Source organism: Canis lupus, chromosome 21 (genome assembly GCF_011100685.1).
Source record: "Canis lupus familiaris isolate Mischka breed German Shepherd chromosome 21, alternate assembly UU_Cfam_GSD_1.0, whole genome shotgun sequence".
In the NCBI taxonomy this organism is placed as follows: Eukaryota; Metazoa; Chordata; class Mammalia; order Carnivora; family Canidae; genus Canis; species Canis lupus.
Window position 1 is genome coordinate 27,647,974 of NC_049242.1, and position 72,089 is coordinate 27,720,062.

General features: G+C 36.5%; 5 protein-coding genes and 2 pseudogenes across 5 annotated transcripts; 4 read left to right on the forward strand and 3 right to left on the reverse strand.

Annotated features, from left to right (window-relative positions):
• The first annotated feature begins 2,337 nt into the window (after positions 1-2,337).
• OR51H5 (olfactory receptor family 51 subfamily H member 5) lies at positions 2,338-3,294 on the forward strand. The gene is given in 1 exon segment (NM_001388850.1): positions 2,338-3,294. A coding segment is annotated over 1 exon segment (957 nt).
• Positions 10,080-10,899, reverse strand: LOC480813 (ribosomal protein L7 pseudogene; annotated as a pseudogene).
• Positions 14,781-15,734, reverse strand: OR51H1 (olfactory receptor family 51 subfamily H member 1). The gene has a single exon (NM_001388849.1). It carries the CDS (start codon positions 15,732-15,734, stop codon positions 14,781-14,783), a length of 954 nt encoding a protein of 317 aa, NP_001375778.1.
• A 12,895-nt stretch (positions 15,735-28,629) lies between these two features.
• On the forward strand, positions 28,630-29,580 carry OR51H2 (olfactory receptor family 51 subfamily H member 2). Its single transcript, NM_001388848.1, is given in 1 exon segment — positions 28,630-29,580. A coding segment is annotated over 1 exon segment (951 nt).
• Positions 29,581-36,640: 7,060 nt separating this feature from the next.
• Positions 36,641-37,624, forward strand: OR51T1 (olfactory receptor family 51 subfamily T member 1). The gene is given in 1 exon segment (NM_001313854.1): positions 36,641-37,624. A coding segment is annotated over 1 exon segment (984 nt).
• Positions 37,625-42,468: 4,844 nt separating this feature from the next.
• On the reverse strand, positions 42,469-43,404 carry OR51A6 (olfactory receptor family 51 subfamily A member 6). The gene is given in 1 exon segment (NM_001389114.1): positions 42,469-43,404. A coding segment is annotated over 1 exon segment (936 nt).
• On the forward strand, positions 57,838-58,977 carry OR51A7P (olfactory receptor family 51 subfamily A member 7, pseudogene; annotated as a pseudogene).

Genomic DNA, 72,089 nt, shown 5'->3' on the forward strand with positions numbered 1-72,089 from the left:
AGTATGAACAGTAGAGGACTCAGGGCTAGATAAAACTTTCAAAGAAATTGAAAGACCTAAAAGCTTAATCTTCAGGAGATAAACTTGAACTCCTCCTATTTTCTAGATCATGGGCAATATAGATAAAAAATAAAATCTAAAAAAAATAAATAAATAAAATAAAATAAAATAAAATAAAATCTAAGGACCCATATTAGAGAGTAAGCATCTTGGCCAACAGATGCAATTTTGACTTGGTCTTCTCAAGTTGCACCCTCAAGCTCCCATTGCATTTAGTTGTAATATTCCTCAGCAAGGCTATGATTTCCCCCTCTCTTATCAGCTTTGCTACTAACCAAGTGTTTGCCTCAGGGCAAGTTAATTTTCATTATGTAAGCTTCAGTTTTTTATTAGTAAAATGTTAAATAAGTCAACTTTTACTTTTGCTAGTCTTTGGATCTCTGTTTTTATTATTTTTCTCTTCTCTCCTTCCCTCCCTCTACCTTATCTTCTTTTCCCCTCTATTTGTCTGTCTCTTAAATGTTTCTCTCATTTCCACTTTTTGTTACAATTATTTGAAAAACATAAACATTTTGTTTCACAAAAATCCCTAAAACAGACAGAAACCAAAACAATATTTTATTGGAAAGAAATATATGCTGGTAATCTAATAGGCCAGATATTTGAACCAACAGGTAGCTCTTTTTCATAAAAGCAATGGAAAGAAGTGGGTGTTTGATAGAAAGAGAGAAAATTTCCTGGCCAAGGCTTGGGAAATATGAATTGTAGATCTTTCAAAGAGGATCTTTTGGGAGATGTCAAAAACAGTTACAGTGTGGTTGTTGCTTCACCATGAACATGGGTCAGCCAGATATATACAGCCTGGAGGTGAAAATTCAAGAATTGAAGAGCATAGGGAAAATTATTAAAAAAAAAAATCAAAAGAGATCCAAAAGCAAATGTGATTCTTTGCTGATAGATGAGAACCCATCAGTTTTCACTTCTACTAACTGCAAAGAGCTCTAACCAAAAAATTGAAAACAGAACAAAAAATGAGAAAGAAACAAATTAAAATCTCAATGTCAACACAAAGAACATATGAAAAAAAGAACTTTTTATTCCAAGTAATCATAATAAAAAACACACATCTTGCTTTCTAAAGCCTCTACATTTTTACATTTTTAATCCTCACACTGCCGTTATGGGGTAGGTACAATGCATTACATATGAAGGAGCAGGGGAACTGGAATCTGAATCCAAGATGTGTGGATCTAAAGTCTGTGTCCCTGACACTATATTGCCTCAGAGTGAATTTAATTCCAACAAACTGATGGAGGCAACTGAGGAATGTCTTAAGGGTCAAAACCTCTCAAAGAGAGTATGCTCTACCTCTGACTAGCGTTCATGTCTAAAGTCAAATGATCCCATCAGGCTGCCCTGCAGCATTAATTTAATTCCTGATTCTGGCAACATAAGCATGTCTTCCAGGTCTCTAGTAAAGCCTCTGTAAAGACACTCTCAGTCAGAGTGCTACATGCGTTATGCATGATCACTGTGCCTTAGCAATTGGATGTTAACAGATGGTCCCAATCCTGAAAAAGGCTTCAAGCAAGCCCTGAAGGGTCTTACTTCCTTTTAGACAAAATGGATTATGCTAAAAAAAAGAGAAAAATAAATGCTGTTCTTTCTTTCCTAAGTATAATTTAGTATCCTTTCTTTTAAGATATTACCAGATTGGAGATAACAAATACATCTCAGTTAAGTGGCTGTGTGAGTTCCTGGGTTGATACTAATTCTAAGGCCATATCTAGGCTCAGGAGACATGAAGGAGGGCTGCACTCAAATAGAAGCATAGGCATGTACACTTGGCATTTCTATCCCTGCCTTAGATACAAGATCCATTGCCTTCATGAGAGATCTTGGCATAGGAAGTATGTTGGATAGGAATGGCATTTTATATTGATTCAGTCTTGGTTATTATGTCCTTAGCCTTGACTCAACTACTTGTAAGATATTGATTAGAAAGAGGGAGGGAGGAAAGGACAGGAGGGGGAGAACATTTTCTCCAATGCACACTGCATTACAGTGTGTGCTTCAAACTGAATATGACTTATCTGTAGTTGGGTTACTCTTTTTCTCCTGGCCCAGTAGAAGCTTCCTCACAAGATACACTATGGAGTAGTAATTTCAAGGATTCAGTCCTCTCTTACACCCTCCCCACCTATGTGAAAATAAAATTGTTTCACTCCCAGGGAAGTCAGATTCTAATAAATTGTTAATCCCTGTCATTGTATTTTTAGGAAGTCACCCATCAGGATCCCACCAGCTCCCTCCTCATGCCTGTGTCATATTCGCTTCATGGCAGATAATAATTATTCTCACTTCCAACATCCTTACTTTGTCTTAACTGGAATTCCAGGGCTTGAACAAAAGTATTATTGGATGGCATTCCCACTGGGTGCTATATATGTCATCGCCCTTTTTGGCAATGGTGTCATTATTTCTACCATCAAGTCTGAATCATCCCTGCATATCCCTATGTACTATTTTCTGTTCATGCTGGCATTGGCAGACATGGGGCTTGCCCTTTGTACTTTGCCCTCTATGCTAGGCATATTTTGGTTTAACTATAAGTCCATTGCTTTTGATGCCTGCCTTGTTCAGATGTACTTCATTCATACCTTCTCTGCCATTGAATCTGGCGTGCTGGTGGCCATGGCTTTTGATCGGGTTGTAGCCATCTGGGACCCCCTCAGGTATGGTACCATCTTAACCAATGGTGTGGTCGGCAGAACAGGGGCCATCATCCTGACAAGAGCAGTCTTTGTGGTCTTCCCTGTGCCTTTCCTCATCAAGCGTCTTCCCTTCTACCGCTCCAACATCCTCTCCCACTCCTTCTGCCTCCACCAAGACGTCATGCGACTTGCCTGTGCCAGCACTCGTGTCAACAGTCTCTATGGACTTATTGCTGTCATCTTCACCAAGGGTTCTGACTCCCTCTCCATCCTCTTCTCCTATGTGTTCATATTCCGAACAGTAATGGCCATTGCCTCAGGGAAGGGCCGGCTGAAGGCACTCAACACCTGTGTTTCACATATCTGTGCTGTACTTATCTTCTATGTTCCACTCATTGGGGTATCTGTCATTCACCGTTTTGGAAAGCATCTTTCACCACTGACTCATGCTCTCATGGCTAATGCCTACCTTCTTGTACCCCCTGTGCTTAACCCTATAGTCTATACTGTGAAGACCAAGGAGATACGAAAGAAAATCATCCAAATATTTGTTCAAACCAAGATTACCGCAGAAGGTTAGGATCTGCCAATTTGAGAGAAGAATCTATTCTGTAAAGGCTCAGGTATGACTATGAGAAATAAAGGTTTATGTTTTTCATGTTTTCTGTGTGATTTGATTTGGGCAAAGAGAGATTTCCCTGTTCTCAGAGCCTATTTTCCTTTTCCTATGCTGAATTGTTCTTTGCTAAGTATAGAAAAAGGGACATCTATGGGAACTGTTCATTGTACTGTCCTATAGCCCTGAATTTGTGAGTTGGCACATAATAGCTAAAGGCAGGGAATATTACAAATTCAATTTTTAAATGATTCTTTTTTTAAAAATTTTTTTAATAAATTAATTTTTTATTGGTGTTCAATTTACCAACATACAGAATAACACCCAGTGCTCATCTTTTGAAAACAAATAGGCCATGAATTTAATGCCTTTTAAATGAAAGCTTACCAAATTAATTTAACATTCTAGTTCAAGAATTAGGAATGTCCTCCATTTCCTTAAAAGGAGAGAAATGAATCATACCCATTTAATAATAAGAAAACACATGGGAATAATAGATTATTAAAACATGAATCAGAAAAATGATCAAATTTTAGGATTAAGAATATAAATGTATACAATTGAGCAGGAGCCGATTGTGTTGCATAACGTGGGATCAAAAGAATAAGAGTAAGGTTTAGTTTTTCCATGTGTGACACAGGTAATTTTCTTACCTTAGCATCCAGTTTGTTATGAAATTCAGTTTAATCATAGGACTACGATCATTTGTCAACTATAAGGTTTTGTGCAACTATAAGGAGTGTTCAAGCTGTCAAACATAAGAGAATAAGAGAAGTTGTATTTATAGACTGTCCACTGAGCAAAAGACACAGTTCTGGAGCCTTTTACATATTATTTTATTTGGTAATTACAGCATCCCTATGAGGTAAAGTGTTATGCACTATTACCTATATGTGATGAGACAAGTACAGAAAGGAAGAAAGTTTGAAAATTTTTGTACCAATTTGACTTTGCAGTGACACCAAAGCACACAATTTTGTATACAATAAAACAAAATTGTATAGGTGTAATTTTTTTTCCCGGTCTGAGTGAGTAAGGTGTGGAGTTTCCTAGGAAGGCAAACAGGGTGCCATTGGGAGCCCATAGGCTGTGATTGTGGCTTCTGGTGTGACAAAAGGATTAAGTGCAGGTCCAGATGGAGGGGCGGGGAGAGGATGGACTGGAATGAACTGAATTTTTTTGTAAAAAATCATATTTTTTTCATGTCTAATTGGAATACTTATGATAGATATTTTAAATTTAATTATGAAAATGTATGATAGTTCTAGTGGCGGAGATAGACAAGTAAAAATAGGAATGCTTTCTAGGTGTCGATAAGGTCACCTGGAAAGTAGGACATGCTATCCACTTTCTCAGGTAAGGATAGCCCAAAATCAGCATGCTTTTGATATTTTGTTGATATGTGAATTTAATCCTTTTAGTGTCATGACAAGATCCTATAATCAGAGTCTGGAGGCCACATTCATTAGACCATAATGTAATTCCAATTTCTTTCTGTATGCCCATCTCAAGAATCTAGATACACTGTGACTCTTACAATGTTCAGTAACCTGATTTTTGCTCTCTGCAATGTTGGAAAACATCAAGGAGTAGTTCCAACATTATCTGAAGTCTTTCGACCAAGCTTCTCCCCCAACTTCCTGATACACACATTTGTCTCTTAAAGTCAGGACTGCAGTATATAGAATCCCCAGTTTCCACGACCTAATCCTTAGAATTGTGAATATGTTATGTTACATGGCAAGGGAAAATTAAGACTACAGATGGGATTAAGGATGCTAATAAAATGACTTTGAGATAGTCATTACCTTGAATTACATTGGTGGGCTCAATTTAAAGGGCTCACAAGAGCCCTTTAAATGTGAAAGAGGGAGGCAGAGCATCAATATAAGAATGATGTGATGTGAGGTGACTTGACTTGCTGTTGTTGGCTTTGAAGTGGCCATAAATCAAGGAATGAGAGGAAATGAACTTTCCCTAGGACTTCCAGAAACACAACCCTGTTTACACCTTGATTTTAGCCTGGTGAGACTCATTTTAGAATTCTGGCTTCCAGAATGGTAGGATAATAAATTTGTATTGTTTTAAGCCATTAAGTTTGTGAGAATTTGCCACAGCAGCAATAGGAAACTAATATAGGGACCAACGTTGAAGATGGAGAAATAAAGATGGGACTTTGTGTAATGATAGGCACACTTCCAAGTTTATCTTCTGATTTTATTTGAATTCATTCTTAGACATTGTGGAGTCACACCTGGTGGCAACCACACTATACTGTACAAAAATTAATATCAACTGTCCTATTGAAAAGATGCATTACTTTAGAAAATAGCTCTTAAGTGATCGTTATTCAGAGGTAGAAAGAAATATAGGCAATCCATAATAGTAGATGGTTCTAAAGTGTATTGCAACAGGCTTTGGGACATGGTGTCACTGCACTTCTGTATCCATATTTTCATAGACAAGCACCGTATATCCATGGGCATTTGAAAAGTGCAACAGAGATAGGAACAAGAATGTGTATCTACTTTTATTCATGCAGGTATTTCCAAATAACCTTATACAAATAGATGTGTACCCACACAAAAATGCACACATTCACATTCACACCTCTATACAACAATGGAAATAGATTTACACATCTCTAAACACATGCACATATACTTTATCACTCAAATATTGGCACATTCATTTATACAACTGATATAAAACCAATATAATTTTAAACACTTGAAACCTCATAAAGGTAGGTATTCTTAGATCTACATAACTTCATCCACATTCTATATTCACGTAAGTACACACAGTATCATATAAGCACAGCTGTTCTTGGCTCACCAGGGCGGCTGCTGGGCTACGGAAAGGGGATGATCTTTTTTTTCTAAAACCTAGGTGAAAAATAAATAAATAAATAAATAAATAAATAAATAAATAAATAAATAAAATAAAACCTAGGTGAAGTTACACATCCTTGTACCTATTTTCATCAGTGTCAGAGTTATTTTTTTGTCCAGAATAAGAGTAACCTTGAGAAAGCATAAACTTTAACACTGAGTTTGGGGGTATATGCAGCAGTCTAATTAACTTTGAGAATAAGTAATTTAGAATAAAACCTAATTGTTTAAAATATGAAACTAGATATATAATCCTTATTATCTTTTCTTAACAATTGCAATTTTTGAAGTTGAGGGAAGACCTATATATGAAGATGACAATAAATTTGCATCATTTCTTTTTTAACAATAACAACAAAGATAACAACGTTATTAAATGACATAACACAAAATCCCCTTGTGATCTAAAACTAGTAAGTTTTGTTACCATGAGATGCATGGTGGCTCAATTCTAAGAGTGAGTACTCCTAGAGACAGAAGTTAGAAGCTTCCCGTTTCATAAGGTCAGAGTCTAGAAACTGGCATGATATCACTTCTGCACTTCTACCATCTTCTATGAGTCAAGCAGGTACAGATCTCAGATATAAGGGAAGCATACATGGACTCCACCTTTCAATGGATGGCATGTCTGAAAATTGAGGGGCTATGTTTTATGTTGGTATAGTTTTCTCTTTGGCCAAAAATGATATACGTTTTCCCACACGTGAAATACGTTCACCCCTCTGAAGACCACAAATGGTTTCATACAATTTCATCATCACTCAGTCTCCAGGCCAAGGAGCTCATCTAAATTAGGTGCAAGGGTGATGAATTTCCTCAGATGTGCCTCCATAGATATAATTTGTCAACTTTGATTCTTAATGTGAACACCTGTGTATTTCATAGGCACATTACTTGCCTCACATATGATCAATACAGTGCTGGGATCATACAACATTAGCTGTAGAGACTCTCATTTAAACAGGGCAAGGCAGGAGAAACACAGCAGCCATTAGTCCACAAAAATTCTGAAATATAGCAGGACACATGATACTACTTCCCTGAGACTAATTCTTCAGGTATTTGAGCTTTGTCCTCCAGGTTCTTGTTTTAACCCCATAAGTCAGCTTCCATTTTTGCAAAAAGTTGCCTGTGCCTCCTTCTTGTGCAGAGACATTTGATGTTTCAAAGGCCTCTGTTAAAATTTTTATCAGTCTTTGGTCCCTTCAGCCTAAGTTGAAAAAAATACCAAAATAACTTTGGGTTTGTTTTGAATAACTTTATAATCCTCTCAGTTAGTTAGAAGCCATAGTCACAATGCTTTTTGAGGTATGTCTTTCTCTGCCTTAAGCTCCTGAAATTGCTTTGGGACAATGTCCTTAAAATCCCTCTAGGTCCTATTATTTAACAGAGGACATTTGTAAGGCATAACCTTAAAATCCATAGAGGGTAATTTTATCAGTCTTAAGAAAATTCAATCAGGCACCCTTTTACTCTAATATTTAATTAAAAGTTCTTGTAGTTGCATCCCAGAGTTGATCTTTGCCCAGAAGCCATTTTTTAAAAAAATTTGAGCATCATTTACTAATTGGAGAGAGGGAACGAAATAGTTAGACTGTCAAATTTAATACATTTTGGTTCATTTATATTTCCTCTGAATTTTCTTAAAACTAAAAAAGTTTTTTTTTGGGGGGGTGGGCGGCTCCTCTCTTCCCTTATACATTTTACTGTAGTTTGCTAAAATAAGTCAGATAGTATCTTCAACACTGTTGGATATCTTCTTAGCCAATCACTGATTCCATCAGATTTATTTCCTATTTTCTACATTAGTGTAGGTGAGAGTGTTGCCAAATTTTCCATCATAACACAAGTCTCCTTTTCTCCAAATTTTATGAACATTTTCCTTTAAATTCCAGCTGCCAGCTTCCTTGAAGCCCTTTTAGACTTCTGTTAACACTGTCATAAAATCCCCCCAGTCTTTCACCAACACTCATCTATAAACCTTTAAGCCTTTTCTAATAATCTCATTGATGTCCTCCCATCTTACCTTTACTGCCTCCCCCAGAGCCAATGCCACCTGTTGTAATGTCTATTACAGTAGCACCCTACATCTGTTGCATTTATCCATTATTACATAGCAAACCATTCCAAAACTTGTAGCTTAAAATAAGAGCACTCATTTATTTTGCTTAGTGGTCTAAAATTTGGTAGAAATACCTCATGTCTTCTCCATGAGGCTTCAGGTGGGGAAGTTCAAAGGCTGACTGTGGCCTGACCTCTGAGGGCTGCAATCATTTGAAGACTTCCTCACGCACATATTTGTTCTGTGGAGGATGTTGAGTTCTGTGTTGGGTAGACTAAATCTGAGAATTGCATGAGAGATTCAATGAAAAGTTGAACTCGCTGACTTGAAGCTCAAGAGACGAGTATAGACTGGGAATTATGAATTGAGAGTCAATGGAATATTGATGGCCATTTAACCAGTATACAGAAGTAAAAGAACCCTAAATATATTGATGTTTATGAGATTAAAAATAGAAGAACTAGGTAGGAGGAATGAAGGTAAGAAGAGAACTGGGATTCGGGACATTTCAGTATCAAAAAGAAAAGAAAGCTTTAAGAGAGGGTTCTTAAGAGAAACCCCCAAAATAAAGCTCCCCCTCAAATATGTACATTCCCCAGATTGAAGTCTTTGGGTATATTAGAGCATGGTTAGTGTTCTGGGTAGTGGTGCTGGGGGTGTAAACCTGGTGCCAATTAATAAAAATCAAAAGCTAAGCAGTCAACAAATATATATTGACTATCAAACATGTTCAGTATTGTGAGTGCAGAGTGCCTGAGATGTGATAAAGTTCAGACTGAAAGTGGAGGTGCTAAAAGAAGCTTCATGATAAATGAGGCTTAGGGTAATGGATAAAAAGGAGTTGCTTATCTATTTCACTTTAAGATTGTTTTGGAATGCTAATATGTTTAAAATGAGAGGGGTGCCTGGATGGCTCACTTGGTTAAGCATCTGCCTTTGGCTCAAGTCATGATCTCAGGATCCTGGGATGGAGCCCTGCATGCCTGTGGTTTCAGACTCCCTCCTCAGCAGGGAGTCTGCTTCTCCTTCTCACTCTGCCTCTCTCCTCTTGCTTATGCACTGCCTCTCTCTCTCTCTCTCTCTCTCTCAAATAAATAAATAAAATCTTATTAATCAATTAATTAATTAATTAAAAAGAGAAAAGTAAATCTTGAAGAAAAAACAGGATTAGACATGGCTGTCTTCTCAGGGGGGTGCCTTCTGAGCCCATTATACCTGGAATATTTTACTAAACCCATCTGTTTCTATACTCATCATTCTCTCAGTCCATTAGTCTAGTTAGGACAGATACTTGAAAAATAGCTCCAAGTATTATGCTGAGTGAAATAAGTCAATCGGAGAAGGACAAATATTATATGGTCTCATTCATTTGGGGAATATAAAAAATAGTGAAAGGGAATAAAGGGGAAAGGAGAAAAAAGGAGTGGTAAATATCAGGGAGGGAGACAGAACATGAGAGACTCCTAACTCTGGGAAATGAACTGGGGGTAGTGGAAGGGGAGGTGGGTGGGGAGTGGGGGTGACTGGGTGACGTGCACTGGGGGGGGGGCACTTGATGGGATGAGCACTGGGTGTTATTCTATATGTTGGCAAATTGAACACAAATAAAAAATAAATTTATATTAAAAAAAAGTTTTGTTCCCACACTGAAAATTACAAATTGTGTTCAAGATATTTACATGCCAGAGAATGTTTGAATGCCAGAGAAACTTAAGTTTCTATGTTTCTGTCAACATGTCCATGTACAATGTTTGTTTTTTGTTTTTGTTTTTTTGTTTTGTTTTGTTTTTTTCCATTTGAAAGTAGTCATTTATTAACTGACCAGATCACAAAAATAATCATGGTAGATACCTTAGTTCATCCTTCTAATAAGCCTATTGATCTGGTCTTCCCTGTTGCCAGCATCTCCACCTTCTACAAAATGGGTGGTCATTTTCTTCATTCCGACACGTGGAGAAGATAATTTGAAGGGCCATAAAAAGTTGTTGGCTTCTTTGAAACGTTTTCCAACAGTATAGATCTCGTGAATCAGATCCTCCATGCAGATGATGCCATATTTACCAAGAGACCGAGCAATCAATGTGTTATCTGTCAGGGCAATTCGCTTCTTGTTGATCTTGCCATAACCACGCTTGTAGATCAATTCATTCACTGACTTCAGGTTTGGGTACCCCCATGCTGATGGTTCCACAGTCCTTAGCATGTTAACTGAAGCCTTGTTGAGCTTAACAAAGGTGCCATTGAAGATCTGGCGAAGGCGAAGAAGCTGCAACACCTTTCGAACCTTTGGGCTCACACCATTGATACCTCTGATCCTGATGACAAATGCCAACTTGGGTTCTGCAGGCACGTAGAAGTTGCCAGCTTTTCTCGCCATCCTCGCCATGCGAATCTCAGTTCTGTACATCTGCCTGTATTCCTTGTGGTAATGCTTAGCCTCTTCATAGATAAGCTTCCTCCTTGCCTTTCGAAGCATCTTTTGGGCAAACTTTTTTCTCAGACGCTTGATCTTCAACTCCGCGAAGTTCCTTCGCTTTTTCTTAAGGGTTTCCGGCACAGCAGGAATCTTCTTCTTCTCTTCTGCAGTCTCCATGGTTCCAGCAGGAAAAAGAGGACTGTTTGTTTGGTTTTGAGGATATGTTGTTTTGTTTGTATAGTCAGTAGTTACAGATAATTTGATTTTCAAATTTATAGCATGTTATTTTTGTTTAATGGTTCATGTCTGAAGGTAGATTTGAATTGTGCCCTTAATATTAACAGATGTTGACTGATGAGCATGTGGCAGTTTGTGGATACCACAAGCTGAAAGCTCTATGAAATAAACCAGGATATGAACCTAGCAGCCTAGGTTTTTATGCAAACATTCTCATAGCTAGGGTATATAAACCTGTTCTCCCCAAAATTGTTTTGAACAGACATACTCCATCCAGACCCTTTGTTAACAAGTAGTAAGCTTAGTCATATATTTAAATTAAAATTTTCTTAGCTTATTTTAAGATGTAGTTAAACATGTAGGAGACATATTGTCTCCTGTGCTGTTTTCTTCCTCCTTAGAAAGGTTCTCTCCTCATTCTACTCTCATAATTCTGACCAAAAAACTGTATCTTACTTACATTTGCAAGAGGACCAAACAAAACTGACTACTGTGGGCATGGATGACACAGGCAAATCAAAGAAAGAATCGAGGACTTAGTTTCTGAATATATGTCAGTATGTTTTTGAGCGTTGTATAAATGGAGCATATTTATACCTTTGAAGAGGGAAATAGAAAGTAATTACTGTGTGGAAGAGCAAGAGTTAAAAAATGTGTGGTAAAGGTGTAAAAAAAACTCCTCAGGGGTGAGGACACCTGAGTGGCTCACTCAGTTAAGGGTTCAACTCTTGATTTCAGCTCATGGCATGATCTCAGGGTCATGCAATCAAGCCCCACATCAGGCTCCACATTTGGGGGGGGTCTGCTTGAGATTCTCTTACTCCCTCTCCTTCTGCCCCTCACCCCACCATTCTCTCTCTCTCCCAAATAAATAAATATTTTCTTTGTAATACTACATACAGATTATGCAAGGGCAATTAAGAATGAAGAATTAGATCATGAGAGAGAGAAGAGGGATGGAAAGATCCATTGGGTTATATTTTAAAGCCATTACCATGAATGGCATCTTGACAGAAGAGACTTACTGAAGTAGCAGAGTGATGGAGGGGGAGGGAAACTTTGAAAAATACCCACATCCTGTGGGAGAGGAAAAGTGAAGGCAGATGAGGAAACAGGAGGTAGAAGTAGAAGATGTGGTGAGATGCCATGAAATCAGCAAAGAGATTAAAAAGCAGGAGACTAAATATTTGTAATTTACCCAAATAAATTAAATTGAGGGAGAATTGAGAGAAATATACTTGATTTGTTAGTTAGAAAGAGATAAGAGCTATGGAAAACATATCTTTCATATATTAATGGACACAAAAGCCAGACTTAGGAGCCAGAGGAGGGATTTCACAGTAAAGATGTAGAGTGTGTGTGTACATTGCTGGTAAATAATTTAGAATTTTGATCTTGCCACTTCATGGTCCCACCAGAGAATCAGAGAATACTGGTATTCAAAAGGTATTTTCAGCTAATTGTTTCTCTCATCACAGTATGTGAACATTATAAAGACCTCTTGTGGTTGTCTTTTATCCTTGGTCTAGAGTGGTAGTTTTCAAGTTTTTGGTTGTATATCTATAGAAGGAAACAAAGGACACTCCTTAATATTTTTATATTTTATATTTATTCAATAACTTTATATGGTAACACATTAAGACAAATAAACATTTTTGAAGATTGATATAAACTTAAATACAAATAAAAGTTATATATATATATTTTTTTTCTCCTTGTAGGCCAATTGATTATAAAGTGTCCTTTTTGGATTCATGTTTTCTATTTAGAGAGCATCAATATTGAGGCCTTGACTGATATTTGCATTCTGCACCAGCCAACCATTTCATGTAATTCCTGTTGTTTACTTTAATCTTGGCAAGTTGAACTTCTTCCTTAAGGTTTTGACAATATTGATTACTAGTTTATCTCTCTTGCATCTGTATCTTAGGATCATTGGTTCATTCCCTCCTCGTGGAATTTTCTTGCAAGCCTAGGAAACCTGAGACATGGATTAAGTCTCAATTTACAGGCTTTAGAATCAACAGATCTCAATTCGGGTCTAGTTCTGACACCTATAAACTGTTTAATTGAGCAAGTTACTTACCTGCTCTAAATCTTATTTCTCCATGTGTAAAATGTTACTAACTCTCAAAGACTGTTGCGAAGATATTAAGATATACAAACAGCCGCCCTACCTGGGTGACTCAGTCAATTGAGCATCCAATTCTTGATTTTGGCTCAAGTTATAATCTCAGGGTCATGAGATTGAGCCCTGCAAGGGGTTCCTCACTCAGTGTGGAGTTTGCTTGGGATTCTCTCTCTCCCTCTCCCTCTCCCTCTTCCCCCACCCTTATACAAACTCTCTCTCAATAAATAGAATCCTAAAAAAAGGTATATGAAGGCAGACAGCATTATTAATTAGTATTAATAAATGTGATATTGTAGTGTAATCCTACTTGACTTGTATACATATTTCTTTGCAGAGAAAGAAATATGCCAAGGATTAAGCAGTAAATTGGTGCATTTTTCTCTGTATTTCCATGGTCTAGCACCATGACTGGCATTTCAATGGGTTAAATGCACATTTATTGAATGGACACTGAAGTTTCTAGGAGGATTATTCATTGTGTAATGATTAATAAAATACTTAAAACAGATATTATTATCATTAGTACAAAGGCAGAGTGCATTTGACATACTCATCCTCACACATATATTCACTGCTTTCTTTTTAAAATTTTTATTTAAATTCAATTTAGTTAACATATATTGTATTACTAGTTTCAGGGGTAGAATTTAGTGATTGATCAGTTGCATGTAACACTCAGTGCTCATTACGTCAAAAGCCCTCCTTAATGCCCAAAACCCAATTGCCCCACCCTCTACCCACTTTTTCCTAGTGCTGAAAGTTTTCACTTGTTCTTAGAAAAAGCCGAGGAGTAATTTTAGTTGCTCACGTTTTGTTGGATCCTCTAGTACACAGTAAAATAGACCCCATTCATACTGGGTCAAAAGAATATAGGCAGAACACCTATTATTTTACTAAGCATGTGGCATAAAACTAGGACTATTATAAATCTGTAAAGAAATGATATCCCTTAAAAGAAAAGGTATAAATTAAGTAACCATGGATGTATCTGTTTTAATTTTATCATAGTACTCTTCACTCATTAAATACTGAAACACAAATGCTATTTGATTCTGTAACAGTTTTCTTTTGCTCTCTTTTATTTTTATTTTTTAAGGTTTTATTTATTCATGAGAGACAGACAGAGAGAGAGAGAGAGAGAGAGAGGCAGAAACACAGGCAGAGGGAAAAGCAGGCTCCCTGTAGGAAGCCCGATGTGGGATTCAGTCCCTGGACTCCAGGATCATGACCTGAGCCAAAGGCAGCTGGTCAACTACTGAGCCACCCAGACAACCCACTTTGCTCTCTTTTAAAGAAAAAAACAAAACAATATCTCAGAGACCCAACCCTTCAGTAGTGCTATTGGGCTTTTAGAATCCTTCTTTATGTAATTATTATTTAATTGATGATTAAAGAATGTTACTTCATGTTATATGAGTAAATACTCATAAGTGCTATCTAGATAAGCAGGTGATAATTTATATTATTACTAATGCTCATCTCTAGTTTCATAGAAGAAAAAATATGGTATTAATTAAGTTAGATTTTGTATGTGACACTAGATATCAAAATGTTCACATTTCAAAATGGACTAAATACAAAACAAGAATGACCCATGTTGTATTGATTGTCACTCACAAGCCTTGCCCACCCCACATTTTGCTAGATGTACATAATTATGCTGCATTGGAACTGCTAAAACTGTTGCACCTCACACATGACTCCCTTTCTCTAGGCTCTGTTTGTTCTCCTCTGGAACATGTGTATGATTCGCCTTCGTATCTGCTTGGTCTTCACACTGTAGACAATGGGATTGAGCACAGGGGGGAGTAACAGATAGATATTGGCCATGAGTGTGTGCACCACTGGTGATAAATGCTTTCCAAATCTGTGGATCATGGTGACTCCAATGAGAGGAATATAGAAGAGGAGCACAGCACAGATGTGAGAGAGGCAGGTGTTGAGAGCTTTGAGCCTTTCATCTCTGGAAGCAATGCCCAGCACAGTCTTCAGGATGAGCACATAAGAAAAGAGAATGATAATAGCATCCAGCCCCAATGTGAAGATGACTATGATGAGGCCGTAGAGACTGTTGATGCGGGTACTGGCACAGGCTAGCCTCATTGCATCTTGGTGGAGACAATAAGAATGAGACAAGACATTGGAATGGCAAAAAGGTAGCCGCTTTATAAGGAAGGGCACAGGGAACACCACACAGACTGCCCGGGTGAGGACAACTATTCCAATCTTTCCAATGATGCCATGGGTGAGGATGGAAGCATAGCGTAATGGATCTCGGATGGCCACAAATCTGTCGAAGGCCATGGACACTAATACTCCTGATTCTACCACTCCAAATCCATGGATGAAAAACATCTGTGTAATGCATGCATCAAAAGGAATCTCAGGGACATTAAACCAGAAGATGCTGAGCATGGAGGGCAAGGTGGACATGGAGAGACTAACATCAGTGAGAGCCAAGATGGAGAGGAAGTAGTACATAGGCTCATGGAGACTCTCATCTACCTTGATGACAGTTAAGATGGTACCATTTCCCAGGAGAGTTAGTGTGTAGAGAAATCCCAGGGGAAAGGCCATCCATGCATTTTTATCTGGCATCCCAGGGATACCCGTCAAAATGAAACTGTGGTGGTTCACATGTGATGCGTTTGAGTTCATTGTCATTTTAACACTGTTGGGGGAGGCTGGACTCTTCCACTTAGCTTGCAGTTCCTAAGTTGAAAATATATTTTCATAGAAGATGGTAAATAGATTTATGAATATAGAAGAGGAACAGCAGAGGGACCAGTTATGTTTAAAACAACGTCTAAGGTTTTTGTATTACTTTGTCTGTTTGCTTCCTAGACAATCACATGAGATGAAGCAGCAACACGCAAGGACTTAACAGTGTAGAGCATTTTGTTAAATAATTAAAAAAAATCTAAATTCACAATAGCACTACCACACAAATACCTACTCACAATTCCACTGCCATCACAAACCCATATTTATACAAATCTATGTGTATACACACACACACATACACACACACGTAGTCTCACATGCACATGTGTGTGTATCTTCTTCCATATACCTAGACATCTATGTCATGGTATTTGGAATGGCCTACATTTGTAGATAAACTCATTAGTGATAAAACTATTCAAATTAATATTTAATCTTGACTAATTTTAATAATTTATAGTTTTCCATAACCTCATTTTAAAAGCAACGAACAGGGAATACAGGTGGCCCAGAAACAACCACACATAAGATATAAAAGTATTCACTTATAGGATTTTTATTTTGAGAATCACCTAATGCACCAGAAACTTGGGGCCATTCTTAAAACCTCTTCCTTTGTTAAATCAATGTTTAACCAATTTCACACTTGCCTTCAAAACATACGAAATAAGTATCCCCTTTCTGTCTTTTGTACAGTTAATAAATAGTATAACCCATTCCTCCAGGCTCCCTAACTGACCATCCTCCATCTAGTAGTGCCTGTGTCAGTAATTCCTCATTCTGTAGTCTGAATAAACTTTTTAGATTTGGAATATGATTTATTCACCACCAGCAAAACCTCCTTTAAGGGTTTCTGTTGTCCTTAGAACAGAGTCTCAATTTTTTATCTTAGTCCTCAAGAGACAGCATGATTCAGCTCCTACTCCTATCTACTGCCCCTGCACCAACGCATATCATTTCTCTCCCCTTTGGTCTCTTCAGTCCAGCCAAATTTGCAGTGTTTAAGTTCCTGGATCCCACTCAGATACTTTCTAATAGAGGATTTCCACATTGTTCTTTCCGGATCCTTAGGCCTTTCTCTACCGCTCATAGAGTTACTCTTGCCTAATCAAAGCCTAGCTATCCTTCCCAAGTAAGCCTTTTCCAAATGCTCATTCTGGCTTAAGATTTCTTAAATCTTAAGTATATTGTTTTCATATTATGAGCTTTTCTTTCTCCAAAGTAAGAACAGTTATTTAAGTATTGCATGAGTATTTGTTCAATGTCCCTCTTGCCTGCTAGAAGTTAAACTCCCCAGAGGAAAGGAATATTTATTATGTTCATCACTTAATAGACCACATGATAAGAAAATATTAGTGTTCCATATACATTAAATGAAGGATTGAATAATAAATAAATTAATATGGATGATTGATTATCATTCTTTTTTCAGAAGTGTTACAAATCCTCAAACTCCTCCCTGATCGTTTGCATATGGTTGGGAATCATTAACCAAGAGAAAAATCTTTTTCTAAAATGGCACAGATTAAAAACAAACAAACAAAAAAACCCCAAAAACTTGAGGAGTCTGAAAGTTATCAGAACAAAGATGTTTTTGTTCTTTCCTAGGTCCCTGTTATGGGCAAGGAAAAAGAAAAATCTCAAGAACTTGCCAGGTGTACACAACCATGTAGGCTTCACTGCTCCTTCTGCCTCCTGTTCTGCTGTGCGTTGAAGAATTGCTGTTTGGGAGACAGCATTAGGAAGAAATTATTTTGCAGATTCTGATTTTTTTGGCATAGAGGAATCCTCAAGAGATAGTGTAGTCCACTTACAAAGGTTGTGTTATATGTTGCAAACAGAATCCAGGCCCCTCTCACAATAAGGTACAATGCTCAGATTTAAACAAAACACTTCATGGTGTCTGTCTAACCCTTTGGCTGCTCCTTGAGGAGGGAGCTTTTTAAATACTTCCCATGTTAAGTGAGAGTCCTTCACTTGTTTGGGTCTGCTGATCCCTCATCTCAAGCAATTCTGATGGCTTTCACTTGGGAAGAATCAGTTGGCTCACTGCTCCTGGATGTTTTTCTTGGAAAGACTTGAAAAAATTTGGTTCTTTGGTATTCTTGAAGTCCCCAGGGCCTGTGGAAGCACAGTTGTTTTATGGAAATGCTGATTCTTGTTTTCCCAGATTCTTGTTTCTAGTGCTTTTGATTGTTTTTCTTTATCCAAATGTGTTTTACCTCATCTTCTTTTTTCCTCATTCCTACCTCTGTTCTTCTTTCTCTTTTTCATTCTCTCTATATGTTCAGCACCCTCTTTTTCTAGCTCCTAATTCATGTATATCCATCCAATCATTCTTTCATTCTTTCCATGCACTAGTTCTCCCCTACAGTATATGTCTTCTTCTGTCCCTAATAACAACATGTACACTTATTTTTTTCCATTTTACCTAGACACTTGTTATCTGCTCTTATCATTTCCCTCACTAGAATTTCTATGATTATTTAATGAAATAATGTACATAAATAATTCCACACAGCACTTGCTAGGAAGAAGGCATGTGAAAGTACTTTAAGATTAATTTATTACCTGTATCAATTTCTATGCTCCAGGTCAGAATTAATTTGGCTTCTTCCTTTCCTGAAATTAGCAAAGAGAGCACTTATGAAGACTTCTCAAATGTCTGGTGACATCTGGAGTGATCACAACTCAATAACAATTTCTTAACTCCTCTGAAAACATCCCTGAGGGGTGCTGTTAGCCTCTGGGTTATTCCATCATGATGTCCCTAAGGAATCCAGACCCTTCCTTCATCGGTCAAACTATTTTTTCTTTTGCCAACAAATCTCAATTTTTTTTCTTCATTTTGTTTGCAATCTGTCAGCCAAGTTTGAAGAAAGATCTACTTCTCCCTTACGAAAGATCTACTTCTCCCTTACACGCACGTGCACACATATTATTTATGTATGTGTATTACTTGCATATATGTGATAAATACATATTAAATATATAAATAAATATAAGCATATATAAAAAAGATTTGTCTCATGTTGAACCGCTAAACAAATTCTAGAATTCCAGCTGGATATTGGTCCAGGTCTTCTGACTCCAAAACCAGTCTCAGGCTCAATGATGACATAGTGTTATGATTTACCCTGAAATAGGCCTGGGGTCTACTGTTGTTTTGAGATGAAGAGAAGGTTTGCCTGACTCTCTATCAGAAACATAGAGAACAAAGTTCTCTGAATCTGTTGCACTCTTTGATTTCCTAGCTTGTTATTTAAATCTATTAAATACAGTTTCTTTAATATGTTTTAATGAATTTTGCTGTAATTTCACTGGGGTAATTCTCAAAATTATAGAAATAGCTGGTTATTCCATCAGTGTGTGCCTTTATGTGGTAAGTCCTTAAATTATCCACAGATCCTATCCACCACCTCTTTTGGTCTCATTTATTTTCTTTCATAGACATATTTGCATCGTAATAGCAGAAAACAAAGCCAGATATAAATAATTCTTATGATGATGCTTTTTTTTCCAGGTACATTAGAGAATGTATTGTAGAAGTTTATGTATTTTTAATTTCTAAACACAGTTATTTCCCAATGCGTATTACAATTTATAGGAGACCACCTATTCAATGAACATTAAGAGCTAGTACTTTATAATAAGTGTTTCTATATATTTTTACATAAGAGTTTATGACTATGTTTAGAAATTTATGATTATCTGTTTGTTTATTTATTTATTTATTTATTTATTTATTATTTTTTATCTTTATATTTATAGCTTTACATGATCCTACATATGAGATGTGTATGAGTGTATAATTTCTATAGATGAGTTTTTATTCTTTTAAAATGATCTTTAAGCACCCCAAGCTATTAAGGGTAAAGAGTTAAAAGACAAAGTCTTTACCCTTAAGGATTTTCAAGTTTGTGAGAGTGCTAATGCTTCCCAACCTCTTTGAAGAATTGTTACAAACAGTAATATACACAAGTAAAGTGCTTGATGCAAACTTTCTGAATCTTTTAACTGGTGGCTTGGACTCCTCTGAGGACGTTATAATTTGCCTCATTCATATCTATAGAAATTGATGCTGCTTGTAGCCTAACCTCTCTTCCAGGAGGACTCCCAGATTATCCTAACAATCAGAATTTCCTATTATTTGGAGCTCTACTTTATCAAGGATCTGCCTTTCCAGATACTAAATGGCAAAGTTTAGCAGAAAGAGTAGAGTCTGGGAAGTCTGATATACCTTGCTTAAAACCATGTTTAATTTTAGCTATCATGAAACCTATTTATTCAACATTTCCTTGTCATCTATTAAAAATGACTTTTCCTGGTTAAGTCCAACTATTCCCTCACCTCCCCAACTGAATTTATATGGTCCAACGTACTAGAGGAAATCATACAACCATGTTCACTCATACCAAAGAGCTCACATAACTCCCTCTGTGCTTTCAATCATATTTAATGACTCTTCTCCCACTCCCTTATATCTTATACAAATCCTTATTCTTTGTTGTTGACCTCACTGCCTACTTCATATAGAAAATTGAAACAATCAGAAAACTGATTTAGTGCCCTAAATTACATTTACTCACCTAAGAGTCAAATATATGCTGATTTCTCGGCTACCTTATATAAATCAGATGACATATTCATGCTCTATTCTAAAGCCAATTCTTTCAGTTTTGCATTAAATTTTTCTTGTGTCTCCTCAGGAACATCACTTCAGCAATTTTTCCTTACCACTCTTCCTTACCATAAAGTTTTTACCCTCTACTTGATTATTTATATCAGCATCAAGCATGTCATGTTTTCCATCAGAAAAAAAAAAGGTATTTCTGCCAGTATTCTCTCACGTTGTAATTCCCTTTCATGTAAAACACTCTAAAGCAAAAAAAAAAAAAAAAAAAAAGTGTCAGGAGAAGAGGAATTTTTGCCTACTTCTTATGGTGTATTTTTCTAAGTAGTTTTATCAGGTTGAATGGCATATTAAAAGTTCTGGGGAAAAAAAGCAGTCAAACTTTAAAACAGTACAGTAAAAATCTTCAACATGAGAGAAGGCAATAAGTGAGAAAAGGAAGAACTAAAAAAGACTGAAACATATAAAAAGCAAATATCCACATGACAGATATAAATCTAACCAAATTAAGTTACATTAAACTTAGATGAAAAAAAAAATAAAATAAACTTAGATGAACTAGGGCAGCCCCGGTGGCTCAGCGGTTTAGCCCCACCTTGGGCCTAGGGTGTGATCCTAGAGACCCTGGATCGAGTCCCACATCAGGCTCCCTGCATGGAGCGTGCTTCTCCCTCTGCCTATGTTTCTGCCTCTCTCTCTCTCTCTCTCTCTCTCTCTCTCTCTCTCTCTCTCTCTCTCTGTCTCTCTGTGTGTGTGTGTGTCTCATGAATAAATAAATAAAATCTTTAAAAAATAATAATTTTAAAAAACTTAGATGAACTATAAACTCCAATAAAAAAGCAGAGATTGTCAGGTGGATAAAAAAGAAAAATCCAAGTATGTGCTACTTACAAGAAGCATAACTTAGAGTCAAAGATACAAATAAGTTGGAAGTAAAGGATGGGAAAAGTTTCACTGTGAAAACCGTATTTCTAAGAGAGCTGGAATGTCTATGCTGTCAGACAAAATAGATCTTAGTGCAAGAAACCTTAGTAGAGGCAAAGAGAGACATTTAAAAGTATCAATACATGAAGAACTTAAAATGATTATAAATGTCTGTGCACTTAAAAACCTAGCCACAGGGGATCCCTGGGTGGCGAAGCGGTTTGGCGCCTGCCTTTGGCCCAGGGCGCGATCCTGGAGACCCGGGATCGAATCCCACGTCGGACTCCCGGTGCATGGAGCCTGCTTCTCCCTCTGCCTGTGTCTCTGCCTCTCTCTCTCTCTCTCTCTCTCTGTGACTATCATAAATAAATACAAATTAAAAAAAAAACTAGCCACAAATATATATGAATTTAAAAAATGAGAGAATTGAAAATAAAAATAGACTATTCAATAATTGTAGTTGGAGATTTTAATAATTCTATCTCAGGAATGGATAGAACAACTAAATAAAATCAATAAGGCTATAAAAGACTTAAAAGGCACTCTCAACCAACTTGCCATATACATATATCAGTTATGGCAAGTTGGTTGAGAGATATATATATATGTATATATATGTATATATATGATATATAAGGTATATATGAGAAATATATATATATAGATTTTTTATATATGTAGATTTTAAAAATATCTGAATAGACTTGTATCAAGTAAAAGAATTAGTTATTGAAATTTTTCTCATAAGGAAAAATCTAGGTCTACGTAAGTTTACTGTGAATTCTATCATACATTTAAGGAAAAAGTAATGCCATTGTGGCATAGACTCTTTTAGAAAATAGATGAGGGAAAACTTCCTAACTCCTTTTGTGAAACTAGTATTACTTGATACAAAATCTAGATGTGTATCATCAGAAAACTACGAGAAAACCTTTTATGAATAGGGATGCAAAATTTTAAGCAAAATATTAGTAAACTGATATAGAAAGCAAAAAGAAAATTATACTATGAAAAATTAAAGTTTGTCCCAGTAATGTAAGGATGCTTTAACACAAAATTTAACAAGTAATACTATATAAATAGTTTAAATAAAAAACAAGATGATATCAATAAATGCAGAAAAGTCGTTTCAAAATCTAATTCCCATTTATACCAAAAAACAAAATAAAAGAAAAAAAACTTGTCAAATCAGAAGTAGTCACAAGAAAAGACTTTAGCAACATTGATCACTGAGAAATTCAAATTAATTTTGTAATAAGGTACCACTGCACAGTCCATAAAATCTGATAGTGCCACGTATTGGCAAGAATGGGCAGAAATTGGAATCCTTATATATTGTTGATGTGAGTATAAAATCGTTCAACCACAAACAGTTAGACATTTTCTTCCAAATTAGAGAAACACCTATCATAGTATCCAGTAATTCCTTTCCTAGACATCTGCCCAAACATGTCCATACAAAGACTATATGCTAATGTTTGTAGCAACATTATTCATAATAGCCAAAAGTGGTAAACAGCTCAAATGTATTTCAACTACCAAATGAGTAAATAAATATGTTTTATCCATACAATGACATATTACTCAGGAAGGAAAAGGAACAAGCTATGAATACATTTAGCAGCATGGATAAAATTCAAAACAATATGTTAAGTAGGAGAAGCCAGACACAAAAGACAATATATTTTATGATTCCTCTTATATAAAATTACTAGTAAAGACAAACTATAAAAATAGAGAGCATATCTGTTGTTTCCTGGAGCTAGACACAGGCCCAGGGCTGACCTCAAACCACCATCAAGGAATCTTTTTTTTTTTCTTTAAGATTTTATTTATTCATTGTGACAGACAGAGAAAGAGAGAGGCAGAGACACAGGCAGAGGGAGAAGCAGGCTCCATGCAGGGAGCCTGATGCGGGACTGGATCCCGGGACTCCAGAATCACGCCCTGGGCCGAAGGCAGGCGCCCAACCACTTCGCCACCCAGGGATCCCCAGAGTTGTATAAATTTATTAAAACTCTTCAAACTGTACACTTAAAATGGATCAAATCTATCATTTGTAAATTATACCACAACAAATGGTAAGACAGATAAAATAAAATAGAACATTTAATAATTCATTAGGAGACTATTGCTCTATTCTATAAGAGGTCAAGGTAACTTTAGTAGAATGGTAGAAGCAAAGATGAAGGAAATTTGAATCATCTAAAATATATTTTAGTTTGGACTCAATAGGCCTTGGTAATGGATTAAATATAAGGAAGAAGGTAAGAAAAGATTGGAATTTTGATTTTGGCAACTAAGTGGGTTGTGGTATGGTTAGTGTGATTTATTAAAATTCATTGTAAGCAAATAGGAAGAAAAGTTTTGTTTTTGTTTTACAGTATTCACTATGCTAATTTGAAGTTTCCTATTTGATATCTACATGGAATTATCGAGTAGGAATTGGTCTGGAGATCAAGACAGAATTCAGGCCCAAAGATATGCTTTTGGGGGTAATCGATTATAGAGGCATTAAATCACTAGGATTTGATACTATCATTCAGTGAGAATGAGATTAAAGTATAGGACAAAAGACCAAAGAAGAGACACACTAACATTTAGTGATGTAGGAGGAAGATAAGCCATCAAAGGATATCGAAGAGTAGAAGTTAAAGCAGGAGGAAATCATGGTGTCACAAAAAAATCAGAAATGAAAGTAACTTAACATGGAGGCAATTTTCCACTGTATTGAATCCTTTTGAAAAGGAGAGTAAGGTGAGGAATATTTTCTGGGTTTGCAATAAACAGACCATTGGTGACACCTGCACAGATGCTTTCATTGGTATGGGTAAGAACTGTCACTAAAATGAATTGAGAGAATGGGAAGAGATTACAGACCACAACGCTGATAGGCTTTACTGTGAAGCAGAGGACAGAATGAGAGAGTAGGAACTAGAAGGCATGTGGAAACATGAATGAGCATTTCTTTTACATTTTTCCTTTTTTGCTTGCTTCCTTGTCTTTCTTTTTTCTTTTCCTTCCTTCCTTCCTTCCTTCCTTCCTTCCTTCCTTCCTTCCTTCCTTCCTTCCTTCCTTCCTTCCTTTCTTTTACTTTCTGTCTCCTTTAGAGAGAATTGTAATGATTAGGCAATAAAGTATATTTGCATTTTGGTATGCTAGTGAGGTACCATTCACACAGGATGAGACAAAGTCTGTATTTGCATGGTTGCCATAACAAGTTTTGCATTAGGGAAAACTAGGTCCTTTTCCTCTGAGATCAAGGCAAAGAAGACCAAAATGTCCAGAAGCCTGAGTCTATATGGCCATTGGCTCTGGGGACATCTCCAGGAAGACTGATGCTTTGTCTCTAGGGGATCACTTCAGAGGGAATTCTGGATTAGGGTTCTGCTGGTTTTAAATCTCTGGCTGTACTGCTATTATGGACAGCACCAGAAATGACTCTCATCTCCTAGACTAGGCTTGGGTGAGTTGGGAAACAAACTGAGGCCCAGGTAGTGCTTTCTCTGAGAATGCTTTCATAGAATGGAGGGGGCTGTAGTTATGGACGATTCATAAAGAAATTTTTAGAGTTCAGTACTGAGTGGTTGGAGTGGAGGAGGTCAGGTCTTTTGAGCCCAGTGTACTGTTTGGTCTGGACTTTGAATTTGATGGTACAAGTTATCTCTTTGGCTAAAAGCTTGTCATTTCCTATAAGATTAAATAGAACTTCAAAGTATAATGTTCAGATTTAAGTTTTACTTTTGGGATTTGAGTCAAATTAATTTACTTTTCTGACTCTTATTTTACTAATGCATAATGGCAATAGTACTTTTCTCATAAATTTTTTTTAGTCATTAAAAGAGATAGTATATGTAAAGAGCTAAAAATAGAGGCTGAAGCATAAATAAGCATTCAATAAATTTCACATTGTTTATTATTAAAGGACTAAAATATTTTAAAATGCCTGCCTGTTAACCTTTGCATTGTTTCTCTATGTCATCATATAAAGTGATTGCTCATGATTTCTACATATTTCTAGAACCGAGAACCCTCAGTTTCAGCCATAATTTTTTACAGTGATAATCATTCGTCCATTTCCTTTACCTTTTTCATTAAAAAAGAAATTACAATTTGAGCTATACATAATGAGGAATTCAATGGCAAGTATATTATTCTACTAAGGGCTAATTAGAGAAAATAGTAGAGCCCTGGAAATTTTTGCCCTTCTGTCAGTCCTGGCTCAAGGCAAATAGCAAATATATTCCTTCCCTAAGGGCAAGACTAGTCCATGGCTTCTATAGAGGACAAATCGAAGGGGCCAGAACTATGCTTCAGCCTGCAGTTCAGACACTTTAATATATATTAAAGTATATTATGCTGTGTCCTGTCCTTCAGAGAATAGGTCTTTCCACTTGGCTGCCTGGCTGGAGAAGAACAATTGTAGTTCCATAGTGATAGAAAAGAAAGGCTCTTGCTGCCTATCTTCTCCTCCACCTCCATCCCCACATATGCTTTGTAAGCCATAGTAGTTCCTGCCCTTTTGCTGTGAGGAAAGTTTAGGTTTGATCCTGCCCATGGTCTGTCACTGGTATTGATAGACACAGAGTTAAGCTGAGTCCAACTGAGGATACAAGCCGGACATATTGACCCATCTGTAAAGCATGTCTTTATTCATCCTTGGCACACGTTCCACTCCTGTTTCTGCTCTTGTTTTTCATGTGTTATTTGATAAGGAAAGAAGTTGCTCTTTGGTCCTCTGATTACAATGGCATGCCTAGTACTTAGGAGGAATTTGACAAATATGAAGTCCTTAATCAATTTAATTAAACATGGAAAGTTCTTCCTGAGTGCTTTAGATCTTAAGGAATCAAGAGCCTAGTTTGAGGGTGCTGAACCTGAGCACTGAACCTGGGGTGGTTCAGTTGGTTAAGGGTCTGACTTCTGATTTCGGTTCAGGTCATGATCTCAGGGTCATGAAATCAAGTCTCATGTGGGGCTCTGCTCTGGGTATGGAGCCTGCTTAAGATTCTCTCCCTCCCTCTGCTCTTGCTCCCACTTTAATAAGTAAGTAAGTAAATAAATAAATAAATAAGCCTAGTTTGTAACCTTCATCTTGAATTCTGGAAGGACTCTTGGTCTTTGGGATTGAGCTCCTCAGATGGTCAGTGTGGTGTTGCTTTTGGGGTGCTAGTCCTTCAGAATGAATTATCTTTATTCTTTTATCCTCTATTTTTTACTATGCATGACTACTACTAGTATATCATTCTCTTACCTCTGGTTTATCTAGGACCTGCTTCCAATAAATCATTTACACTAAGCATTCATGATTAAATGCAGAATCACTGAGCATAGATCTATAGAATTCCTCCTCTTGAGCACTGCAACAGCTACTACCTGCAAGCCACAGATTTTCAGTGTTGGGTCAAACTGGCTGAGGGATGGAGAGATTTAGGTAATATAGAATCAAAATATATAAATTATATATGGGTAGGTAGATACATTTAGCAGCATATAAATAGGTTTCATGGCTTATAAATATCTTGAGAGAGAGTTTTATAAACACTACAAAATTTATAGGTAACAGATGAACATTGATTATTTTTTTAAGATTTTATTTATTTGTTCTTGAGAGAGAGAGAGAAAGAGGCAGAGGGAGAAACAGGCTCCATGCAGGGAGCCTGACACAGGACTCGATCCCTGGTCTCCAGGGTCATACCCTGGGCTGAAGGCGGCACTAAACCGCTGAGCCATCCAGGCTGCCCGAACATTGATTATTTTAATGATAACTTTATTGAGTGTTGATTGCTTGTCTGGTGCTCATCTAAATGCTGTATTGATATTTCCAGTGAATACTTTTAACTATCCCATGGTACATACTATTATTTTCATTTTAATTTTAAAGAGGAAAGGAATATGCACAGAGATTATTAATTAACTTGTTCAAGCATACAGAGCCAGGATTTAAGCCCAGGTGATCTATTTCCAGAGTCTAGTTCTCAAGCTATTTTCTTATTCAAATTTCCAGAAAAGAGACAAAGAAAAATATGTAAAGAGACATGGGTTATGCAGTATATAGGTAAAAGACACACAAATCCCATTCGATCTAAGATTTGTCAAGAAGTCAGCTGGAATGTCGATATCCTTTAAATCTGCAGTCTGCAGGATCAATTTTTCAAATTTCAATAGAACTTTCTGCAATGATGGAAATTTTCCTGTCTGTACCATATAATTCAATAGTCACTTCAATAGCCATATAAAGTTATTGAATACTTGAAACATGGTTAGTGTAACTAAGGACTGATGTTTTAATTTAATTTAATTTAATTTAATTTAATTTAATTTAATTTAATAATTTAATTAATTAAAATGTAAATAGGCACAAATATCTAGTGGCTACGATATTAGACAGTGTAGAACTAAATTATTGACTTAAAAAGAAACTTAGAGTAACTCTGGCCAGTCTCTATTCATGCCCAAGCATCCAGAGCTCTCTGCCCCTTGCACTTTGTCTAGTGATTTTTCTTCTTGCTGTGACCCAGACTCCTGTTCTGTTTTCTTTCATGTGGGTCCTGAGATGGGCTTCAATAATATATGAATTCACTTAATTTTTATACAGAACTTTCTGTGTGTGTACATTCTTATGTGGGAGATTCTTAATGAGACTCTCATAAGGGTCAGAACTCAAACAGCCTTAAAAGCATGATAGTACTGCTCTTTCTTTTAATCCTGAACCCTAATCAGTTGTGGCTAGACTGGCCCAAAAAGTGATTTGCTCAGCTGCACATTTGGATATATCTTCCTGAAGATAAGAGTGAATAATTAAAATAGAAGAGAGCTGTGTGGCACCAAGAATTTAATATTGATCTTTGTCACTGCAGGAGTTAGACATTAATGTCTAGAACTGCCCATAGGACTATCTAGGCTTTACTCAGAGTAGGGCATACAGATACTGGTGACTCAGATGGAGTTTACTAGAACAGCAAGGAAGCAAGTCCACTAACTCCTTGATGTTTCTGGATAAATTATATCCCTATTGGGTACAGGTGTTAATTGAAGTTTTTTTTCTTTTTTCTTTCTCCTAAGTATATTTTAGCATGTGATGGTCACTAATAGAATTATTGCCTCATGGGATAAGGCCATAGTTTCTCTATCGGATTGTGAAGGTGAGTATATTAGATTAATGTTTAAGTCACTTCTTATGGTTACCATCTCAATACTTATTGCCACTGATTCTAACTGCAACTGTTTGACTTAATAAGTTCTTCCCTTTTTGCCCAATCAGAACTTCATTCTACTATGTCACCATTCAACCAAACTACTGATAACCATCAGAACTTCATCTTGACTGGGATTCCAGGAATGCCAGAGAAAGACTTCTGGATGGCCTTGCCCCTCTGCCTTCTTTACAGTACCACATTCTTAGGTAATGTCATCATCCTTGTTGTCATCAAGGTTGACCGAAGTCTCCATGAACCTATGTATTATTTTTTGGCTATGCTAGCTGCCACTGACCTCAGCCTTTCATTATCTTCCATGCCCACCATGATCAGTGTTCACTGGTTCAACTGGCGCTCAGTAACCTTTGATGCCTGCATCACTCAGATGTTCTTTATCCATACCTTTGGGGGAGTGGAATCAGGTGTTCTGGTCGCTATGGCCTTTGATCGCTTTGTGGCTATTCGCTTCCCTTTGCGCTATGCTACCATTCTCACTCATGGAATCATTGGCAAGATTGGAGCAACCGTCCTGCTACGGAGTGTGGGTGCAGTACTCCCTGTGCCTTTCCTCATTAAAAGGCTACCTTTCTGCCACTCCAATATCCTTTCCCATGCATACTGCCTCCATCAGGATGCCATGAGGCTTGCCTGCGCTGACACTCGTGTCAATAGCATCTATGGCCTCCTGGCTGTGATCTTCATCATTGTACTAGATGCCTTGATCCTTTTGATTTCTTACTTTCTAATTCTCCAGGCAGTACTGGGCATTGCTTCCCGAGAAGAGAGACTCAAGGCTCTCAACACCTGCTTCTCCCATGTCTGTGCAGTACTGCTCTTCTACGTGCCTCTAATTGGCATGACTCTGATTCACCGCTTTGGGAAGCATTTGTCACCAATAGTACACATGCTTCTGGCCAATGTCTACCTGCTTCTCCCTCCTGTGCTCAATCCTGTTGTGTACAGTGTTAGGACCAAGCAGATACGGCAGCGAATTGTCAGAGTGTTCTGTGGGGGCAGGATTGGCCCTTAATGGCATCTAAGAGTTCTGTACAAAAGCAATCAAGTCAGGGAAGAATATCAAATGTACCACTGTCCAGTAGCGTTTCCTGCAGTGATGGAAATGTTCTAAATCTCTCTTGTTTAATGCAGTAACCACTAGCCACACATAACCATTGAACACTTTAAACTTTGATAGTACAAACAAGGAACTGAATATTTAAATTTTATTTAATTCTAATTAATTGAAATATAATTTAAATAGTCACATGTAGCTAGTAGCTACTGTATTGAACAGTACAAATCTAATGGGTTATGATATGTCTTTGCATAATGCTTCTCATGAAAACAATAATTTATCTTAGGTAGTTTCATAAAAATATGAATTTTCCTTAAAATGGTATATAACAGCTTGTCAACATTTTTTAAAGTTTTATTTATTTAAGAAATCTCTATACCCATGGAAGGCTTAAACTCACGACTCCAAGATCAAGAGTCACATGCTCTTCCAACTGAACTAGCCAGGTGCCCCACAGCTTGTCAACATTTATATACAATTAAATTCACCCTTTTTAGCATATGGTTCTAATCAACTTTTGACAAATGAATAGAACCAGGTAACCACCAGTGATACCAAGATAGAGAAAAACTGCATCACTGTTCAAAATTCCCTAATGCTACCCCTTTGTATCCATACCCAGCCCTTAGCAAGCACTGATTTGTTCTCCATGCCTATTATTCTCTTTTTCCAAAGTGTCATGGACCCTGCAGTCTTAGCATAATACATGTGACATTCATTCGTGTTGTGGCGTGTATTGGTAGTTTATTGCTTTTTATTACTAAGGACTATTCCATTGTATGTAATTAACAATTTTTTCACGAAAAATCCCGAGATTGTTTTTGCTCCATAGTCACTCTGGGATTCAAAACTGAACATAGGACATTTCTGTTCTTTTGTCTCTTGTGTTTATTTATATGTTCTTTGAGTACTTCTTATAAAAATGAGATGTGTGTGTGCAACAGGCTGGAAGCATGAGAGAAAAATATCAAAAAGAAAATGGCAAGTAGAAAGTATGAGTACATGATGCACTTAATAAACTGGAAGAATATGAACTTCTACTTATACTTAGGATTTTAATTTCAACTTCATTTTTGTCCAGAAAGCTTTTCTTACATGCCTTTGTTTACTTATATTATAGTTTTTCATACTGTACCATAATTTACTAATAGTATATCTTCCCTGCTAGTCTGCATACTTTATAAGAACAAGGACTCTTAATTTTATTTCAATCTATCCCAAGTATTTAATGTAGCTTGAAACATATGATGGGCACTCAATATGTATTTTTTGAATTAATAAATGAATGAAAACTGTACTTTATCAAGATTGATTTCATGCTTCCACACCCCTTTGTCTCATATAATATTAGTAAATCTCATTTGAAATTTCCAGAGTCATTCATTTTTGCTGATGGGAACAAATGGAAAGAGGTGGTGTTCACATATAAATATGAACCTTATTTATTGTGTAACTTTATGGAGTTACTTAATTCCTTTTTTTTTTTTTTTTTAAATTTTTATTTATTTATGATAGTCAGAGAGAGAGAGAGAGAGGCAGAGACACAGACAGAGGGAGAAGCAGGCTCCATGCACCGGAAGCCCGACGTGGGATTCGATCCCAGGTCTCCAGGATCGCGCCCTGGGCCAAAGGCAGGCGCCAAACCGCTGCGCCACCCAGGGATCCCAATTCCTTCAGCTACTCACTGGCATAGACATCTTCGTTCAGTGTGCTCAATAAAGATATAAGAGTATGGACAGGAAAATGCTTCATGGAGGAAAAAAATCCAGGGATTATTAGGTATGGTCAGAATTATTAATTCACAGCCGACTGTGGAGAGGTGGATTCTGGTCAAAATGAGGCTTAAAATAGATGTGGGCATGCAGTTGGGAAGAAAGCAATCTGTAGAATAGATAGATTGAGGACCATGTATTATAGCCATATTTTCTGAAGATGTAATGGAAACAGTTGACTACAGAAGGCAGTATGGCATAGAGTAAGAGCTTTAGAATAAGTTATACATGGATTTGAATGCCAGCTCTGTACCTTGTTAACTTTAGATGGGTATATTTATTCAAAACCTCTCTGAATTTCAATTTCCTCATCTGTGAAACAATGGAGAATAATACTTAACCTGTAAGCTTGATAATGAATAAATACAACAATGTGTCTAAAGGGTACGGGAATGGCCAGGGGACAGTGAGACCTGTTAGAAGGAGTACATATTGGAGCAGAGAACAAAGAGAGGACTTTTCTGTACTCTTCTGATCCTGCTCGACATTCAGGAAGCCTCCCTCCCTGGCTGAGACTCTGTAGCCTAAGGCAGGGTGAAGAGAAATGGTTGTAGTTACTAGACCTAGGCAGGTGGTGTTAGAAGATACCCATTACTGTCAGCCCCCAAGGCCAGGGCTGCTCTTACAGCTCTTGATGTATGGAGTTTGCTTGGGCCTAGGAGCAGGATTTGAAGATGTCAGGGAAATGTGTCTGAGCTGTTGTACAGGAACATATTTTTATGAATTTCATAATTCTTGTTCTATCCAATATACTCACTAATAAAGATAGCTCTCTGTTGCTTGGTGATTCCAAGCACCACTAATTTTCCTATAAAGCCCCCACTCTTGGGAGCTGGTTTAGTCCTGGCTCCATTAAGGGACTGAAGAGAAGTTGTGGTGTTTCCTACTGACGTGAACAGGTAAGAAGAGTGTGTAAATGGAAAGGGATGCAAGGCAATGGGTTTAAGGAGTGAGAAATGCTAGGAGAAAGAGGAAAAGGAGAAGAGCAATGAATAATGGGAGCTACAGGTAAACTGGGGTGAAGAAATAGAGGGCTTTAATGGACCTTGGTTAAAATTGAGATAGGGAGACAGAGGACAGGAGGAAACAGATAAAGAGGAAAGGAGATAGGACTCAGAACTCTCTTCCTGTAGCCGAGATTGTTCAGCCATCGGTAAAACTTGCTAATTGAAGCTATTATTCAAGATTCTACTTTAGTAGCTAGCATTGAAAGAAGAAAAACAAGAATGCCCGAACTTTTAAGAAACTCACCTTCCAAGCAGATAAGATTATATCTGCATATATAAATTACTAATATCAACCATGACTCATTATTAAGAGTAAAATGAAAGCTCCAAGCTTGAAGTGGTGCAGAGAAGTGGAGGGGAAGCTTCTGGTTAACATGGCCTGGAGCTGTCAGGGTAGGTTCCAGATTGTAAAGAGAATAGATATCAGTGTTGAGAAATGACCAGAAGGTTTGGGTAGATAACATGGACTGGTTTTTATCATTGTTAAATTTAATGATAATTAAATTAATTAAATTAATTAACAATTAATTAAATTGTTTAATTAATAATGATAAAAGCAATTAATCCAAAGTGAAACTTTGGATCGCTAAATTATTGAGTTAGGTGGATCTTATCCAAGATATTTAATCTAGGCTTTTGTATATGAATTGGTAGACACGACTTTCTTGCCAGTCAGATGGAGAACTGAAAATAGAAGGCACTAGCCTATTCCTCTGGTTAGAGGGCAGTGCAGAGATAACCTTGAAAATTGAGGCACCCTGGCCTTTATCCTACAACTGGTTCCGGAGTATATGAGCTAATTGGACCAGAGAAGAAGCCCTCTGCTCCTTCTCCTGTTCACATAACTCTAGATTCCATAGGAAACAAGTTCTCCAGTGTCTCCTCTCATCATCCAGTGTTATCTTTTTGTCCTTTATGAGCCGCAATTCAAAGAATAGAAGATAACTGGTATCTGTAGTTCTCACCTTATTTCTCAATTACTTTTCTATTCCAAAACTCCTCTCTACAGCACATAGAGATACACACAATATAAACATATAAACATTCACACATATTTCTACACACACGGATGCCCCAAATATTCTTTAAACCATGAGGACTTTGTTTTCTGTATTACTGATTTGTCATCTCTATTGTTCCCCTAAATCATATATACACATATATGATTATATAAATATATATACAATAGAGTATAAACAATTCTTATATTTTAAAAGACAGAAATCACACTGTGCAACTGTTTAACTTATCTCAAAAGCTTAGCTTCTCTAAATGGTTTATGGTTTAATGAAAAATAAGGAAACTTAGAGTTAGTAAATCTATTTTTGAATTTTGAATCTGTATATGTTTTACCTTAGATATGTTATTTTATCTTGCTAGGCCACTTGCCTTTCTTTAAAATAAGAGAAAAAACATCTTTATTCATTTTTCCTGGGATTATATAAGTTTATATATGAGATGGCTAGTAAATGTTGACATATACAGAGGATCTTAATTCATCTCCTTTTCTCTTTACCTACCTACCCTTCTTCTTCCAATCAATAAGAGGATATTATTCTTCTTAGTTTCCCTGGTGGCTAGAGAAATGATTTCCCTCTGGCTCATACTTCCCACAAAACTTCCAGGCTCAATTTGTATTTCTCTCATCTGGTCTTTATCCATATCTCTATCATCTGCCATTTATTTATCCACCCATCAATACATATAATGTATATTAGATTATTTGTTTTTTTTTTAATCAGGTACGAATCACTACACTTGTCTCTAGAGAAAATACAAAGATGAACACATATGTTTTATATTCCCAGAGAACCAGCAGGAGAACCAGGGAGAAAGAAATGTGATTAAGCAATAGAATTTTAGTGCTATAAAATAAAACATGTACGTAAAGTACTACTGAAGGACAGTAAATAGATTGAGTGATTTGGTTTTGCAGAGAAATTCTTGGCTGGTTATCATAGAGGAGATTCACTTTTTTTTTTAAATGTTTAACAGTGACTTTATTAGGTGAATGATTGAAAGCATTCAACATTAAATTCAATTTACTTCCCATTAATATTTGCAAATACATTATTAGCAACTCTTAAATATTTCAAATCAACCAACTTAAGTACAGAAGACTTGCTTATAAGTCTTCTGAAGTGACTTGAAGACTGAAAGGAGCCCAGGACTTGAGTCCAGGTTTCTGACCACCCTTGCCATGGGTCACATTTAGGATACTTCTGGTAGGATCAGGAAGAGTTCTGCACCTCTCAACCTTGAAATTCCCTCATTTGAGTTTACCAGTGATGACATAGTGATTATTGGGTAGAGATTCACTCTTAATATCTGTGTTCATCAGGTTGAAGAGAAGAATGAAACAGAAATCTCAATGGCCTTCTGTTTTCCTGTCTGGCTAGCCTGTCCTTGTGTCCCCATGTGGTAATAGCCCTTCATTAATATTTTGCCTTGACATCTCACCTCTATTCATTCACTGAGTTGAGGGAGTTTTGAATGCAGAAACTGTTCTTTATTCATTTCTGTTTCCCTGGCCATCAGCAGTAACTGACATTAAAATAGTCATGTAGAATCTAAATGGTTTACATAACTGAGCATGTTTGCGATCCATACCTTATTTGGCATTAATTTTCCTGAGTTTTTCTTAGTGTTTTTTAACCATGTATTATAAATATACATAAACATAAATATTATAGCAGAAAAAGAAATTAGTCCTTCCCCCCCTTTCGAGTAACAAGTGGTCATTTCTATCACTATCTTTAGGAGCCTGGAGAAGGAGGAGAAAATAACCAACAATCCCTTATATTTATGTTTATATATCAACTGACAGAGCCTGGTACTAGCAAATTCCTTGCATCCACTCAGATACAAGACAGAAAACCTACATTACTGAAAAATAAGAATACTTATGGCTGGCCATATCCACATAACACATGGGCTAAGTATATCATTCCTTGTTAGCTCTTCATTGGTGACTAAGTGCCCTAAGCACAAATTTTAAAATCAACAACGATGACACCAGCACTCAGTGAACAAGTCTTAAATACAATTACAATGGTCATCTGAAGTACAGATTCCAGATTCTGCCTCTTTATGACACCATCTCTGTTTCTCTATTTTGATGGAATGCAGCTGCCATTCTATGAACTTTCTTACTCAGTGAACCACTTGATATTCCAATTTGTGATGTCACTTCAGCCTTCCATGTCCTGAGGCAATTCCCCTTTAGTTATTAGTCCCTAGTTCCATTCCACCCATGCTTTTTATAAAGTCATTCATCACATATTGCTGAGTGTTTCCATGAATTTCATGTGAGTTTTTTGCCTAGGCTTACCTACTTTGTCTAGAGTAGGATGCCTGAAATGATGTATTCCAGAATACTGTTTGGAATTTTTCACAGAATTCATTAGATCAGTCTACTTGCAGTGACTGGTTCAAAGTCATGTGTTAAATATCCATGGAAAGGAGTAGAAACAAGTATCCCAAGATGTAAAATGGAGAAAAGGAGAACTAGACCTAATTATTTCAGTAGACCTGGAAAAGTACATGGAGAAACAGAATTAGAACACAAGGCAAATTCAAGTCCCATACACATGTGGAATGGGGAATGGAGAAATTATAGGGACTATTCCATTATAGGAAAAGGAATAAAGAAACCCTGATACCAAAAGGAGACTTCTAATAGAGTCTATCAGGAGAGGGTGGCTGATGATAGAGGTATGAGGATACCTCTGAATACAATATCCCAGACCAGCTTCCAGTAAGGATATTAGGGACTATGCTATTATAGATGCTCAATGGCTCTCGTGTGCTTGTCCATTGTTTCTTAAGCAACCTATACAACTTGGAGACTTAATGCAAAGACCTATCAGTTGCATTTGTGGTTGTTGTTGTTTTGTTGGTATGTGTGCATGTGTATGACATAAGCCTATATGCATTTCCTACTTCAAGCCTCAGGACTAGTCTGGACAGTAGGGTGAGGATGAGCCTAGAGATATTGATGATTATAGTTGGGAGAGTGTAGAGGAAGAAAAATGGAGCCAGATTCTGACAAGAAAAATTTAAGATACTGTAGAATTATGTGATAGGTCCCATAACTGGATTGAGGGCTTCGAATACAGAGAAATAACTGTGTAATTTGGGAAGAGTTTATAAAAGAGTTAGAGCTTGAAAAAAAGGATCAATATGACAAACACTATCTTTATTGTCTCTCTTTTTAGGGTGTGTTCTCAATCCACCATGATAATTTTCAATAACACCACATCATCTTCCCCAAACTTCCTACTCACTGCATTTCCTGGACTGGAACTTGCTCACATCTGGATCTCCATCCCTGTCTGCTGTCTCTACACCATTGCCCTCTTGGGAAACAGCATGATTCTGTTTGTCATCATCATTGAGAGAAGTCTCCACAAGCCCATGTACTATTTCCTCTCTATGCTGTCAGCTGTTGATCTATGTCTGACCATCTCAACCCTTCCCACTGTGCTTGGGGTTCTCTGGTTTCATGCCCGGGAGATTAGCCTGAAAGCTTGCCTCATTCAAATGTTCTTTGTGCATGGCTTCTCCTTCCTGGAGTCCTCAGTGCTGGTAGCCATGGCCTTTGATCGCTTTATGGCTATCTGTAACCCAATGAAGTATGCCATTATCTTCACAGACATGGTAATCTTGGTGATTGGACTGGTCATCTGCCTTCGGCAAGTTATTTTCACCTTTCCCATGGTTCTAACCTTGAAGAATGTATCTTTCTATGCAGGCAAAGAACTTTCCCACCCATTTTGCTACCACCCAGATATGATCAAATACTCATATTCCAACCCCTGGATCAGCAGTTTTTTGGGCATGTTTCTTCAGCTCTACCTGACTGGCACTGACTTACTCTTCATTCTTTTCTCCTACATTCTGATTCTCCGAACTGTCTTGAGCATTGTGGCCCCTAAGAAGCAACAAAAAGCTCTCAGCACTTGTGTCTGTCACATCTGTGCTGTTACCATTTTCTATGTGCCAATGATCAGCCTGTCCCTTACACATCGCCTTCTCAGCTCCACCCCAAGAGTGGTCTGTAGCATTTTGGCCAATGTTTATTTGCTCTTACCGCCTGTACTAAACCCTATCATATACAGCTTGAAGACCAAGACGATCCGCCACGCTATGCTCCAGCTGTTCCAGTTTAAGGGCTCACGGGGCCCCAATGTGAGGGGTCTCAGAGGACAGTGGGATTGAAGGGGAGATAGATTATACTTAAGCAGGAAAGAGATTTGGGTCTATGCCATCCTCAGGCATTTGATTATTAAGGCATTTTCTTTCTTTTTTTAAAAAAGATTTTTAAATTTATTTATTCATGAGAAACACACAGAGTGGCAGAGACATAGGCAGGAGGAGAAGCTGGCTCACAGGACTCAATCCGGGGGCCCTGGGATCATGCCGTGAGCCCAAGGCAGTCGCTCAACCACTAAGCCACCCAGGTGTCCCACTAAGGCAGTTCCAGTTGAATCATTGGAACAGAAAGAGGAGAATACGTTTTCTCTAAACTTATCAAAGTTAAAAAAAGCCCACTCTAATTCAAAACCAAATTAATTATGTATGTGCCTGTCAAACATTTAAAACAATAACATGGAACTCCTGTGCACATTAAAAGCACAATAAGATCATTTTCTTCTAGTTGAATAATTATCTGCATAAAAATAGTAATTCTTAGACCAAAAGTAAATGGCTATACTTATATATCTGTGTTCAGATGACTTAAAATCATTTATTTCTGTGATCATACTTCCCAGGGGGCAGCACAGATTTTTTCTTGAGCTGTAAATGAAAGAGTTACATGTGTATGCAAAGATTCGAACATTGCAATTTGTAATTAGAAACTCTAGGAAACTCTTGCACATTGGTTTCAGTTCCTAAAGTCACCTCTAGGGAGCCCCATCTCTTTGCAGATGTACTCCCTGAACCCCTATCTTTTTTTGAATCCTTTTTTTCCTTAGCTAAAGTGAAACTGTCACAGAACTAATTGCTCTTTGTTATTATACCTCCAGTGAATCCAATACCTAAAGTCTTAGTTGCTTTTAATTATTTTTCTAATTGGCTAAATATTCTAATACAGTCCTGATTCTGATTCCGTAGCATATCTTCTGTCTGCTCTGCCTCAAGATGGCACCTTTCTTTCTATTTGCCCTTATTTCTTGGGTAAACTTTTTTACCTTGCTATTGGGCTTCTCGACCTTTTGCTGTACTTCTCATTGTAAATTGCGCAGGAACTTTGATGCCTCTTAGTAGAGAATCTTTGGATTACCTTTCTTAACAAAATGTGTTTTATCAAGAAGTAACCTCATTACAGAGTTGATGAGATTTGGGGAGAATTCACCCGCTTTCTCTCACATAGAGTTATGAAGCTTTGTTCCACTCAAGATTCCTGTCTGAGCACAGAAGACCAAGCAGATATTTTGATCTAAGCCACCTGTCTCCTCTCCCTATATCAATTTCCTGCTCCCGGCAGACAAGGAATACCACTTCCAAACTCTGTTGTGTTTGCTTCAGCCTTCTGTTCAGCTCAAGCACTGACAATTTTGTGATTCTGCTTTGCCCAATCCAAGAGACAGCAGTGTCTGACCCTGCAATCAACATGTGACAGAGTAGACACGCTAGACAACACCCTATTCTAACCATCCAGAATTTTCCTCATCGGTTCTTACCAATACCAATGGCTCTTTAATTGCTTCTTTGGAAGACCTTTCTAAAAGTTTTTCTTTGTAAAGCCCCAGCTCCATTTACAATTCATGAATTTAAAAACATCTGGAAAAAAACTTAAAAAAATTTTTTCCCTAAGTTTCGGGCCAAAAATTACTGGCAGCAAAAGATAACATAGACTGATATGAATGTATTCATGATCATTATTTAATACACATTTTACTTCAGAAATATAGCTATGCTTGAATACACAGTAATGCCTCAAGGACTGTAGGGCCTTTTTAGAGTATAAAAAATTCTGTGGGGATCCCTGGGTGGCGCAGCGGTTTGGCGCCTGCCTTTGGCCCCGGGGACGATCCTGGAGACCGAGGATCGAATCCCACGTCGGACTCCCTGCATGGAGCCTGCTTTTCCCTCTGCCTGTGTCTCTGCCTCTCTGTGTCTCTCTGTGTGACAAGCATGAATAAATAATAAAATCTTAAAAAAAAAAAAAATCTGGGGCAGCCCCGGTGGCACAGCAGGTTAGCGCTGCCTGCAGCCTGGGGTGTGATCCTGGAGATCCGGGATTGAGTCCCACATCAGGTTCCCTGCAAGGAGCCTGCTTTTCCCTCTGCCTGTGTCTCTGCCTCTCTTTCTCTCTCTCTCTGTCTAAATAAATAAATAAATAAATAAATAAATAAATAAATAAAATAAAAGATTCTGAATTCCAAGAGTTTTAGTCGAACAATTATAGAAATGTGCATTTGTCCACTTTTATGATGGTCAATATTTAAGGCAGTCTGCTGCATGTGTGTTAATATTTTATTTTTCATTCCAAATGTGTTTTCATATCTGGCTTAAAAGGCAACTCACCTGCTTAGTACCAAATACACTTTTATTAGTATTCTTCATCCTCATAGCAATTGTTAATAGGACATGAATTTGTGTTTTGTTGTTATCTCAAGGAATGTGTTTAATATATTTGGAGGTTGTTCTGATTATAAATGTCATGTGTGTATATATTCATATATAATTATATATATATATAATTCTACACACCTATATATACTATATATAGTTAAAATTTTGTGATTAAAAAATCATTCACAGTCCCACTAATGAGACATTTTAAGATATATACTTGATCTTTTTTTAATAAGCCAACATATGTGCACATATATACATTTTTTAAAGGTTTATTTGTTTGAGAGGGAGAGTGTAGGGGGCAGGGGTACAGGGGGATGGAGAGGGAGTCAAGCAGACTCCCCACTGAGCATGGAGTCTGACTCAGGGCTTGATCCCAGAACCCTGAGATCATGACCTGAACTGAAATCAAGAGCCAGATGCCCAACCGACTGAGACACCCATGCACCCCTGCACACACATACATTTATAAACTAGGACAGTAGTGTATGCACAAATGTATATCTTACTTATTTGCTTGATATTATCTTTTTCTGTTAATAATATATCAAATTTTTATATTAGACCTCCCTTCCCCTAGGAAGCTCTCTCCTTTGATTCTCCACTGAAATAGGCAAGTTACCAGTCTTTTATTTGTTTTATTATATGTGTACTTAAACTTAACATAATTTACTCCATGAATTTAATTATTTATTTACTTGATCTTCCCACCATCACACTGTAAGCTTCTTGACAGTAAGTCTAAATTTAAGTTTCATTTAATCCTTAACATCTAATACAATGCTTAGCAAATGCCACTTAGTTCTTAATCCTATGTTGCATAGATTAATATTTAATATTATTTGTATATTATGGTTTATGTTATTATTTATTGCTTAATATTCCAGTAGTTTACAATATTTTTATCATAGAAAATAGTTCTTAATATATATTATAAATAAATATTTGAACAAACTTCTGATTATATTCTTAGATTCCTAGGATGTAGATTATTAATTAACTTTAGAAAGAAGCAAAATAATTGTTCTTGTGTAGTGCATGAGGTTGTAAATTCTGGAAATGGGTTTAGATTCAAATTCCTAACATTTTATGGTCCTGTGTTTTTGGAAAAGTTTGTTAGCTTCTCAGAGTTTTAGCTTCTTAATCCATGAAACAAGACAAAGTAATAAAATCACCTTCTTGCAAAAGTTGAGTTTATACAAGTGAGTATTTATAGCCCAATGTCTGGTACTTGGTGAATGTCAGATTATACTGTATATTAACTAACTGGAATTTAAATAAAAACTTGAAAAAATTATCTTCGTACTTAATTCTTAATTTATTTTAGTTTATTTTTGTGTGTAATAAAAGATTAGATGCAAATATGTTTTTTTAAATAGGTTGTAATTTTTTTCTACCACTGTTATTTAAATAATCTATTTTCAATAAGGTTCTGATACTCCCAAATTATATATTATTTTCATGTCAGAGTATATTGGATTGTTTATTCTCTTTCTTTGCTCTTTCCATTGATTTGTTGAGCAAACTACAAGAATTTTATAGCTGTTTAATAAATGTTGCTATCAATGAAACTTCATTACAGTTTCTATTTATTTTCATCTTCTATCTCCAATTGACATTTGTAAATCTGTTTTTAGGATTATTCTGGTATATTCTCAATGAAATGTTACTAGAAGCTTCATTGGAAATGCATTAAACTTCTATTATAATTGAGGAAAACAGATTGTAGCCTATTCACCTTTATGTTCCAGAAAAACATTTATTGATACCTTATGACTTGAGCAGTTTTTGTCTTGTAAAGATCTAAATTTCTGAGTTTAGGGCAAATACTAAAGAATGGAGGATACATATTCTTCTTTGTTTTTTTTTTTTTTTTTTTTTCATGACAACCTGTTTGCTTTTTCTTGTGGCTAAACAGGATATGAACCATTTTTCAAGGCATTCTCTTTGACTTAAAATTTATAGTTACTCCTTACTGATTACGGCAATAGTTTTTTTTTAATCATTCTAAATGTTCTGTGTGCTTGTAATTTATTATCATATTCTGAGTTGTCAAAGGTTTTTCTGTGTGTGTGTTGAACAACAAATATATGTCTGATATATTTGCTGCCTGAAAGAAAATCTGTAATTGGATTGGGGTAACATCCTTTAACTTCCAGTTCCTTTAGTATTCATTTTCTATAAGGAGGTGTAAGCTCTTCTTCCATGTGCATTTATCCTTATTCTGTAAACGGTATAACTAAAATTCCAAATCAGTATATTGATTCATGATTTCAGTAGTGTTGCAAAACTATTCCATACTCACCTGTCAATGCTCATGTCAGTCTTAGACTCACAGACTTCCATGCTCAGCCCATATGTTGTAGTGATTATAAGGATAATTAAGGAAGATAAGAATAAATATCTATAACATTTTGCTTAGAAATACATTATTCTATATTCCAATCTTGGCTGACCTTGCTTTACTTTTTCCCATATTTTTATTTTAGACCTAATTTCCCCCAAACCTTCTCACGAATTTGCCGTGTCTTCACACAGTATACAATGGGGTTCATTAGAGGTGGTACTAGCAAGAAAATGTCAGCAATGAGGATCATGGCCACTGGGGACTTGTGCTTGCCAAAACGGTGCATGGAAGCCAAAGCAATGATAGGCACATAGAAGATGAGCACGGCACAGATATGGGAGACACAGGTGTTGAGGGCCTTGAGCCGCTCTTTATGGGATCCAATTCCCATCACAGTCTTCAGGATAAATATGTAGGACACAGCAATGAACACACTGTCTGACATCATACAGAGGGCAACGAAGAAACCATAGAAAAAGTTGATGGTGTTGTCAGAGCAGGCTAGCTTCATAACATCCTGGTGCAGACAATAAGAGTGAGAAAGTAAGCTTTTCCTACAATATGTCAATTTTTTGAGGGTGAAAGGAAATGGGAGCACTAAGAGCATACTTTTAATGAGAAACACCAGTCCCATTTTGGCAACTCTGGCATTGGTGAGGATAGAGCTGTATCTCAGAGGATTGCGTATGGCCAAAAAACGGTCAAAAGACATGACCAGGAGCACTGAGGACTCCATATCTGTGAATCCATGGATAAAGAATTCTTGAGCAAAGCAGGCATTTGGGGAAATCCCCGTAGCATTGAAAACAAAGATCCTCAGCATAGTGGGGAAGGATGAGAGAGAGAGGCCCAGGTCAGAGACAGCCAACATGGAGAGGAAATAGTACATGGGGGCATGAAGTGACGGCTCTGTCCTGATCACAAAGAGGATGGTGCAGTTGCCAAGGATAGCCACCAGGTACATGAAGCAGATAGGGACAGAGATCCAAACATGAACATGCTCCAGTCCTGGGATTCCAATCAGGAAGAAGGTGGTGATCTCAATTTTAGAGGAATTGAGAGCGTACATGATCAATCAGTTGAAAAGTATTTATTTCCAGATCTGAAATGACACTTTCAACATAAGTCTATTATATGTTCATTTCCCTCCTTTCAGCACTTTTGTCTGAGACACAGAGAAATTGCAATTTTGAAAGACTTGTATCAAGGAATAAAAGAATGAAATATTTCTTCTGAACAAGCTATTGATAATAGAGTCAGATAATGTTAATTTATAAAGAGAATCAGGAATATAGGAACTATCTTGACTAATCACATTTCTCCACAAAATCCTCAGAGAAAACACCCACAGAAAGAACAGTGACCTGCAAATTAGTTCCCCCTTTTTTATTCAGACCCCCAATCTAGTGAAAACCTTGATACAGGCTGAACCATAGGATAACTCTCTTTGCTTGATCCAGAGTGAGCCTAGAATTTAAAGGAAAAAAAAAAAAAAAGGAAACTGCAGAAAGTAGATTTTAAGAGAGCAGATGCTAAGTATTTTTTCCAATTTCTTTTTTTTAATTTTTTTTTTTTTTGAGGTTTTATTTATTTATTCATGAGAGACAGGCTCCTTGCAGGGATCCCAATGTAGGACTGGATCCTGGGACTCCAAGATCACGCTGTGAGCCGAAAGCAGGTGCTCAACCACTCGAGCCACCCAGGCATCCCAGTTTCTCCAATTTCTATAGTTTTTTCCTCCAAACATTTTTCAGGCCAGGGAGGTTCTAAAACTTTTTTTTTTTTTTCTTTTAAGATTTTATTTATTTATTTTTCTTTTTTTAATTTTTTTTTTTTTTACTTATGATAGTCACAGATAGAAAGAGAGAGAGAGAGAGAGAGAGGCAGAGACATAGGCAGATGGAGAAGCAGGCTCTATGCACCGGGAGCCCGACATGGGATTCGATCCCCGGTCTCCAGGATCGCGCCCTGGGCCAAATGCAGGCGCTAAACCGCTGCGCCACCCACGGATCCCGAGGTTCTAAAACTTACCGTACATACAAGCTCTCCAGAGGAAGAAGTACAAAGAAATGACGAAAAATAAGTCACATGTGCTTGATTGCTAACCCTCTCTTCTAGTCTAGTGAAAAATCCCATTTTCATAATGTGGAAGCAGATAGAATGTTCTTTAAAATGATTAATCCATATCAGGGCTCTCCATCCCTGTGCGTAGGAGCAGATTCTTAGACTTGCTTTATAGGACAACATACACTCTCATTAATACAAAGTAATTTAGCCAACTGAACTACTGGTCAGCCATGGGGGGTGGGAAAGTGGGCAACTTAGTATATTGGTGATGAAGGAGACCGGTATTCTCTGGATCTTTTTTTTTTCTTTTTTTTCTGACACCATAAGTAATGTAGATCTTCTACAATTATAGTTTGTTTTCATAGATGATTGAGCTAACTATGTTCCTTTGAGAGTTTTCTTTCTTTATGGAATTAAGTTAATCAGAGGCAATGGGGTTCCAAGATATGTAGAACATATTGATTTTTACTCCTTTGCCTAAAGAACTGAGGGTTTAATTGAGAGGCTTGAGCTTGATCAGAGCACTCTTGCCTACTAGGAATCAGAAACACAAGATTTTCAATTAATTCATCCCCCTCTCTGGGATCAGGGAGATGGGAGGTCAGGGAGATGGGACTGAGAGTTCAACCCTCTTATCACCTGGTTCATTCTTCAGACAACCAGCCCCAATCTTAAGTGAGGTCCAGAAGTTACCACATTAACATGAGAAAATACAACTTTAGCTCTCTCATCACACAGAAAATTCCAAAGGAAATCACTGCCAAAAATAAGCTTCAAGATCAAATATATTTATTATAAATTTTGATATTACAGAGACTAATTCCATTTGCTCACAAAGCATTTATGACCCTAAATATTTTTTTCTGGTAAATATCCTCAAACATCTTAGTGGCCTTCCCATCTCACCACTATACTTGCCCTTTCCTGGTCTCTAACAGCTTTCTCAGAAGTCACATCCTCAGAAAGGCCTTCCCTGAATAACCTTGCTACCTCGGTCATGTTATATTCCCTCCCTCAAATCCAATTACAGCATTAACTTTACTTTGTTTATCTCTGGCATACAGTAAATCCTCAAATATTTGTTAGAGAAATGAAAAAAAATAATTTTCTAAGGACAATATCAGTGGATTTATTAAGGTAATAAAGTCTTTTTTGTGTTTTAAAAATACATCTTATTAGAAGATCTTGGGATTGACATTAGTTTAAAAGTATATATATATTTTTAAGATTTTATTTATTTACTTGAGAGAGAGAGACAGAGAGAGAGAGAGAGAGAAACTGAGAGAGAGCATGAGTAGAGGGGAGAGTGAGAATCAGGCTCCCCAGTGAGAAGGGAGCCATACACGGGGCTTGATCCCAGGACCTGGGGATCATGACTTGAGCTGAAAGTAGACACCCAACCAACTGGGCCACCCAGGCACCCTTAAAAGTATATTCTTTTCAAAATATCAAAATTATTTAACCTAAGTACTATAAATAAAATACTTAAAATTTAAAAAATACACTTATCGAGATAGCTTATTAGCCTTTGTGTATGTCATTAGGTAATTAATAAATACATAAATAAACCACTTCATAGAAAGATAAAATATTGCATTTTATCCCCCTATTCTAAGGTCTAGAGAAGAAAGGAAGAGCAGTGGAGTGTATTGAAAGAAAAAAATTGGGAAAAGGGGAGGGTTTATCAAATTATGCTGGAAATTTTATACTTGTTTAAAATTATGCTGGATGTTTTTATACTTGTTTATACATTTAATCCTCATATGGTATTATTATTCTGTATTACAAATTTGAAAACTGAAACATAGAGAGATTAACTAACTTCTTGAAAAAACATGCATTGTTATGAACAGACAAGAGATTTCATAACCTTACCCTGAGTTTGCTTCTCAGTGAGTTACAGATGGAGACTACCCCAGGGGGAGTTGTCACACAAGGGACAAATAAAGGAACTTAATTTGCAGTGAATAAATTCATGGAGAATACATTCCAAAGCCCTGACTCCTCAGCAGAGGTGAGTGGGTTCCTTTTATTTAGGGTTTAGGGTGAATATTCAGAAAGGTGAGCTTTGTCATTGCATGTAAACTCGGGCACAAAGTTGTGCAGAGAACTTAGGAACAGTACCCATGCATCCATCTTGTCTGACATTAATGAAGCTTGTGCTCCTTTTAGGGCAGAGACTTTGATGTTATAATGAAGTAGAGTTAACAGAGAGTAGGTGAAGGGGCTATGGGCATGCTCTGAGAGGAGGTATAAACTGACACCACTCTTGGGTAAGGAAGGTACAGCCTTGCTCTCTTTTCAACAGCAATATGAGTTTTACCACTGGTTGATTTGTCTCTGATATGGTCAGGCTATTTCCTGGCCTCATAGGACTGTTGGTTTTTGTATCCCTTTGTTCCCTTAAAATCCTTATCTACTGAGGTTTTTGCATTTCTTTGTAATTCTGATATCTCTTAGGGAAGTTCTGCAAGAAATGTGCTAGGGCAACTACATCACAAAAATAGTGGCAGCCTAAAATGACTTCTCTGGTGTCATGAAAGCTGCATCTTGTCTTTCTTTTTCTGGGGACCCATAACTCATTCTGCTTACAGTTTGAACCAATGTCACTGGAATTCAACCATTTTCAATTATACCATGCTTCCTATCCCATGTTAATTAATAAGTTTAAAAATTGAATACATCACAAGAAGTTGCATTCTGATTGAAGACATATACAAATTAGTGACGGTAATAAGTAATATAAATGGCAAGAAAGGCTGAAGCCTTGAACTTTATCACATCCCAACTCCAGCGCCCTATAGAGTTACCTCCAGAGCTATTTTAATCAATGTAAGTCCTTTCAATTTCAATTCTGACAAAATTGCATCAGATGAGAAATAAAAGGCCAATAGAGATTAATGATAGCAAAATCCAGCAAGTAGAACCAACTGTGAAGCGGTAAAGACAAAGGTATGTAATCAGTACCTGTTTAGCCAGATCAGGGAATGAAGAAGATAAGAAATGGTTCTTAATAAGCTGAGGGAAAAAAGAGGTATAGATACATTAAAAACAGGGGGAAAAGAAAACATTGGAAACTATTACTATATGTCAAACATTGTGTTAGACAATTTTTACATGTAGATATTTCTGGTTTCAAAATGTTTGCTCAACTTTCTGTATGAACTTGGAAATAAATATCTGCAAAGCCTCATAGTCTCTGATGAGCAGGAGATAGCAAAATAGCAGAAGTACTTTGAAAATAAGATACAGTTATTGACAAAGCCCTGGTCAGTCTGAATCAAAATAAACCTACCAGTAATAGTGTTAGAAGTTAGTTGAACAGCTAGGTAGTCAGGGTTGGTCCCCAACAAGGAAATATGGAGTCAGGACTAACATTCCTAAAATAAAACAGGGCTAACATCCTGTTTTACAGCTTAGGATGGCACTAGCATTCTGCTTTGTAGTGTTTGCAAAAATGACTTCTGCAAAATGGCCTAAAAGAAGGCAATTAATAACAAAACATTTGTCACCATCATTGGCAAAGGGCAGTTAAGACACAAACAAATCCCCAGATGACAGGAAAAAAAAGACCATCAGAACATAGACATTAACCTGTTAGGTAGATAGATAAGTAACCAAAGCCCAGATTGGCACAACCCAGCACATACTGATTGCTTAAGATAGTTCTGCAAAAGAGCTCATAAAAACTCCTAAACTTAGAAACTCCAAAGGCAACCCTCCCAGGTCCCCTCCCTCTGTAGGAGCCTTGTACTATTGCTCAATAAACTTTGCTTTGCTGCCCACCACTCTTCATCTGGTCTACCTCTTCATTCTTCAAAGTGGTGTGACCAAGAACCACTGGTGCTATAGGCAAAGAAAACCTGCAATAATAGCTATCATCAAAAAGGGCCCAATGCATTTGTTTCTCAAGTACGGTGCCTTATGTAGAGCCATTACTGAAATATTTCTTCAGTAAATTTATTGTCTTGAGAGAAAGTCTTAAATGTTATTTCTAATAAGAGTTAAAATTCAGCAATACTTTCAAATAGTACCTTAAGCTCCTATGTACATCATTTTATTTAATTTTCAGAGCAACCCTCTGAGGCAGATACTATTATTATCTCTGTTTTATGAATTAGTAAAGATCAGGAATGGATGCTGTATTTTGTCAAATGCTTTCTCTGCATCTATTGAGAGGATCATATGGTTCTTGTTTTTTTCTCTTGCTGATATGATCAATCACATTGATTGTTTTACGAGTGTTGAACCAGCCTTGCATCCCGGGGATAAATCCCACTTGGCCATGGTGAATAATCTTCTTAATGTATTGTTAGGGATAAAACTGGAATTCAAACCTAAGTGTGTCTTATTCTCCTGCCAAATGCCAAGAACTACCCTATACTACTCCTTTCCAATCTCCCATGACTCACTTCATTTAACTGAGTTGTCATCTAGTCCCTGTTCCCAAATTCTTCTAATAACTTGAGACCATACTATCATCTTAGCTGCCCTTTCTTCCAAGAGTAAAGCCCTTCTGATTCCACTCTAGTGGCTGGGACCCTGTTACTCATGGCCTGACTCAACCTGGGATATCTGTCTTCCCATTCTTTGCTTAGGAAAGTAATTTTTTTAAAAAATTTAAATTCAAGTTAGTTAACATAGTGTAGTATTGGTTTCAGGAGTAGAACATAGTGATTCATCACTTACATACAACATCCAGTGCTCATCACTAGTGCCTTCCCTAATGCCCATCACTAGCCCATCCAGCATCCATCTCCCTCCAGCAACCCTCAGTTTATTCTCTATAGATAAGAGTCTCTTGGGGGCCTAAGTGGCTCAGTCAGTTAAGCATCTGACTCTTGGTTTTAAGCTCAGGTCATGATCTCATGGTTATGGGATTGAGGCCCCCATCCGGCTCCATGCTCAGTACCGAGTCTGCTTCAGATTCTTTCTCCCTCCTTCTTCATGCCCCCTTCATGTGCTCTCTCTCTCTCAAATAAATAAAAAATCTTTAAAAAAAAAGAGTCTCTTATGATTTGCCTCCCTCTCTGCTTTTATCTAGTCAGATAAATGTTATTCTTTCATCAGACTGGTTTTCCTATTTTCCAGCCCCTCTCTCACTCTGTCTAGCATTTTGTCTAACTTCGTGAACAACTGGATGCTTTCTAAAATGAATCATGGATGGTTGAAGTGAAGAGTGCCAGTGGATGGCTAAAAGAAGATTCAGTGCATTTTTAATTTTCATAGCTTATTCTCCAAATTTAAGGTAAACTTTCCTGTCATCAGGCTAACATTTCTCTGAGAAAAACCCCCTCCATTCCATTCCCTCCTTTGCAATCTTTTTTATCTATCTATCTATCTATCTATCTATCTATCTATCTATCTATCTATATTTTTTTTTACCTCTTAGCCCTCCTTATATCAAAGCTTTCACACAGTGCCCCTTATTCATCATCCCCTTATGCTCAGTACCCATTTCTTTGGGCACTCTTGTTTCAGACACACTTCAGGTTACAAAGCCATATTATAAGGTAATATTATGTTAGGGCTCCATTGCACTTACCAAATGACTTTAAGCTACAGGCTTCTCAGCCTCATTGTGACCACATCTGTTGACTAAGACCTTTATCTATAGATCACAGACTCTTTGAGCTGTCTTTTGAGTTTTGCACTCATGGGACATGAGTAGCTCTGCTACCCTCTGTAAACAGATAATTTCCCTGAGAAATTTCTTAGAAATTCCTGGGAGAGGGCTTGATAAGGACCATGGTTTTAACCTATTGGTTGCCACAGGTCATGAAAAGGTTGGACTGGGATGTCCCACAGAGTTTGGTGGCTTTGACATATCAAAAGCCTACCCCAGAGATTAGGGAAAGCAGTCGAGGCTCCCAGAAATCATTTAATTCCAAATTAATTGATATGTTATTTTTGGTTCACCATTTCTTTGTTTCTTCTTTTTTTTTTCCTTCTTATCATCAGTGAAGGCATTTTTTCTGTCCTTTTTATTGGGATATAATTTACATATAGAAAGACACAGATTTCTGATTTTTACCTACATGTGCAACCAAGTAACAATCAAGGATGTGCTAAAATTTCCAAATCTGATTATGAATTTTTCTTTTTCTTTTTAGTTGTTATTTTCTTTGTGAATTTGAAGCTTTCCTATTAGATGTATAAACATTAAAGTTGTTATGACTTCTTGATGAATTGACCCTTTTATTATTACAGAATGTCTCCTTTTTTCATGGTGCTATGTCTTGCTTTAAATTCCATGTGCTCTGATAATATTCCACATTCACTGTATATGGTGGTTGTTGTTTTTTTTAATATTTTAATTATCCATTAGAGAGAGAGAGAGAGAGAGAGAGAGGCAGAGACACAGGCAGAGGGAGAAGTAGGCTCCATGCAGGGAGCCCCACGTGGGACTCGATCCCTGGACTCCAGGATCATGCCCTAGGCCGAAGGCGGCACTAAACCGCTGAGCCACCTGAGCTGCCCCTATATATAGTGGTTTGCATAACATATCTTCTCTATCTTTTTACTCTTAATCTGTGTCTTTGTATTTCATACCCAACTTTTATAACTGGCATGTTTTTTAATCCAGTGTGACTAATGCTATTTTGTAATTGGGGTTTTTAGCCCATTATATTTAATGTAATTATTACTACGTTTAGTTTTATGTCTATCATTATTTTATTTGTTCCTTCATTGTCCCATCTGTTTTTTCTTCTTTGTTATATAGCTTTACTCACTTTTAAAAAAATCTTCAAATCAGTTCAAGTATATTTCAGTATTCTATTTTCTCAGTTGGGTTTTTGTCTACAGTTTTTGGGTTTTGTTTTTTATGTTGTTGTTGTTGTTGTTGTTGTTGTAGTCACTCCTTGGATTATGGTATGCAACCTTACTTTCCGAGTCCACCTCAAATTAATATTATACTTCTCCATAGGTAATCCAAGAAACTTTTTTTTTTTAAAAAGAGTTTATATATTTATTTGAGGGAGAGTAAGCATGAGTAGACGGAGAGAAAAAGGAAGAAGTAGACTCCCCACCAGTCAGGGAGCCTGATGCCAGCTGGCTTGATTGACGACATGGGGCTTGATTCCAGAACCCTGAGATTATGACCAGAACCAAAAGCAGACATTTAACCATTGAGCCACCCAGGCGCCCTCCTTTTTTTTTTTTTTTTTTTAATATTTTATTTATTTAGGAAACTTAGCAGTTACTTCATTTACCTCATTCTAAAATTGTGTGTGGTTATTGCCAAGTACATATTTCTACCTATGTTACAAATCTCTTAGCACATTGTAATTCTTTTACTTCAAAAAGTTAATTATTATTTCCAGAAATTAAGAAAAGATAAAAAATATTTTATGTCTACTCACATATTCATTCTTCTGAGCATTCTTCATTCTTTCCTTTTTATCTGAGTTTCTACATGGTATTATTTTACTTTAGCTTAGAAAACTTCCTTTAGCATTTATTGCATGCAGTTCTCATGGCTATGAATTTTCTAAGGTTTTGTTTATCTATAAATATAAATATATATAATCTTGCTTTCTTTTGAAAGATAAATTGACAAATATTGAGTTCTAGGTTGACAAATTTTCCTTTCAGTACTTTCAAAAATGTAATTCTGTTGTCTTCCATCTTAGCATTCTTTACAATTGTTTCTCTCTTCGTATTATCTTTTCTTCAATTTCTGTTTTAATATATCTCTTTCTTCAAGATTTGACTTGATGTGTCTGGGGTTCAGTTTAGTAAGACTTTCTTACACCTACTACTTTTTACTGCCATATATAAAATAATGAGTTTTATTCTGTCCAGGACATTTCATTTTTACCTAAATTAATGTATTTAAATTTTTTCCATATTCTAATTAGGGACAAATAAATCTCCAAATATATTATTAAAAAATAAGGAGAAAATAGATTTCTTTTTTAAAAATTTAAATTCCAATTAATTAACATACAGTGTAATATTAGTTTCAGGTATACAATTTAGTGATTCATCACTTACATATACCTGGTGCTTGTTTTAACAAGAGCACTCTTTAATCTCCATCACCTAGTTCATCCATCCTCCCACCTACCTCTCAGTAACCATCAGTTTGTTCTCTATAGTTGAGTCTATTTTTCGGTTGCTCTTCTTTTTTTCTACATGGTCATTTGTTTCTTAAATTTCACATAGAGTGAAATCATACAGTATGTGTCTTTCTCGACTGACCTATTTGGCATAGCATAATACTTTCTAGCTCCACTCCTATCATTGCAGATGGCAAGATTTCATTCTTTTCTAAGACTAATATTCCAATATTCCACTATATATATACAGTATATATATATATAGTATAGTATGTATATATATGTATATATATGTATATATATGGAATATGAATAATATATATAACATATATAATATAATATGAATATATATACACATATATTATGTATATATATATACATATACAACCTCTTCTTTATCCATTCATCAGTCGATGAACAGCTGGGCTTTTTCCATAATTTGGCTATTGATAATGCTACTAAACATCAGGATGCATCTATCCCTTTGAATTAGTATTTTTGTATCTTTTGGGTAAATATTTAGTAGTACAATTTATGGATTTTAGGGAAGTTCTATTTTTAACTTTCTGAGGAACTTCCATACTGTTTTTTAGAGTGGCTATACTAGTTTGCATTCTTATCAACAGTACAAGAAGTTTCCCCTTTCTTTGCATCCTCGCCAACATTTGTTATTTCCTGTATTGTTAATTTTAGCTATTTTGACTGGTGTGAGGAGATATGTTTTTGTAGTTTTGATTTGTATTTCCCTAATGATGAGTGATGGTGAGTATATTTTCCTGTGTCTGTTGGCCAGCTGTATGTCTTCTTTGGAAAAATGTCTATTCATGTCTTCTGCCCATTTCAATTTACCAACATACAGAATAACACCCAGTGCTCATCCCATCAAGTGCCCCCCTCAGTGCCCGTCACCCATTCACCCCCACCCCCCGCCCTCCTCCCCTTCCACCATCCCTAGTTCATCTAGTTCATTTTCCAGAGTTAGGAGTCTTTATGTTCTGTCTCCCTTTCTGATATTTCCTACCCATTTCTTCTCCCTTCCCTTCTATTCCCTTTCACTATTATTTATATTCCCCAAATGAATGAGAACATATAATGTTTGTTCTTCTCCGATTGACTCATTTCACTCAGCATAATACCCTCCAGTTCCATCCACGTTGAAGCAAATGGTGGGTATTTGTCATTTCTAATGGCTGAGTAATATTCCATTGTATACATAAACCACATCTTCTTTATCCATTCATCTTTCGATGGACACCGAAGCTCCTTCCACAGTTTGGCTATTGTAGACATTGCTGCTATAAACATCGGGGTGCAGGTGTCCCGGCATTTCATTGCATCTGTATCTTTGGGGTAAATCCCCAACAGTGCAACTGCTGGGTCGTAGGGCAGGTCTATGACTTAAATTTTAATTGGACCCTTGCTATATCCCCTACTCTGGGAATGAAGACTTCTAGCCCAACAAACCCTAAACTACAGGAATGAAACAAAATTCCCAAGTAAATTCCTAAAAGTTATGTGAGGCTACTCTTGACTTTCTACATCTTTGTTCCCAGATACATGTATGCTAATTATCTATATCTTCTTTATATTTAAGTCGTCTAATTTTCTTATTGCTTCATAGCCTTGAGTAACTATTATTTAATCTAGGAATTAAACCACTATAGGACATTCATAAAAATTAGAAATATATGAATAAAGTACAAGAGATTGCTTTCAAATAGTTTCTACTGAATACAAGATAAAATTTGAAGGCATGAAATTTGTGGATACCTGGTTGGAAGTCTAACAGACATGGCAGAAAATGCCTATTTCAATGCTTATCTAATGACATTTGCCAAAAATGGATCAAAGAAATAAATTGAATAACTGACAAGTCATTTTATAGCTTGTAAATTGTTTTCATAAATATTTGATACATGTGTGTTATTATCTCCATTATTTACCTCTCACTTGAGTACTTCTCTGGTTGTTTTGCCTCACAATTTCTCTCTAGCTCTTATTGGAGTTCTTGGGTACCAAAGAGTTAATGTACTACCCCCACCCCTTTCTAGGTAAGTTTACTGGAGATCCCAGAGTGCAGGCTGTCTTTCTATTCCTCCCAAAGGTCCATATCACAGAGGGAAGTAGAAGTAGGCACGTCTAGATAAAGTGGAAGTCAAAGTTGAGAATTCTTGCCTATATTTTTCAGGTATGTATTGAGCATCTAGTTTTGGTAAGTGCAGTTAATTAAAAATCCATTTGTAAACCTAAAGCTAGGGTGTTGTTAAACAGTTTGTATTTGAAGAAATTACTATGGGAGGAAAAGGAAGTGGTGTGTGTGTGTGTGTGTGTGTGTTCAAATGAAGTGTGGATTAGAGTGCATGGTTTGAAATTTAGAAAAGATTTTATTAACTCTAGTATTAAGGTCCCATTTACTTGATAACATCAGAAATAAAAGCAAACCGTATTGTCAATTAAAATAGAAAAAAGCCGCTTCAGTTAGTCTGGACTTGATGTATGAAATGATTGGTAGGGAATTTTGGTGAAATAATTATTACTATTATTAGTATTTATTGATTGTCCCCATATGTTAAAGACTGTATCAGACTATTTTGTATACATAGTTGTAATAGTTATATAATAACTATTTTAGATAGATATTGTGTTTATAACATTTAACAAAGGAGTATGTACAGCTGCTTGAAGGCCTAAAGAACTTACCCACATTCACACAGATGGTAAGTTGCCAAGATGAGATTTATACCTCGATATTATTGCGTCAGATCTGAGGGCTTATTTCTTAACTTAAAAATAGAAATTCTAAGGTCTAAGCAATTTTTGATATAATGATTATCATACTTGAAAAACCCTCTTCCTTTAATACCCACTATGTCCTATTCTGCTAGTTTTTCTCCCAGATCTCTGTATATTCTTGGACAAGATGTTCCCAACAATCTTGTTTCTCCTCAGGATTATGAGATTGAAATTTTGTATTTTATACATTTTTTTGGGTTATGTCATCTACTCTTATGACCCAGTTCTCCTGAAGTTCAGACTCCATGTTCAAAAGCATACTCTGAGTAAGAATAAGTTTACCATTAAGAATGTAGGTGACAGAGTGGGAATAAATATCCCTTAGTTACTATTAGAGAAGAAAAGAAGAAGGCATTAAGAAATGATTCTACATGTCTTACTTTTTTTCCACTCACATTAGTCTTTGCACTTTTGTTGAGAGCCTCTATTTTCTAGAAACTATGTTTAGATAAATGAAAAGAAAGAAAATCTCTTCTGTGCCTTTTAGTATTTAATAGTCAGTGTATATGGTAGTGGCGGGGTTGAGTACATGAAAACAGTACATTATAAAATAGTGTAAAAACTGTCATGATAAAGGATGCACAACAGAAGTATTCTCTGAAAAGACCAAACTCAATACCTCTCAGACAAAGAGGAAAAGGAAAGGGAATAAAATTCAATGTTTTTGGAAAAAATAAGTTTTTTTTTTATGACTCCTGAGAAAGAGGGATCAGAACAAAATTTGCTAACTAGGCAGTCTGACAGATTAGATATAGAATAATTTTCATGGTATTTGAAAATCTACTCCCATCCTCAAAATATACATTCTTTGGGCTTGGCATTAAGCTTGCTGCCATGGTGGGAGAAAATAAGACATGTTTAGGAGCTCCCAGTCTAGCATTTGCAGCTCAATTTACAAGCTGGCAAAACAAATCTGCATCAACCGCATCAGAGAATATCAAATATATTGGTAGAGGGCTGCTTCTTATGTATTATGTTTTTCAGTGTTACCATCTAGAGAATTACAAAATACAATGTAAATTCACAATCAAACTTCAATTTAGAGGAATCCAATAATTTCCAGCATCCCCTATATGTTCCATTGAAGACTGATTTTTCTTCTATTGCCATTTGAACTTATAAAAAATTATGGCTCTCCTTTCATTTTGAACTTGCCATTCTTTTGCAATTGAAATTATTAGTTTAATAATTTTCATTTACTTATGTGTGTGTTCATCAGGCTTACTCACATAAATGATATTTATGATGGTTATCTAAGATACCTGTATTTCTCCAGTAGTTTATGCTGATTATTCAAGATTGTGATATCCTAAAGCTCAACAAATTCATAATAAGTTTAAAGATCATATATTTTTCCTTGGAAAATATAATTTGTGAACACTTTAAGGGAGACCCTAACAATAAAATGAGAGTTTAGTTTAATGTGTAGGTGGATTTAAATTTTTTACTTACAAAGAGAAACTGAGTGATTGGATTTTTTCATTTAGAATTTCTTTGACTAATTCAGTCATGAAGATACAATATAGGATAACTTAATCAAGAGAGATATGATGAACATGCACCTGATGCTGCTATATGGCTTCAACACCATCCCTTGGAATAATAACATGATAACCTGAAAAGTGGTACATGAATGCTTGAGCTAGGAAATATAAAATTTTATTTCATATTAGTCTATAAATTTACTTTCTAGCATTTAATATTTACCATAGTGTAGATATTTTCAGGTATCTTTGATTATTTTCTTAGACTATTATTTTTAAACTTTCTTACATGAAGTCAGGATCTCGTTATAAAGCCAATGGGGAGGACTACTAAAGATCATGTGAAACAACAGTGATAAAGATTCTGAATGCCTATCATTAACTCAAGCAAAGCAGCTGTTTTGATATGATAATTTAATATTTGGCTAAAAGTGTTAGAAAATCAAGCCAGGGACACCTGCACCCCGATGTTTATAGCAGCAATGTCCACAATAGCCAAACTGTGGAAGGAGCCTCAGTGTCCATCGAAAGATGAATGGATAAAGAAGATGTGGTTTATGTATACAATGGAATATTACTCAGCCATTAGAAATAACAAATACCCGCCATTTGCTTCAACGTGGATGGAACTGGAGGGTATTATGCTGAGTGAAATGAGTCAATCAGAGAAGGACAAACATTATATGTTCTCATTCATTTGGGGAATATAAATAATAGTGAAAGGGAATAGAAGGGAAGGGAGAAGAAATGGGTAGGAAATATCAGAAAGGGAGACAGAACATAAAGACTCCTAACTCTGGGAAACGAACTAGGGGTGGTGGAAGGGGAGGAGGGCGGGGTGGGGGTGAATGGGTGACGGGCACTGAGGGGGGCACTTGACGGGATGAGCACTGGGTGTTATTCTGTATGTTGGCAAATTGAACACCAATAAAAATAAATTTATTATAAAAAAAAATCAAGCCCATATGACAAATTGTTATAAGTGAAAATCCTATGTGGGAGAACATAAACATATTTAAGGACTTTTGATAAATGTTGAAAATTGCATTTTATTACTATTATGCCAGATACACCTCTGAGCATAGGATATGAAAGAGCTGCTTATCCCCACAACACGGAATTTTATAAAAAAAGTGTGACTACTTTTTATTTATGTGATTTCAGATCTGGCTAAAAAGCTCCTATTCCCACTCATTATGTCTGCTTCCAATAGTTCTGAGGTCCAGCTTTTTCTTCTGATTGGAATCCCAGGTCTGGAACATGCTCACATCTGGATCTCCATTCCCATTTGCCTCATGTACCTGGTTGCCATCATGGGCAACAGCACCATTCTTTTTATCATTAGGACAGAACCCTCACTTCATGAGCCCATGTACTATTTCCTTGCCCTGTTGGCCATCTCTGACCTGGGCCTATCCTTCTCCTCCCTTCCTACTATGCTGAGAATCTTCTTGTTCAATTCCATGGGAATTTCACCCAATGCTTGCTTTGCTCAAGAATTCTTCATCCATGGATTCACTGTCATGGAATCCTCCATGCTTCTAGCTATGTCTTTGGATCGCTTTCTTGCCATTCATAATCCCCTGAGATACAGTTCTCTCCTCACTAGTGACAGAGTTGCTAAAATGTGCCTGATCTTAGCCATCAGGAGCATTCTCTTAGTGCTTCCATTCCCCTTCACTCTAAGGAGATTAAAATATTGTCAGAAGAATCTCCTTTCTCACTCATACTGTCTGCATCAGGATACCATGAAGCTAGCCTGCTCTGACAACAAAATCAATGTTATCTATGGCTTCTTTGTTGCTCTCTGTACTATGCTGGACTTGGCATTAATTTTTCTGTCATATATGCTCATCTTGAAGACTGTACTCAGCATTGCATCTCTGGCAGAGAGGCTCAGGGCTCTCAATACCTGTGTCTCCCACATCTGTGCTGTGCTCATTTTCTATGTACCCATCATCACCCTTGCTGCCATGCACCGCTTTGCCAAGCACAAAAGCCCTCTAGTTGTAATCCTTGTTGCAGATATATTCTTGTTGTTCCCGCCTCTAATGAACCCCATTGTGTATTGTGTAAAAACTCGACAAATCCGGGAAAAGGTCTTGGGAAAGTTGTTTAATCCATGTAAGAGATAAAAAATTTGAATATGGAAGTAATAAATTATCAACCATTAAGTATTGATTGGCACCTATTTCAGTGCCACAGTAATCACTATCTAATGAAGGAGTGTGAGAGAATGAAAAACTGTATAATACAGAATTTACAATAGGCAGGCATTATTCAACAGGAAGGTGAAAGATTCAAGTGATAGATGATATGATTCAGAGGCTTAATTCATATTTTGAGTTGTTGAAACAAAACATGGATATAATAGAGATTTGGTTTTGAGTCACCCCTTAAAAAACAGATAAAATTGGACAGATTGAGATTATTATTTAAGCAACATTTATTAAATTTATATATTTACAATGTATGCTCTCTATATTATCAAAGAGAAATGAACTAGAAAGCACATAGCAGCCATGAAGGTTATTAGTCTGGCTGGAATGAAGAGTATAATTTGGCAAATAGTGAGGGATAATTTTGAATAGTGTGAACCAGATTTTGGAGTACTTAGAAAAGTCTTGAGAAATCTAAATTCAGGAGGTACTGGGGAGACAATTTAATCTCTATAGCAAACAGCTAATGTGATAAATCAAATGTTACAAATGGTATGTCTAAAGGCATGAGCAAGATGGATTGATATTGAGAGAGATGAAGAGGGGATCAATAGGAGGCTACAGCAACAATCCCACTATGAAGTGATTTTGGGAATGGGCAGGGACAGAATAAAATCGTTTAGGTTGCTTTTTGTTGTTTTTGTTGTTGTTATAAAACAAACAATTTATAAGAAACACAAATTCCACTAAACAATGAGTCTACATACATAGGTGACTGAGTATTCAGACAGACATGTTGAAAGAGGAGGCTGGCATACTGTTTATCGGCCATGACTAGAAAGGGTAGCATTGCCCTCAGTTGTAAGACGATAATACTTGGTTGTAGACATGGAAGTAAATGTATATTTTAAACATGGTTCACTCATCAAACTGAAGATCTTCCTTCATTAAGATATCTCATAACTTTTATCCACTCATTGATTCCCCCTGCAGCTTAGATTATTTTATCATCCTATACATTGAGATGAACTGTTTGAAACATCTTTTCATAATATGAATGTCACCATATTAAAATACTTCGATAGCTGTCCAGTAAGTTACAAGATAATGGTAAGGCTCCATATTTGTGCAAAGGCTTTCCATTTTTCAATACCTACTTTTGTCTTCTACTTTTATCTGTTAATGCTCGGCCTTGCACTTTATATTATAATGTAATACAAATATGTGACACTGTTACTTACACCTAATCCTTTGCTTATGGTGTGTTGTATGCCAGGAATGCTGTATCAGTTTTTCATTGCTGCATAACAAATTATCATAAACCTAATGATTTGAGACAATACATATATATTATCTTACAGTTCTATAGGTTAGACGTCTGACACGAGTTTTACTGGGCTAAAGTCAAGGTGTTGGCAAGCCTGCATTTCTTTCTGAGTTTTTCAAGCTTTTGAGGCCACTTGCCTTTTTTTTTCTCCTTTTTTTGATTCAAGGCCCCCTTCCTCCATACTCAAAGTCAGCAATATTACACCTCCTTGTGACTTTCTTCCATTGTCACATCTCCCCCTGACCATAACTAGGAAAGGTTCTCTGCTTTTGAGGGTTCATGTGATTAGATTGGGCCTACCTGGATAATCCAGAATATTCTCCCTGTCTCAGGAAGTCTAACCTTAATTACATCTACATAGTGTTTTTTGCCAGGTATGGTAATATATTCATAAATTTCCATATTAAGGCATTGAAATCTTTTGGGAGATGATTCTGCTAAGAAAAATGCATTTCTTCAACTCTTTGAGATTTCTCCCACTTAGCAATTCAGTAGGAGTACACTTCCTCCATTAATACTTGGCTGACACCCTTCTGCTCCAAATATAATAAATTCATATCTGAAATTTATTTCCTCTCACAGTGTACTGACTTCTACAACATAATTTCAAGAATTATTAACTCTTAATTGTTTAAAGGTTCTTTGTTTTTGCCAAATTATAAATCCTGTGGTCTACAAATGTCTGTATGTCTTACTTGTTTTTGCATCCCTATTGCTTAACATATATCTGGACAAAGAAGCACTCAATGTTTTTTGAGAAGTTTGTGAATTCATGAGAGACCATCATTAAAATTGATGCTCATTTCCTAAGCCTAAAACCCTGAACATTTCAGGAACCCCTTGGTGGTGCAATTGGTCAAGTGTCTGAGTCTTTGTTTCAGCTCAAGTCATGATCTCAGGGCTCTGAGCTCAATGAGGACTCAGGTAAAGTTTCTTTCTCCCTCTTCCTCTGGCCTTCCCCAAATGCTCTCTCTCTCTCTCTCTCTTTCTCAAATAAATAAATGAACCTTAAAAAAGATTCCTGACATCTCTGTGGCGAGCGACTTGAAATTATACTGTCAGTCACCACAGATTAAAGCATGTGATCAATTTTTCAGACAGCTCCTGTCCTGTGGCTACATGCCATGCCAAGCCCAAAAGAAAGGGTATAATATCTACCAGAACTTTGCCGTCTGCTTTGTGAAAGGCCAAGAACTGCCTCTCCTGTTATTTCTCTCAACTCAAATCTATTCTTACAGTAGTGTCCACTATCTCACTTTATTTTCCATATCCAAACTGACATGAAGTCCTATAGAAGTTTTTGTACCAATTATCTATCAATTTTTCCTTATCTATTTCTTCTACTATAATCTTCATCCAAATCACCATCATCCCATGCAATATTTTTTTTATCAGTTCCTAATTTAGCCCCGTCCTTCCATCTCACCCTCCAATTTGCTCTCCACTTTGCAGCAAGAGTGACTTACATTATCCACTCACTTAAAATACTCCTATTCTCAGGAGAAGATATTTGCAAATGATGTATCAGATAAAAGGCTAGTATCCAAGATCTATAAAGAACTTATTAAACTCAACACCAAAGAAACAAACAATCCAATCATGAAATGGGCAAAGACATGAACAGAAATCTCACAGAGAAAGACATAGACATGGCCAACAAGCACATAGGAAAATACTCTGCATCACTAGATATTAGGGAAAAACAAATCAAAACCACAATGAGATACCACCTCACACCAGGGAGAATGGGGAAAATTAACAAGATAGGAAACCACAAATGTTGGAGAGGATGTGGAGAAAGGGGAACCCTCTTGCACTGTTGGTGGGAATGTGAACTGGTGCAGCCACTCTGGAAAACTGTGTGGAGGTTCCTCAAAGAGTTAAAAATAAATCTGCCCTATGACCCAGCAATTGCACTGCTGGGGATTTACTCCAAAGATACAGATGCAATGAAACGCCGGAACACCTGCACCCCGATGTTTCTAGCAGCAATGTCCACAATAGCCAAACTGTGGAAGGAGCCTCGGTGTCCATCGAATGATGAATGGATAAAGAAGATGTGGTTTATGTATACAATGGAATATTACTCAGCCATTAGAAATGACAAATACCCACCATTTGCTTCGATGTGGATGGAACCGGAGGATATTATGCTGAGTGAAATAAGTCAACTGGAGAAGGACAAACATTATATGGTCTCATTTATTTGGGGAATATAAAAAATAATGAAAGGGAATAAAGGGGCAAGGAGAGAAAATGAGTGGGAAATATCAGTGAGGATGACAGAACATGAGAGACACCTAACTGGGAAATGAACAAGGTGTAGTGGAAAGGGAGGTGGGCCGGGGGTTGGGGTGACTGGGTAATGGGCACTGAGGGGCACTGGATGGGATGAGCACTGGGTGTTATGCTATATGTTGGTAAATCAAACTCCAATAAAAAAATATACCAAATAAATAAATAAATAAATATGCTTAGTGAAGATAGCTGTTATCCAGTAATGAGGAAGAAAGAAGTTTCCTTGATATAGTCTGTAACTAATTTAATAAAAATTTTATAAAACAAACAAAAATACTATTTTCTAAAATACTCCTATTCTCTCCTACTACAATTGGGGTAAAGAACAAAGTCCATGGCCCTAAAGTTACCCCACCTCACCCAGCCCTGATCTGGCTGCTGTGTCTTTCTCTGCCTTATTTCAAGTCAAGAGGCTGACTATAGCTGGACTTCTTTGCTGTGTGCAGGATAAAAACTCAGGCTAGGATAAACAGACAATGACCAGAGAACATAGACTCTTTTTTTTTTTTTCATAGACTCTTACAAATGGGAAAGAGCCATGGAATTAATTGATTCCAAGATTATGATTTGCGAATAAAGAACCAGAGCCCAAAAAAATGCAGTGACGTTCTTAAGGCCACAGAACAAATGATAACTGAAATGGTTGTAAGTAGAGTTCAGAAAGTTTTCATACAGTAATTTGTTTTGGCTCTTAACTTCAACTTATTAAAGATATTTTTATAAGCCCTCAAAGTTTCTGAAAAAAAATCCAATTAACAAAAGAAGGGAGAAATTGGAAGAAAGGAGAATTACTTTTCATGGGTTAGAGGATGTGTCACACCTAAGCCTCTCTTCTAGACCTTCCAAAGATGAGGACAGTATAGGGTTGTTCCTGGGTCTCATACCTGGAAGAATTGAATCCATGAACAATGAAGGAAGGAAGGTTTTGAGCTTTCACCTTCATTCATGTGTGGCCAGACTGGTAGGAGGGAATAAGATCTTGGATGGATTAATTTAGTGCTCTGGAGGGATTAGGTCATATATCTAAGAGGCAAATATATTGCATATACTTAATTGATGATGTATTATTTGTTCTATACTGTATATATATATATATATATATATATATTATGCACAATATCTCATTTAATCTTTTTGGTATATATCTAACATAGATATTACTCTTGTTCAAGATTTATGGCTTAGAGAAATTGAGTGATTACTAAAATTGCAGGCAGGCCTGAAGATGGGGCTCAGGTCTTTTTGGGGCCACTTGCCTTTATTCTGCAACCTTATGCTACATCATCTTCTAGGATATAAACAAAAAAGAAAAAATGAAAGAAATTAGCTGTTTAGGATATTGATAGGCCAGATAGGTAAAGTTGTGGTCCACAAGACAAAGCTTGTAGAATAAGGCCTTATTTCATCACTATAATTGTGAATTATTTAAAATCCTCCACCTTTAAAAATCATCAAATTTTGCTTAAGAATCTGGATATTTTTTATGTTATATTGTGTAGAATTTATTTTCCTATTTCATCAAATATTCCTCAAAAACAACACTTGGCTTTGTACTATTCATATAAAATACACTATTTGATTATTTCTAATCCTCTAACTTTTTTTTAGTATAGTTGACACCCAGTGTTACTTTAGCTTCAGGCGTACCACATAGTGATTTACGGTCAATTAATCTGTGACCAAGGAGGCAAGAATATACAATGGGTAAAAGACAGTCTCTTTAATAAATGGTGCTGGGAAAACTGGACAGCTTCATGCAAAAGAGTGAAATTGGACCACTTTCTTACATAATACACAAAAATAAACTCAAAATGGATTAAAGTCATAAATGTGGACCTGAAACCATTAAACTCCTAGAAGAAAATATAGACAGGAATTTCTTTGACATCGACTATAAAAACATTTTTCTAGATATGTCTTCTCAGGTAAGAGAAACAAAAGCAAAAATAAACTGTTGAGCCTACATAAAAATAAAAAGCTTTTGCATAGCAAAGGAAATAATCAACAAAGCAAAAAGGCAACCTATTGAATGGGAGAAGATACTTACAAATGATTTGTCTGATAAGGGATTAATATCTAAAGTATTTATAGAACTTATATAACTCAGCATCAAGAAAACTCCCAAATAATCTGATTTTAATGGGCAAATGACCTGATTTTTATTTATTTTTTTTAAATCAGCATATCTAATACTATCAGCCTAGCATTCTGGAGCTGAGTAGTCATGTCCCTGAAGACAGGGTTTGCTGGAAATCATATCCTACCACTTGCTATTTGTCTTCCACAATTTTTCTTCATTCATTTACCTTACTGGGTGGCGTTCATGCAGATTTGAGTTTATGACTCTAGTTCTAAATCTTTTTTTTTTTTTTTTTTGAGAGAGGTAAGTGACAGTAGTCTGGCTTTATTATAGTTTTTTTTTTTTAAAGATTTTATTATATATTCATGAGAGACATAGAGAGAGATGCAGTGACATAGGCAGAGGGAGAAATAGGCTTTTCAAGTAGAACTCAATGTGGGACTTCATCTTGGCACTCTAGGACCACGCTCTGAGCTGAAGGCAGATGCTCAACTGCTGAGCCACCCAGGCACCCCTTATTATAGGTTTAATATATGATTCTGGATCATGAATTTATTTCTACACCATGGCCTTCTCTTCTAGGCTCAAGGGCCATAGATCCAAATGCCTAATTGAATCTACTTTTTAATGAGAATAATGATAATGATAATAATACTTTGCAATTATTTATCATTTACTAAGTACTACATATTGTACCAAATGCTTTATATAGTATATGGTAACTTATTATATTTATTTCTCTATTAACCCATTAGGAGGTATTATTATCTATTTCTATTTGACAGATGAGAAAGTGGGAGCTCATAAGGTTAAAAAATCTTTCCTGGGCACATAGGTAGTAAGTGATGTAATTTGGATTCATCCCAGGCTGAATTATTCTTGAGCTTCAGTTAACCACTACACACTCTTTGTGTTACATAGGCAACCGGAGCTCAATATCTTCAAAATGCGATTAATTCCTCCCTTTAAGTCTGTTCCTTAGAAGAAGAAAAGATAGTAAAGAAAGTATTCTCTATCTCACTAAGTAGAACTCTTCCACACTTAATTCTTCAAAACTCACACCAGGAATTAAGCTTAATTCCTTCTTTCTTGTTGTTAAAGCCACGCATAAAATAATTGCCAAGTCATGAAAATAGTCATGAAACTTTCCAAGTCATGAAATTTCTTTCTTTTTTTTTTTTTTATTTCTTTCTTTTAAACATCTCATGATACTGTTCACTTTTCTTGCAGATTCTACTGTGGTGCTTGATGATTTCTTATCTGGATTCCTGCAACACTTCCTACTTTGCTTTTTCTTTATGGACACTTCCCTAATCCATTCTCTATATCATAGCCCAACTGAATATCTTAAAATGCAAATGTGATTATGTAACTCCCCCGGGTAAATTCTTCACTGGTTTCCCTTTACCCTAAAGGTACAGTTTCTGTTCTTTGGCTTGGCCTATATAAACCTTCTCAGGGAAATTTATGTCTCACAGTATAATCTCTTGCCATACGTATTGTTTCTGCTACCACTATGTGGAACTTATCTCAGTTCTGTAAATTTGCAATATTCTTCATCCTTCATCCATTTCTTCAGTGGAGTGCAAAGGAAAGAAAATATAATGTGCAGTGTCTGGTAAATAAGGAAAGGTCAAACCCATAGGCTCTATAGAATAGTATTAATTTTTCTAATAACAACAGAAAGTTGTTGAAGTTATAAACAGAATGATAAACAGATTTGCATTTAAGAAAGAGTAGCAGTAAGAATTATAACCAAGAGGAACAAGCATTAAGCTATTGCTTTTATCTAGGTGAATATGTCAGTTGATAGAGATAAGAGTCAGGGAATAATAACTAGTTGGATGATAGTGCTTATGGAAGAAAAATAATAAGTTCAGTTTTAATTCCATTAGATTAGGGTGTCTGATATCTTTGCCTAGAAGGTCTTGCTGCCAAATCCATACTATCTACATATGAGGAAATGAAAAAGGTCTATGCCTGTATAGAACAATACCAGACACAAAGAAAGTACACATTCCATATGTGTTATGAAAAGACATAATGGAATGAAATAATGTATATGGTTATGTTTGGTGTCTGAAAATTAGTGCATTATAAAAATTCTGTATATATGTGAATTTCCAGGGAAAAATCTACTTTCTGGGAAACTTCAAAATACCAAGAAATGACTTTCGTTATTAAGGTATAGGAGGGTAACATATATTCTTTTGTTACCTCATTATTTTTGTATCTTAATAAAAAGAAATATCTGTTACAGTAATTCTGTAAAATATTTTGGCCTTAAGATTCCTTTAAACTCTTAACAATTATTAAGAACCCCACACATCACTTATCCCCCCACATCACTTATTTATGGGTATTATATCTATTGATACCATATTAGAGATTGATCACTTTATTTATGTATTAATTCATTAAAATAACAATAATAAGCTCATTGACTATTAACATAAATAGCACATTTTTGAAAAATAACAGATAAAATAATTTAGTGGCAAGCATAGTATTATCTCTAGAATTGATTCATCCCACATAACTGAAACTTTGTACCCTCTGGAGGTCTAATATGTGACATGGTGACTATAGTTAATAATACTGTATTGTATCTCAACATTTGCCAAGACATTAATTTTTTTTTAAGATTTTATTTATTTAGAGGCAGAGAGAGTTGCATGAGTAAGGGGAGGAGCAGGAGAGGGAGAGAGAGCATACTCCATGCCAAGTGTGGAGCCAGATGTGGGGCTCAATCTCACCACCCTGAGATCATGAGCTGAGCTGAAGCCAAGAATCAGATGTTTAACTGAGTGAGCCACCCAAGCACCCCAAGACAGTTGATCTCAAGTATTATCATCACACACAAAAACATAACTATAGAACACGATGACTATGCTTTTTTAAGATTTTATTTATTTATTAATGAGAGACACAGAAAGAGAGGCAGAGACATAGGCAGAGGGAGGAGAAGCAGGCTCCATGCAAGGAGTCTGACGTGGGACTTGATCCTAGGAATCTGGGATCAAGCCCTGAGCCAAAGTCAGATGCTCAGCCACTGAGCCACCCTGGCATCCCAAAGGCTATGTGAATTAGCTTTATGGTATAATCATTTCACAATTCATATATTAAAACATATTGTATACCTTAAATATTTACAATTTTAGTTGTCAGGTGTACATCAGTAAAGCTGAAAAGAAAGAGAAGCACTATTTTGAAATTTTGGCAAATCTCATTAATATCTGGCTTAATAGAGGGAGCTGGATATCATATATGCTTCTACATTCAATTTGGGTGTCTATAACATGTCACATCGCCTTTGGGAAACCTCACTGTATGCATATGAGAGAATGTGAATGGTAATTAATAAAAGCACAAACAAACAAAAATACCATCTTAATACTATTTTAAATGTATTTTAAAATATTTTATTTATTCATGAGAGACAGAGAGAGAGAGAGAAGCAGAGACACAGGCAGAGGGAGAAGCAGGCCCCCCTCAGGGAGCCCGATGTAGGACCAGATCCCTGAACCCCAGGATCAGACCCTGAGCCGAAAGCAGAGCTCAATCACTGAGCCATTCAGGCATCCCCCATATTAATATTATTACGAAAATAGTTTGACCTTAGAAATTCCTGGGAGATGTTCAAGGGACCATCTAGGGACCCCAGGAAATTTTTGAGAATTATTGATTTGTTAAAAAAATTTTTAAAGATTTAATTTATTTATTTGAAAGGGAGTGAGAGAGATCACAGAGGGAGAGGGGAGTGAGAAGTAGGCTCCCTGCTGTGCCGAGAGCCTGATGCAGGGCTCAATCCCAGGACCCTGGGATCATGACCTGAGCTGAAGGTAGATGCTTAACCAACTGAGCCACCCAGTCACCCAATAAATACAAATTTAGAAAAGATAGAGAATTAACCACAGTGAAACATAAACAGAAAAGACATAGTCTCTGATCCACAAAAAGTTCACATCCCTGTGTCTCTGTGTGCATCTATGATACCAGAGCCATGAGCTTTACTGCTGGGCTGGTGAAAAGAGTTGATGTTTTGGATTAAGGCCCTGATGGTGATTCTGAGACAGGCAGCAATTTGAGCTCCAGCAACTTAATAGTGTGTCCATGACTTAGGTAAGATCTACATGTGTATGACTCCATGAGGGTGAAGCTATCATTCCATTTGTTCCAGTCAACCAAGAATTTTTTTTTTTTTGCAATAATGTAGATATATGTTCTCAGCCATACTATAAGATAATATTAGAGTATGTAGAAACAAATTCTGTTGCATTAAAGGAAGGAATTAGGGACGCCTGGGTGGCTCAGCAGTTTGGCATCTGCCTTTGGCTCAGGGCGTAATCCTGGGGTCCTGGGATCAAGTCCCACATTGGGTTCCCCACAGGGAGTCTGCTTCTCTGTCTGCCTATGTCTCTGCCTCTCTCTGTATGTCTCTCATGAATAAATAAGTAAAATATTTCAAAAGAATAAAAATAAATATAACATTAAAAAAATTCAAGAGTTGGGAGACAGCTGATATAAGCTTGTGTAAGATGGAAGGATCTGAAGTCAACAACTGTCTCCTACCTCTTCAGTGAACACTTCATCATAAAAGCTGTTATCCATGCTTGATGGAGTCTCATAACCTGCAGCAATTATTGCATCTCTGTTCAATAACCTTTTCAAGGAGTTTGGGCCTCAGGATTCTCAAGGGAAGGTGCAATTCATCCCTTCCCCATTCTCATCAGGCCTGGGTTAGATACATGCAAAGTTTAATGATTATGATCTTGGATACAAGTGCTTGATCCCAGGTCCCTGAGACCATTTCTAACCACTTCTTATGGTCACAGCTGTTCAGTTATGTTTTTACTTCCTATATGAAGGAGAACTTCTTCTAACAGTGACCTTGAAATATCAGCTTTGCTTAGCACTCCTTTCTCCTGGTTTTCATATCAATTACTTGCTACTTTTCCATCAGTTAGTGTAGTTTCTTGTTCACATAGCTCTAGCCACACTAGTCCTTTTGCTGTTCCTAGAACACTGAAGTTTATTTCCACCTCAGGCCCTTGTCACATGCTCTGGTTCAGCTCTGCAGTTGTAGAAGGCTCTTCCTTTAAATTTTTTCATATCTCATTCCATTGCATAATATAGAATTTTGCTTGAAAATTCCTCCTTATAGAGGTCTTCCCTGCTCACACATTTCTTCCATCTCTTTCTATCCAGTATCCTGCTTTATTTCTGTCAGAGCACTTGGCACAGTCTGAAATAGTTAACCATTTACTTTTCTATTGTCTGTGTCTCCCAAATGTAAATCGAAAGCATAGTCTTTTGTTGTTTTGCACATTGTGATCCTAGAATGGAGATTCTGCCCAGAAAATGGCATACTCAGCATTATTTATGGAATGAAGGAATATTCCTCCACCCACATATTTTTGCCAATCTAACTTCTGCATGTCCTTTAAAACAGCTAAGTCAGCCCCTCTGGAAAATTATCCATGGTTCTCCAATCCTTCAGGGCTGTTCCAGGGCTCCCTCTTATTAATCATACATTTTCTGTGATATGTTTTACTCTGTGTGTTAGGTTTAATTTTAGGAATGAAAGTAAAATTTATGTGAGCTGAAAAACATGCTAATAATTTTATTCAAAACATTCATATATATCATATATTTAAATTTTGTAGAGATCCATGGGGGATGGACATTGCTATTGTTAAATTCATTTTAATAGAAAATTGACCTCATATAAGTAAATTAACAAAACTTTCTAAAATGAATTCCAAGTACAGTATTCTTTCTAATGTCACAAGAACCTTCTAATTTGCTTAAGATGTAAGAGAACATGACTCCCATGTAGGACTAAAATTTGCAAGTACACAGCACAGATATAAAGCCCAGCTGTGGAATTGTATGCTTGCTTTGGAATTTGCAGTGGCTTCATGGTTTTCCTGAAGTTTTGTGTGTACACAGACACCCAAAATACAAACCACTCATGACATTCACAGACATATTCTATTTTATTCTATTTGTTTTGCCTAAGTATCCTTGGATCTTCCACATGTAACACCCAAGGTTCACATATACCCCATCATTGTAGAAACAGCTTTCTTATGTCAGACAGAATAAGGCACTGTTGAGGAAGACATAAACTGTCAAGAGTTAAATGTCAGGTTCACTAGATAGCCTCAAATTAAGTTCAACTTCATATGAGAACTGACTCCACATAAACTTAGTAGTAGAGGCTTTAATCTCTGGCCCATTGTCAGTGTCTTTCTTGATCCTGCACATGACATCCTCAATCTTCCCTTTAGATGCTCAAAACCCTACTCAGCAGCATTTTACTCAGGCTTGTTTTCCTCACAGATACCAATAAGACGAAATTCCAAATACTATATTAACATATATTACTCAAAAGATAGTTTTTATTAAGTTTTTAATTCCAGTATATTTAGCATACAGTATTATATTAGTTTCAAGTGTACAACATAAATGATTCAACAACAAAAAAAATGATTCAACAATTCTGTACATTATTTAGTGCACATAACGAAAAGTGTACTCTTTAATCCCCATAACCTATTTCACCCATCTTTCTACCCACCTCTCTTCTGGTAACCATCAGTTTGTTCTCTATAGTTAAGAGTTTTGGTTTGTCCCTCTTTGTCTTTTTTTTCCTTCTTTGTTTTGTTTCTTAAATTTTGTATGTTAGTGAAATAAGAGGGTATTTGTCTTTCTCTGACTGGCTTATCTCACTTACCATTGTGCTCTCTAGCTCTGCTCGCATTGTTGCAAATGGCAAGATATCATCCTTTTTTAATGGCTGAATAACATATATATACATGCTATTGTTATATGTACATATATTGTTATATATATTGTTATATGTATATATATACACACACACATAACATAAGACATATATATGTTATTTGGTTATATATGTTATGTGTGTGTGTGTGTGTGTGTGTGTGTGTGTAATATTCTTTATCCATTCATCTACTGATGGACAATTGGGCTGTTTCTATAATTTGGCTGTTGTAAATAATACACTCATAAGCAGGGGTGCATGTATCCCTTTGAATTAGTGTTTTTGTATTTTGGGGTAAATATCTCAGTAATGCAATTACTGGATTATAGAATAGTTCTATTTTTAACTTTTTGAGGAGCCTCCATACTGTTTTCCACAGTGGCTATACCAGTTTGGATTCCCATCAATATTGTAAGAGGGTTCCTATATCTCCACATTCTTGCCAACACTTGTTCTTTCTTATATTTTTTATTTTAACCATTCTGACAAGTTTGAGATGATATCTTATTGTGGTTCTGATTTGCATTTCCCTGACAATGAGTAATGTTGAGCATCTTTTCATATATCTGTTCGCCATCTGTATGTCTTCTTTGGAGAAATGTCTGTTCATGTCTTCTGCCTATTTTTAATTGGATTATTTGGTTTTTGGGTGTTGATTTGTATCAGTTCTTTATATAATTTGGATACTAACTC

Coding starts and splice junctions, on each gene's coding strand:
- OR51H1 (NM_001388849.1), bottom strand. CDS start 15,734: ATGACAATGAACTCAAACGCATCACATGTGAACCACCACAGTTTCATT.